This window comes from Mercenaria mercenaria, chromosome 2 (assembly GCF_021730395.1).
Source record: "Mercenaria mercenaria strain notata chromosome 2, MADL_Memer_1, whole genome shotgun sequence".
NCBI lineage: Eukaryota > Metazoa > Mollusca > Bivalvia > Venerida > Veneridae > Mercenaria > Mercenaria mercenaria.
In genome coordinates this window covers 84,449,324-84,521,412 of record NC_069362.1, presented here as the reverse complement: position 1 = coordinate 84,521,412, position 72,089 = coordinate 84,449,324, and the positions used below count along the sequence as shown (strand labels likewise).

Sequence of the window (72,089 nt, the reverse complement as noted above, 5' to 3'; positions counted from 1 at the left end):
CATCAGCTAATAATGTTAACATAACAGCTCACTAAATGGCAGTATCTTACTTACAGGGTACTCTTGAAGACCAGATTGTACAGGCTAACCCTGTACTTGAGGCTTACGGTAACGCCAAGACAACCCGTAACAACAACTCCTCCAGATTCGTAAGTTTTGAGTAAAAGTTGTGTATCTGGTAATATATTTGTGATTTATGATTTTTAAGAATTAGGTTAAGAATTAGGTACAAATTACTTGATTAAAACTTTTTCTGTTCTGATCTTTGTCCAATAAAAACGTTAAGAAATCAACAGTAATTGCACTGCCTTGCTTACTTTCTTATAAAATTACATATATTCAATGTATTATTATAAAAATTTCAAAACAGTTATCAATTTCTTACATGGAAGAACACTTAGTTTAATGTCGCGTGCACCTGCCCAAACACAATTTTGTTTTGCTTATCCTTGTTTATATTACATTTACCTATAACGCACCTTTGCACACTTCTGTTTGTATCTCCTAAAACCTGAGTGCACAAGCAGACTTTGAGTAAGAATTATAAATGTCGATTTGCATTTACGAAAATTTGCGTTAGATTTCAAGAGTTCAAACAGCTTACAAATACATGTAGAACGAATCTTGTCATGCACTTGATTATAACTGATAGGTATAACAGGTAAGAAAAGCATTTTAAAGAAAAATCTTTATTTCGTTGATTAAACGTTACTGAACTTTTCAACTAGATTCCTCTAGACTGCCTCAAAGTACTTTCAGGCGTAGCGATACACAGCCTGCCGCTTCTCTCACTATGAACACAATGACCTAAACCTGCACTAGACCTTTCACTTTTCACTGTACCTTCTATACCTTCTGTTATAGCTTCTACCAGCCAGATAATGCATCAATAATTCAACCCACTTTCACTTATCAGTAAGTATTCCTGTTGTTATACACAATAAATTTAAATTATGATCCATTATTATATTCTGTATTTAACCATATTTTCTTCCGCACGTGTATACACTTGCTTTACCCTCATTACGTGTCTTTAAGTAAAATTCAGATCTATGGAAGAGATATTTATGTAAGCAATTATCATTTTATACTGAGTACCCACTTGCTTGAAATGTTGCTAAAAATACATAGCCTCCCATTAAAATCGTTGCGTGATCCATTAATACATTTGAATATTTTGTCGTCCGCAGGGTAAATTTATCCGTATCCACTTCGGTCCAAATGGAAAAATCGCAGGAGCCGATATCGAGACTTGTAAGTTTTGATATTTTATCATCATCGTTTATTTCTTTCACTTGCTTTACACTTGTCACTTTCCGTTTTGCATCAGTTTGTAATATTTGCAATAATCAACTGAGTATACACCTGTGACTGTATGATAATGTTCGATCGTAGTCTTAAATTCTTGACAGTATTATACATTATCAGCAACTATAGTATCTTTTATTTTAACAGTGTTAATGGTTCAAATTTCAATAATCTTTACATTGTAACTCTTTCCATAGACCTGTTGGAAAAGTCTCGTGTAACATACCAACAGTCGGCTGAAAGAAACTACCACATCTTCTATCAGATGCTGACTTCTGCTTTTCCAAAATATCACGGTAGGTCATAATTTCTATTTGCACCCTTACATTTGTTATTCCTTATTGTAACGTGTTTTTTTTTTCTCTCAAGAAATAGATGAGCCGTGCCATGAGAAAACCAACATAGTGGGTATGCGACCAGCATGGATCCAGACCAGCCTGCGCATCCGCGCAGTCTGGTCAGGATCCATGCTGTTCGCTATTAGTTTCTCTAATTCCATTAGGCTTTGAAAACGAACAGCATGGATCCTGACCAGACTGCGCGGATGCGCAGGCTGGGTTGGATCCATGCTGGTCGCAAACCCACTATGTTGGTTTTCTCATGGCACGGCTCAGATACTTTGTTGCAATTACATTTTGAAGTACTTATATTTAGATATTTTGGGCCGGTTTACCCAACGAAGAACTGTTTCGGCGAGATTTTGACAAAACAGTTAAAAGAAACTAAAATAATGTTTGAAAGTCATCGAGTTTGTTCTTTTGTCAGTTCACAAAGTTACAGTTATTGTCTTTATTGAAGCTTAACAAAGTGATAAAGTTTATTCACATTATTCTCCTGGCTTTAGTTCCTGTGACTTCATTCCTGTGTATTTCATTTGCCCAGGAAAAGCTTTCTAATATGCTTCCAGAGGAGGAAATAAATGGGTGGCGATAAGATATTTACATACTTCTAGTATCTCTCGAGCACTTAATTGATTGAAAACGTTTGTCCACCAACGGCAGCAAAACAAAGTGAACTTACTGAGTTGTTTGTGGGCCTAGTATATGATACAACGAACATCATGTATATTCCAGCAATCTTTCTTGAGGTCTATAGAGGTAACGCAAGTAATAGAGTTGTAGGATTCGTTGTTGCAAAGCATTGTCGATGTATCGGTGTGATTTTATTCCTGACTCCAGCTGCAACTATGTTAAGTCAGCTCCTTTTGCAGTGTGGTGTTTGAAATTTATGTCACTGGTGTAACGCAAAGAAAAAAATGTAAGCTAGTGTCATTTGCACCGCCTTTTGGCATTTGTGGCACCGTGTCGCTTCAGGTATGCTGATAATTTGTTGACATTTTTGTTCAATCAATTTCAGAGATGTGCTTGGTTCAGCCTGATGCAGGTCTCTACTCTTTCATCAATCAAGGTGTATTAACTGTGGATGGCATTGATGACGTCGAAGAAATGAAACTCACTGATGTAAATATTTTGTAGAATTTCTTGTTTTTTTAACTCTAATATGTATAGTTCACTCAGAATTATGACTGCCTTGAACGAATTTTAAACGGGTATGACATGTATTAATAAATTTGACTGGTTGGTTTAAAGGGCTTGTCAGTTATGTATTTAATATTTTTTCACAGATAAATTCGACAAATAATTCCTATTTGTTACATATGAATATTTAGGATGCCTACGATGTCTTGGGTTTCACCCAGGACGAGAAGAATAGCTTGTACAAGATCACTGCCGCCATTTTACATGCTGGTGAGATGAAATGGAAGCAGCACCCAAGAGAGGAACAGGCGGAAGCCGATGGCACTGCTGGTTTGTTTTAATTATAATGTTTTAGTTTAACAACAAATAATTTCCTTTCAAGATTGAATTCTGTATAATACAAGTATATAATGAATAACAAAAGCGAAATAGGTCGGCTACATGCTAAGTCAATTCAAAAAAGCACCTTAAACTGTATCTATTCAAAGAAACTATGTAAACAATCTCTCTTTTATTCAATTAAATCAAACTTAATTTACATGTTTTCTATACTTGCTGGTACAGGCTCCAGGGGTATTGTAACCTCATGGGGTAGTGTGTAGTACTGTTCCTTTCTTTTTTTAAATAATTAGTGATGGCACCACTAACCAGGGGGTTTGAACCTCTACATTCCATAGGTGTATACTTTTCATTTTTCCCACTCATGAGTTCTCAGACATTGTAAGTTTCACGAAAAATCATTCTTATATACATCTATAAAGAAAATATATTCATTGTTCTCTACACATTTTCTTTTTCTTTTTTTTTTCTTTTTTACTTAGTTTACTAAGTATATTGCTTTCGTTTCATTCTCTTCTTATGTAATTAGTTATGTATAATTCATATGACAATTCTGTCACAACATTTTTTTCTTTCTTATTTGTTCTGCTTTTTAGCTCAAATATTCGAAGAATAAGTAGAGCTATCCTACTCACCACGGCGTCGGCATCGGCTTCACACCTTGATTAAGTTTTTCGTACCAGTCCACATTTTGACAAAACCTTTTGAGATAAAGCTTTGAAACTTTTGTGTACCATCACCATGTCCAGTTTTAGACATGAGTAACTCCATCAAGGATTTTGGCTGAATTATGGCCCCTTTTAACTTACAAATCTTGGTTAAGTTTTTCGTACTAGTTCATATTTTGTGTAAACTGTTTAAAATATGGCTTTGAAACTTTTATCACTTGCTTATTATAACAGTGTCTATCTGTAGGCAATAGTACATAACTCTGTCAACTATTTTGGATTAATTATGTCCCTTTTTGGACTTGGAAATTGGTACAATTTTCGTACAAGTCGACGTCTTGTCAAACCTATTTGACAGGTGGCTTTAAAACTTTGAACACTTGTTTATCGTCATAATTGCTATCTGTAGGCAAGAGTATATAACTCTGTCAACTATTTTGGCTGAATTATGGCCCTTTTTGGACTTGGCTATTGGTTCAGTTTTCGCACAAGTCCACGTTCTGTCAAAACTATTTGATATATGGCTTTGAAACTCTGAACACTTGCTTACCATCATGGTCATACATTGCCATATAGTGCAAGAATTACACGAGAGGTACAGTGTTTGTCTTATCTATTTTTCTTCTTTTGCCTGAAAATCTCTGGTAATATTTTGACCCCATACTTCCACCAATTCTTCGAATAGTCGAGCGCGCTGTCAGCAGACAGCTCTTGTTTTCTATCTTATTTATTTTTTCTCCCTTTATGTTTTAAATAAAGTTATTATTATTATTACCATTATTATTATTATTATTATTATTATTATTATTATTAATATTAATATATCATTATCATTATTATTATTATTATTATTATTATTATTATACGCCCGTTTGAAAAACGGGACTTATTACCGGGCGGGCGATTTGGGCGGCGTCCACAAACTTTGTCCGGAACATATCTTCTTCATGCAATGGAGGGATTTTGATGTAACTTGGTACAAATGTTCACCATCATGAGACGGAGTGTCATGCGCAAGAACCAGGTCCCTATGTCTAAGGTCAAGGTCACACTTAGAGGTCAAATGTCAAATTCAATAATGACATTATCCGGAGCATTTCTTCTTCATGCATAGAGGGATTTTGATGTAACTTGTCAAAATTGTTCACCATGATGAGACGGAGTGCCATGTTTAAGAACCAGGTCCCTAGGTCTACGGTCAAGGTCACACTTAGAGGTCAAAGGATACAAGAATGACAACTTTGTCCGGATCATTTCTTCTTCATGCATGGAGGGATTCTGATGTTACTTGGCACAAATGTTCACCACTATAAGACAGAGTGTCCTACGCAAGAACCAGGTCCCTAAGTCTGAGATCAAGGTCACACTTCGAGGCCAAAGGTCAGATACAAGAATGACGTTGAACGGAGCATTTCTTCTTCATGCATAGAGGGATTTTGATGTAACTTGGCACAATTGTTCGCAATAATGAAACGGAGTGTCATGCACAAGAACCAGGTCCCTAGTTTAGAATTACTTCCCTTTGTTGTTACTTTAAATAGCTTATATTGTAACTTTTTTATTACTGGTCGTAGGGAAAAATCAAGACCACTTTTCTGTAGTACAACATGCATGTTACATCTAATTGTGAGGTGTATTTTGACCTATCTCTACCTGGTATTTTTGTGTGGACTTAGATTTTTTAAAGATTTACTCCCCCTTGTTGTTACTATAAATAACTTATATTGTAACTTTATTATAATTGACCGTAGGGAAAAACTAAGACCACTTTTCTGCGGTACAACATAGATGTTACTTTCAAATTTTAGGTGTATTTTAAGGTAACTCTACCTGGTAAGGAGTTTTTGTGGACTTAGAAAAACAAAAGAATTACAAGAATTATTACATAACCACAGAATTAAAATTCCATTTGCAAATACAGGTTCTAGTGTAAAGAAATTTGCTATGACGGGCATATATTGTGACAGTCTGGCACTCTTGTTATTATTATTATTATTATTATTATATCAGTTATCCCAATTTACTTACAAGGTAGTACAACTCACCGTTATGAAACAAATTCTGTTGTGAACAACTGGGATATTGTTTTAAGAAAACAAAATAAAAAGTAGATGCTTAAACATATGCTCGAAATAGTTACTCGGATTCTGTCTGTATATTTCTTACTATTTATTCCATACATTTTAGAGGCCGAAAAGGTGGCTTTCTTGCTTGGTGTTAACAGTGGTGATTTGCTCAAGGGCTTCTTGAAACCAAAGATCAAGGTCGGTACGGAATTCGTCACACAGGGCAGAAATAAAGATCAAGTAAACTATTCGGTCAGTGCCATGTCCAAATCTACCTATGCCCGCATGTTTGACTGGCTGGTGAAGAGAGTAAACTTAACCCTTGACACAAAAGCGAAGAGGAATTACTACATTGGTGTGTTGGATATTGCCGGTTTCGAAATTTTTGACGTAAGTTTAGCATACAATTAAGCAGAATTCTAACATGACTCGCATTAATTGCTATATAAAGGTATAGCAAACAGCCTATTAATCTTCGATTAAATATGATTGGAAAATACATTTTGCGCCCTACGACTGTAACATAAGAGATTCTACTTCTGTTCCATTACATACGAATTATTTCAGGGCCAAACTGTTGAAAACAACATTTCAAGACTAATGTGTAGGGCCGTAAACACGTTTTGATCTCTACGAGCGAATTAAATTAGCTCAATTATGATTCAGCGAATACGTCATAAATGTATGACATAAAGTTTGAAGTCATAGTGATGTGACGTCATACAAAAGTTAAGCTGGTAACAACTAACCTAATTTGATGATTCTGTTCATAAATAGTTTGCGAGCTGTTAGATTACTAGTTTATAAATACTTCTCAAAATTCTGATAAAAAAGAAACAAATATCTATACGTTCCATTGGCTATGCAACACTTTCTAACCTTGGGGGTAAGTTGTAACAGCATATAACCCGAATGACGCACAGGTGCCCGTCCAGTCTTGGTGCCCATATGGGTGCCGCCCCCTCGAAAAAAAAAAAAATTAAAAACACTGTTTTAAGCCTAAAACGAAAAAAAATAAAAAAAAATTTGAATTTTTTTCCCCTATATATACTCTTATATGGAAAAGGTGCATGTGTTGCCGTAACGCTATGGAGGTTTACTAGGACACGCTGTGGAACAACCAAAATGTCCAGTTCAGTATCAATGCATGCTACCCTGCTGCAATTAACACATCATGCATTTATAAAATAGTAAACAATCCTGTTCTATCTAGTAAACAGCCTTAAATAACTTACATTTAAATTCAAACAAGCCAAATTGTCTAGACACTTGCAAAATAACAGTGACGATCGGCCATTTTGTTTCAAAACGAAAGTAGAAAACCTTTTCCGTTGTTTGCGTCTTAGAATTTAAATGTAAGTTATTTAAGGCTGTTTACTAGGTAGAATAGGATTGTTTACTATTTTATAAATGCATGATGTGTAAATTGCAGCAGGGTAGCTTGCATTGGTACTGAACTGGACATTTTGGTTGTTCCACAGCGTGTCCTAGTAAACCTCCATAGCGTTACGGAAACATATGCACCTTTTCCATATGAGTATATATAGGGGGGAAAAAATTTTCAAATTTTTTTTTTTTCGTTTTAGGCTTAAAACAGTGTTTTTAATTTTTTTTTTTTTTTTTTTTTTTTTTGAGGGGGCGGCACCCATATGGGCACCAAGACTGGACGGGCACCTGTGGAATGACGTATTACGCTGAAATTGTAGTACTGTGAAATGCGAATTATTATTTGCGTTGTTAGAATCTAAATACATGGGCGTAGGAGCGAGTTTAACTTTGGGGGGGCCAAACCTTTTCGACCGGCAGCGAGGGGGGGCGGCAAGGTACCCCCGGTGCATTATTCATGACAAAGCCTTGTACAGGGCAAAATGGGCCATAGGCCTTCTCAAGCCTCTATGTTTTAGCAATCATTGAGTTATTCTGATGATACACATACGACTAGGCACTGAACTGTCTTAATCAGTCATAGATCTATTATGTATTGTTCTAATTAAGTGTGCTATTTTTTTTTTACATTGTTCTGTTGTAGCCCTGGACATACAATCAATTAGCGCTGCATTTGTCTGATTGTGATAAAAAGTTGTGGAAATATCATTTCCCTAGAATGGAAAATGAAAAACAAAAAAATACATAACGTTTACATGCGTAAACAGGCTTAATAGTTACATAGTTGCAGACGCTCAAACCGGAACTGTAGTGATTGCGCTGAATGATATAATATTTTATAAAATCTAATCAAACAATCCTTGGCATGGCGCGTACAGATTTCAGTACTCACACTACGGAAAGAGACAAGTCAGAATACAAGGGAAGGCCAAATGCAAATCAGAAATCAGGTTGCAAAGAATTTTATGATGCTAACTAAGTAAGTAAATGTTATATTAGACTGCAAGTTATATCTCTTTTCCAAAATATTGGGGTGACCAAACTATAGTTGGGCCCCCCCTCTCCTAGCTTTGGGGGGGCCTGGCTCCCGCTGCCCCCCCCCCCCCCCCTGCTCCTACGCCTATGAAATAATATTTTATCAACTGATAAAATATAAGAACAGATTTATTATTTATAAAATATCATTTTAATTAAATGATTTTTTTCATTTTTAGAACTGTTTTGTAGCACTTCCGGAATAAGATAACATTCAAGAAGGTCCGTGTGTAAAAACCATCAAAGTCCTCTTTAATAGTATATGTACATGTACCACCCTTGTAAACCGGATAATACGAAATGCTGTGATAATTCCAAAATGCTACAAACTGGATGAAATGTCAAACTTGGCAAGGACATTGTTTTTTTTTTTTTTGTTTGTTTTTTTTTTTTTTCAATATTTTCTAATTACTCATTCTGGTTGTTTAAAGTATTATAACTGATTTAACATGGTTTAAAAGCTGTACCATTTGCACTAAACAATTTGCATATGGGACATATTGTTCACTATGGAAATCCCTAAACAGTGTGTACATGTTGCTTTTGAGTATGAGTTTGGCGATTCAAAGCGATGTCAACCTCATTTAATGGACATTCGGTAATAAATATTATTTTTTATTTTTCAGTTATTATATAAACAATGATATGAACATGTTTAGAAGTTTTTATTTTAAATCAAATAACCCACATTGGCAAATATATAAGCAAATGTAGTAGTCGATGGATACTGACCCAAGTGTTCATAGAAGTTTCGAAGATAAAGCCCGAAATGTTATGTGGATAATAGCCAATATTGTAGTTTGAAATTTTGCATATTATGCTGTTCTAAAGGTACCGATCGGTGTATATTGAAGAAGTATACTCATAAAATGTGGTAACTAATTGCTGTAGCACGCCCAAGGTAATGTATTATACACATATTCAGTACCAGATGTTCCTGAAACATTTTATCAAAAGGGTAAATGTCTATATCTTTGTAAAATTCTGTTTTAAAAATCAAGCCAGCTGTCAGAGGGTTCTAAAGCTTATACGTCTGTATCTTTTCAGCTAGATTTTGGTAAAAATTTAAACAAGCCTGAACAGGTAAATTTAACACCTGAATCTAAATGTGCAGATTCCACAGGGAGAGGGGTACAACCATTTTTACAAATTGAGTATGCTAGAGGTCTGATAGCATTTTAAGAGAATGAAAATAATGGCACTTTAACAGGTCAGTTTTGCTGGACTATGTTGAATACTGCTGTGAATTCATAGAAGAAGTACATTCCCTTAGCTGATAGTAGTTTGATACTGTACTTAGGTAGCAGTTGGTAGTTTCCAGCCTTAAAATGAAGGTAAGTGTCAAAACTGACTGAAGGCCCTGTTTTCATTCAAAATGATATCCAATGCGGATTTTGTGCTTTGGTGCTGTGTAATGGACACTTAAAAACCTTCTGACAAGCATTCAGCTGACCTTAACGGAATTAGTGTCCTGAAGTTGGTCCGATGCGAAACTGTGAATGTTGATTGCTGGCTGAATGTGCAAATGTCAAATCAACAGAGGCCTAATTCAATAAGGAGTACTGAAAAAAGTAGTCGGTTGACAGATAGTTTTGTTATGCAGAATAGGTACATGAGAGGTTTGTGTTCAAGGCACTGTGCATTGTTGGACTCCTGCTTTTCCCCTAACTTTTTCCCACAAGGCCAAATATGGTAATATTTTGGAAAATTGGCCCATATTTTCGCGAACCTATGTTTCACTATTAGCTATGAATGGACTACAGAGTCTTATAAATGGCAAATATTTCTATTAGATTTTAAGGAAAGCATACAAATACATGATAACTATATGCTTTATTTCTTTCAAATCTCTTTGTTTAGTTGATTTCTGCTGAATCGAAGGAAGACGGTCTCCGGCCGGCTTGCGAAAAGTCCAAAAACTGGCATCTGCTACCTTAATGATTGAGTACATTTGTTAACTTTTCCATACTAAGTTGTCCCCCTTATAATGTTTACCCCACCAAAATTTCATCTGTAATACAAGACTGTTATCACATACATATCTATACTGAAATATAAAGAGTTGGTCCCAGAGATGTATAGGAAGATCTACGTTCATTAACTTAATATTTGTTCAATATCCCCTTGCCTCTTCTTCTGTAAGTTCAATACATTAAGTTGGTGTTATGAATTATAATTTAGATCAGTTTTTTTTGCTTTGTTTCTTGGGCTATAATAATCATGGTATTTTTGACTGCTGTTCAAAATCTGTGTTATTTTTAGTGGTGTTGAAAATCCTGGGTATTTTAGAAGACCGTATTATACGTCTCGTAGATCTCGGTAGGTTAAAGAGGAGAACCTCCAGCCAAACTCCAAAAGTCATTTCTAAAGGAGCCAAATATCTGTACAGATCGACTGCCACGTACTCACCCCCCCCCCCCCCCCCCCCCCCAGCACTGAAACAAGCGCCAATATATGGAAACCGTGGGGTAAAATGGGACAGCGAGGGGAAATGATATTTTTGCACATGTCTACTTGATACCAGGAAGGTGCAAATTGTACGCTGTGCCTGTTACCAGTTGAAAACTCGTTAACAGGTTCATATCATCATGTTGTTACAAACTCATTCATCAAAACATGCCCACACACACAAAACTGGTCAATGTGTAATGGAAGAATGTAAATGAAAAAAAAATTATGACGGCTATTATCCACTTTCAAAGACAACTCATGTAGGGCATTATCCACGGTCATTTTCGGCTATTATCCATTTTTCACACAAGGATCAATATAAATGGTTTTGACATAAAAACGGCAAACGTAAACAACTTACTCTAAACTATGTCAGATAGTGAAATGGTACAGCCGTTTATACAGTGAATTACAATCATAAAAAACAACTCTAAATATTTTTTATGAATCTTCAAACTAAACTTACATGTATTTTGTAAACTATTTAACATATTGTGTATTGTATTCACAAAAATACGGTAAAAGAGTTTGAGTTTCATTGAAACAAATCAACATTCGTTCTTTTTGCAACATCTGGTGGTTAAAATCTCTTATCAAGCCGCAGCAAATTACCGAAAAACCTGAAATTTTCAGAAGCGTTCATCTGCCATTTTGTAGCATTTTAGATTATCACAGCATTTCGTATTATCCGGATAACAAGGGTGTGTACACTCATCTGAATTATCCGTTATAATGTAGCTGATGCTCGTATCTCGAACTTGTTTATCTCATAATTCCGGTTATCTCTAAGAAATTTTCATGTCCCGTCCAAATTCCATGTATACGAATCTATGATTCAACATTCTGCGACTTCAGTTGCGTCGAACTGAACTTGAAGTCCTGTCGGTCAATTTCCTAGTATGTGTCGAAGCATAATATGTGTTGCATACATAAAGGTGTGATCACTCGTTGCAAACACAAAATGAATAAAAAGAAAATATGAAAAAATGTGTAAGGCCGATATGTTCTAAGTACGCAGTACAAGTACATGTGGCCATGGACACGCTTTTAGCGGAAAACTATTGCATCAAGTCGTATTTTAGTCGAATTTCTGTTGTTTCGAAGTAATTTGAAATTCGAGATACCGAGCGTCAACGGTATTTTAATCTAACACATGGGCGGATCCAGCAGGGGGGGGGGGGTCAGGGGGGTCCGGACCCCCCTAGAATTTTCAAAGTTAATGGTGAAAACTTTTAAAGCTGCACTCCTTTAGAAGTCGGCGAGTCATTGGCAAGGGCTTACACTTAGTCAAGGCCAGTACTGAATTTTTCATCCTTGTTTATCCGTACCCCCACTATGCTCGTTTTCATATCATGGGAAAATGTGTAAAAATAATATTGGATTTCTAATTTTCGAAGTGATGATTACATTTTTGATGGGATTAAGATTCTTTTTTTTTTACTCTAAAACGCTCGAAATTTGCTCTCCGTTGATCCCAAGAAACAAAACTTTTCCGGGGAAGGCCCCCCTACCCCCAACAGCAGGAGAGGGACACCCCCGCCAACACGTATGTAACCCCCAACTGGACCCCACCTGGAAACAAATCCTGGACCCGCCCCTGTAACATACTGATAGATAGCATGTTGATGTGTCAACTGCAAAGACATCAGAGAATAAACTGCGACACATAGGTACAGTAGGATATACGTGTACGATGGTGAATTGGAAAAGATACATTAATAAAATACAGTATTATCATTTTACTTCCTTCTTACAATCGTAACAAAGTCAACATTGTTCAGGTACATTGGTTCAGGCCCGACAGTAACAGTAAGTATGCATTGATTGTGAATCTCGATTGCTTTTCTGGAATTATAAATAAGACAAAATTACGTCTACCTTGTCATTACAGTTCAACAGTTTTGAGCAATTGTGTATCAACTACACCAATGAGAGACTCCAGCAGTTCTTCAACCATCACATGTTCGTACTGGAACAGGAAGAATACAAGAAAGAAGGTATCCAGTGGGAGTTCATTGACTTTGGTATGGACTTGCAAGCCTGTATTGATCTCATTGAAAAGGTAAAAGTTTGCCCACTAGATTGTGGTATACTAATATATACACAGAATGTTTCAGTGTTTCAAAAGTGTCATCTATGCACATGAGACTTGCAATTTTATCTATTTCTTGCAAATTTTGTAACAATACTTATCATTACATTGTTGACTGGTTGGGTAGATAGTGCGACTAAGAAATAAGACTAAGATTTCATTCTCGGGTAACATAGCTCGAAATTGTGCTGATCATGAAAAGAAGACATTAGTTATATACTTATATTCAATCGATATTTAAACTTCTTCTTTCTCAACAGCCCATGGGTATTTTGTCCATTCTTGAAGAAGAATGCATGTTCCCGAAGGCCTCAGACAAAACCTTCGAGGAAAAACTTATGATCAACCATTTGGGCAAAACCAAGAATTTCACGAAACCAGTGAAGAGTCGAAAGGGAGGTGCGAATGCCCACTTTGAGTTGGGACATTATGCTGGTGCTGTAAGTAATAGCCTTAAAAGTAAACAATTGAATACGCAGATAATAACCGTAGATGATTTTGAAAAAGTCCACCCACTTAGCTCTATGGAGAGTGTAGATCTACAGATTGTGGGCAGTGGGTGTGATCCTCGGGAGAGGTGTATTTTCTCCATGACGATTTGATAAAATACATTATGTCTGAAATCATTTGCCGTTTCCCCATAACACATTTCGAGAAGTCGGCAGTTACTTCCAGAGAACAGTATAGCGAGTGTACAGAAATCAGGGATATGGGCATGTTCAACTGTCCACCGTTACAACTGAAATACTGTTGAAAACGGCTCTTAACCAGAAACGAACGAGTATGATAAATTTTAGTATGTAAATAAATGTTTTGTAAAACGTATACCATTTTTGTTACTAACATGTGATATTTTTGTACAGTTTGTGTGGAAAGGTTTTTGCCCCCTGATTTCGTTCACAACAGCTTAAGCTTTATTTAAGTAGTAACAGTTGTTGAAATGTAATTTTCTATAGACTAGTACACGAATTTCAGGTACCATACAACATCTCTAACTGGCTTGAGAAGAACAAAGATCCAATCAACGAGACTGTTGTCGGTATATTGTCCGAGTCTAAGGAGGCGCTTGTTGCCTCCCTGTTCGCTTCACCAGCAGCAGGTGCGTAGCCAAACAAAAATTCAAACTTAACACAAAATTTAATTGGAAAGAACGAAAATAGCTGTTGTCATGGAGACACTTTGGTTATATTAAAATCGTTTGCATACAAATTATTTGTTGGACCAAAACCACTCTTTAGTAGGTACAAACACACGTCGATTTCAAATTCTAAAGAGATGAAAACTCAGATTAATTGTTGCAGTTTTGTAAAATTATTTTTTCCCCCTTTTTTGTGCTTGCCAATCTGGCACAATATTGGTGGTTCATAGTACAATATGCACGACAGTTAGGAAAGAATAAAAAACTGTGTGGATCAACGCAACCACGATTCGATCCATATAGAATGTAAATTCCAGTAGATAATGTAATTGTACAGTAGTTTCTTTCTAATTATATTCTAATCTGTAAATATTGTACAGTGCAGATGTAATATTATCACTTATTTTGTTCACACTGGTTATCTGCTTTATAAATTACAGCCGAAGGTGGCGGTGGTAAGAAGAAGGGAAAATCGTCTGCTTTCCAGACCATTTCTGCTGTTCACAGAGTAAGCTTTTTGTCAACGAGCTTTCATGCTGTATAAATACATTTTTTTCTTTTATATCAATCGATTCATGATGGTGACATTTATCCACATTTCAGTATGAAACAACATTTACATTTTCATTAAAAAACTGCTAAAATGTCATCCCGTCGACATATTATCTGGCGCCACACAGACGCTGAGAAAGAGTGCGTCCAAGTTTAAATGGATAGAAAGTCGTCTGTTACACATAATTCGGATTATTAGGTACGCAGAATAATAGCACTCCAATTTTTTTCCGCGTGACATATTACCTCGCGATGTTAACTCTTTCAAAAACGGCCAATTGCTTTTGATAATCAGAATAGTAATAGTGTTATCAATAATTTCCTGAAGCTAATTCGAAGCTAACCTGTTAAGCCAAAACCTATAAGAAAAAATTTCTACCAAGTAGTCTTTTTCAACAGCACAGAAAAGAACAGAACATATTTTATTTCTCACAAAAACTATTTAGGCCTACAGTTTCTAGTGACAAGCAATAACATTTTAATATTCATTTAATAACGAAATTGTGACATTAACAATACATATAATTTTATGTCCAAACGAATGGATGGAAAAAATGTACAATTGAATATGTATATACAGTCTAAAGCTAATATTACTACTAGCATCACCATTATACAGTGTTTTATTAAAATATTTATTTCTGTTTCCGTAACGCGCCGTTTGCGCAATCCTATTCCGTATATTAAGCTATATAGGTGCTATACTAGATCTGCCCAAAACTTACCATATATCTTATGCTCTGGCATACCAATTACTGTTCCAAGGCGATACCCCACTGTAATTCCTTTATGTGTTAATTACTAGTATGCCCTTGTTCTCTGTTTTATTTCGTCTGTGTATATCTGCTGCTTAAACATACATACATACATACATACATACATACATACATACATACATACATACATACGCTGCTGTAGGACTTTCTTTGTTTTGGTAAGTCAGCGGTATTTGGACGTGACGTTTTAAGGACTCTATTATTTGAACAGCAGTCTGCACATTTCATTACCTCTCATGAACAGACTCACTATTTTATTTGGTCGCGGTCTGTGCTTCCCAATGGTCTTCTTATAGACTATATTTTTCCTATATCATATTTATCCTTTTTAAATATTTGAATTTTGCATGCAATTCAAATAATGAAATAATCTGACTTGTTCCTTTCTTACTAGGAATCTCTGAACAAGCTGATGAAGAACTTGTACACAACCCACCCTCACTTTGTACGTTGCATCATTCCAAACGAGACAAAGTCCCCAGGTGTCATCGATGCCGCCCTTGTACTCAACCAGCTCCAGTGTAACGGTGTACTTGAAGGTATCCGTATCTGCAGAAAGGGCTTCCCAAGCAGAGTTGTCTACGGTGAATTTAAACAGAGGTAAGTTACATATTATAGATAAAGTATTTTTGAGAATTGTTATAAAATTCTCTTTAACAAGCTTTTAGTCAGAATACACAGACAAAACCGCTATTAGATTTTTAAATACGGTTTACATGTGTGATTTTACCACTGCAGATACTCCATTTTGGCTCCGAATGCAATTCCTCAAGGATTTGTTGAAGGCAAACTGGTTACGGAAAAGATTTTGGAATCTCTACAAATGGATACAAATGACTACAAAATTGGTAACACCAAAGTATTCTTCAAAGCTGGTGTATTGGGTATGCTTGAAGACATGCGTGATGAACGTCTCTCTAAAATTGTCTCCCTCTTCCAGGCCCATATCAGAGGTTACCTCATGCGCAAACAGTACAAGAAACTTGGAGACCAGAGGTACGTAGAATTGTGACATTAAAATATTGATTATTTTGTGCAAAGTTTAGATTTGTATGTATTATTCAATGTTTCCAGCTCTTTTTGTTTTTATGAGAAAATATGAATTTCTCTATTATTATTGTAAAATATTCATACCCCAACGGGTACATGGATTTCAAATAGTTAATTCTGATAAACGAAGATAAGCATCTTTCTTTTATTTTTCGAAATTTGTTACCATTACCTTTTACTCAGAAAAGTCTTTTTTTCAGAACCGGTCTGTCCAGAATTCAGAGGAATATCCGTAAGTACATGGTGTTGAAGAATTGGCAATGGTGGAAACTGTACACAAAGGTGAAGCCACTGCTTAGTGCTGCTCGTGCTGAGGATGAAATGAAACAGATGGAAGAAGAGTTCAAAAAATGCAAGGAAGAACTCGCTAAACTTGAAAAGAAAAAGAAAGAACTGGAAGAACAAAATGTCGAACTACGAAGACAAAAGGATGATATGTTTTACCAAATGCAGGCTGAACAAGATACTATGGGTGACTATGAAGAAAAGATGGAAACTCTAATTAAAGAGAAAGCTGAATACCAGGCTCAGATAAAAGAACTTGAAGAAAGGTGTTTGGAAGACGAAGACGCCGCGGCTGAAATGCAAGCAATAAGGCAAAAGTTGGAAGAAGAGGGAGAACAACTCAGGTCTACCATTACAGGTCTAGAAGGCTCTCTAGCAAAAGCAGAACACGACAAAACAACTAAAGACAACCAAATTAGAACTCTTCAGAGTGAAATGGCTCAACAAGATGAACAGATCGGTAAATTAAACAAAGAAAAAAAGAACCTTGAAGAGAATCTGAAGAAAACGGAGAACGCCCTTGCTGCAGAGGAAGATAAAGTAAACAATCTAAATAAACTTAAACAGAAGCTGGAATCCACCCTTGATGAGGTAGGCACATCATGAGTTCTATCGTGTTTTTTCTCTTTCTCTCTTTCTATACGAACACTAAATTTCATACACTTTGTCGTTATTGTACTGAGAATAAATTTGTAATGTTTTACATATCATGTGGCCATATTGCAGTTTGTCTTCACTTTTGATTTTCGTGTTTAATTGATTAAAGTCGAACAATTTGCCACAATTATCCCCGCCGCTTTAGCTTCCAGCTCATTCGTTGCGTAAAATTCTTCCATGTGAGGAAGCTATCCATTCGGGTCGTTGTAGAAGATCGGTTTTGCTATCCAGGTGCCACTCATGCCTGAAAAAAATATATATATATTATATGGCCCTCCACTTATGTGCATAGATCTCGTACGCATTAGGTTTTATGATTCTGTTTCAGATTGAGGACAATCTGGAACGTGAAAAGAAGATTCGCGCTGATGTAGAGAAGGCAAAGAGGAAACTTGAGCTTGATCTTAAATCAACACAAGATACTGTTGAGGAACTTGAGCGAGTCAAGGCTGACCTTGAAGGCAATGTCAAGAAGTATGCGAACATATTTCGAAGTTTACTTATCAGCTAGTACAAACATACTGCTATTTTTTCACGATCAATGAAGTTTTTCTTTCCTTACGTAGCAAATTACATTTTTACGAAATTTTATACGGGCAAATAATCAAAAGGATAGTATCTATCATTATATTTAGAGTATGTAAAGCTATACATTTTAAAGAGGTCGTTTTAAACCTTAACAGATAAAGCTTATAGCTACAAAAATACACAGTTCATTAAAAAGGAGTAAAATGTATTACACTTCATAAACTTTGGACAAGGCTTATTATAGGTAGGAATTCTTTCATGTGAGGTGGCAGGCTAGCTGGTTTATGGAAGATCGGTTGTTCTACCCAGGTACACACCTATGTTCAAAATAATGCTCAGAGGGGCTCCTGGGACCTTCCTGCGCCATAGAAAGCTGGAAAATCACCTAATGATTTATTATTATGTCGTTGCTACGTAAAACCCAACAAAACGTATTATGTGTTTTTGTGACTTTAAAAAATGCGATGTGATAATATTTTTTAAACAATGCGTCTTTGTGTGATCTTTTGTGTGTTATTAACAACATATTGATCTAAATAGATTGTAGGCATAATCTTAAAAGGGCACATTCAATAATTTATGAGATATTGTCAAAATAGCAAATGGTGGCTTAGCTATTTCGTTCCGTATCTGTTGTTAAATGCTATTTAGTGGCAATATTTTTATTTTATTAAGTTGATATATATTTTCTGCGATAAGGTGGCTTATGAAGATTACTTTCGAAGATTTGCTTGCATATTTTGAGGAAGAAGTGTCATTCGGTGCGTTGATAGAATTTATTTTCACCAGTTCGATTTCCAAAGATGAAATTAAATGTACAAACATTGTTTTAATAAAATACATGGTGCACAATGAGAATGATATTACATTTGGTGCTTACATTTCACAGGAAGGAGGCTGACATTAAAACTTTAAGTTCAAAACTTGAGGATGAGCAGAACCTGGTTGCCCAGCTTCAGAGAAAGATCAAGGAACTTCAGGCTCGCATTGAGGAGCTTGAGGAGGAGCTTCAAAACGAAAGACAGGCTAGATCTAAGGTAACCAGGACCCATATTCATTAACCTTTACCCTGCTAAATTTCTAAAATAGACTGGTCTATCATTCAATTTGGGAAATACCACTTATAATTCAAAGGGATGTTCACTGAAAATTTACTGACTGAATAGCGAACATTGTAGTCCGTGCAGGCTGGTCTTGCTCTGCACTTGTCGCAAAGGCGGAATCAAACTTTGAACTATATATGATGTTATTAAATATACTTGTACTTGTTAGAAATATTGCATACTGAAACTTACGAAATGTTACTATATAAACAGTAGAACGCATATTCTCTTACGTCTGTAAGACATGTTATTTTCACGTAAGACCAAAACACTGTACAGTTTAAGTAACCCTGTCGATGATATTTTTCTGTCGGTCCCTAGTTTTTAAAAAGACAAAAGAACTTTTTGAATGATTATTGCTCATATTACTAAGGAGAATTATAATCAATTCTTTGCGGTCCTTTGCAAGTATAGAACCTAACCAGTCCTGCTATAACGCTATATTATAGACTGCAGTCTTCACATATCAATCCTGTTCAATACTATCTTGAATTCTAGTGTTCATCTACCTATCGTGTTAAATGTTATTTTTTGGATTCCAGTTTTCACATACCGATCCTGTTAAATGTAAGTTTGAGCTCCAGTGTTCACCTACCGGTCCTGTTAAATGTTATTATTTAGATTCACAAACCGACTCTGTTAAACGTTATTTTGAACACCATCTTTACCTACCGATCCTGTTTAATGTTATTTTGTGGATTTCAGTCTTTACATACCCATCCTGTTAAATGTTATTTTTTGGGATTCCATTCTTTACATAGATTTACCGATCCTGTTAAAAGTTATTTTAAACTCCAGTTTTCACATACCGATCCTGTAAATATTATTTTTTGGATTCCAGTCTTTACATTCCGATCCTGTTAAAAGTTATTTTGAACTCCAGTCTTCACCTACCGATCCTGTTAAATGTTATTCTTTGTATTTCAGTATTCACCTACCGGTCCTGTTAAATACTGCTTTTTAGATTTCAGTCTTCAACTACCAGTCCTGTTTAATGCTATTTTTTTGTTTTGGATTCCATTCTTCACATAGATCTACCGATCCTGTTAAATGTTATTTTGAACTCCAGTTTTCACATACCGATTCTATTAAATGGTATTTTTTGGAGACCAGTCTTTACATACCGATCCTGTTAAATGTTTCTTTGGATTCTATTCTTCACATAGATCTACCGATCCTGTTTAAAGTTATTTTGAACTCCAGTTTTCACATACCGATCCTGTAAATATTTTTTTTGATTCCAGTCTTTACATTCCGATCCTGTTAAATGTTATTTTGAAATCGAGTATTCACTTATCGATCCTGTTTAATGTTTTTTCTTCCTTTGGACATTCCTGATGATTCTCGTGGTTACATATTATTATAGCAATATTTACTGGTATATAAAAATGTCGCTTGAATGATTAAACCTTACAAACCCCTATCTGAAAGATATGAAATAAAATATTCCCTAATGTTTGATATGTTATGCTGACATTGTCATGTTTTATCGTCTTATCTCTAATTTTAGGTAGAGAAACAGAGAGCTGAACTCAATCGCGAGCTCCAAGACCTCACTGAACGTCTCGAAGATGCTGGTACAGCCACTGCCGCTCAGGTTGAGGTGAACAAGAAGCGTGAAGCTGAACTACTCAAGCTTCATCGTGACCTGGAGGAGCAGACTCTTCAGTCTGAGTCACAGATCGCTGCACTGCGTAAGAAAGCTAACGACACGGCTAACACAATGTCAGCCCAGGTCGATCAACTTACAAAAACCAAACAGAGGTAACAAATGTCTGTTAAGATCTTATTAAAAAACTGTTATATTTTATCGAAAAATAATAAATATTTATATGGTCTTTAAAGCGGTTTAGTATCATTTACAAATAAAATTATCTATAAGGTCACTTCGAAACATAGAACGCAAACAACACTTTATGTAAATATTATTGTTTGAATCGTAACCCCAGTCGCAATCAGACGATTTAAAGTAACATTTACTTTAACTGGTGAATTTCTTTTTCTCTACATCTAGATTGCTTGTATTTAACAAATAATCAAGGCCTTCGAGTGGTTTATCGTCTAATTTACCACGGTTCAGAGTTCAAATACGTAGGAATTTAACCGCGAGGGCGTTAGCCCGAATGGTTAAGAACCGTGGTAAATAAGACGATAAATCACAAGAAGGCCTTGATTGTTTTCATTCTGACATGCTCATTGACATATTTTAATAAATATTATGCTGTACTTTATTTACCCATAGTGTGCAACCTACATTTTTGACTAATCAGAGTAAGTTATTTTTCAAAAAATGTGGCTTCTTATCCATGAAGACCAATGTGACTGTAGCAATAATTTTCAAAGAACAGCTCTACACGCTGAAGAGCGTCGACACGATGACTCAGCAATTCTGATTGGTCAAACGTAGATTTCACACTATGTCAGATAGAGTCCATGAAGAGAATTCTTCGTGAAAAAGAAACCGATAGGGAAGGAAACGGAGCGTAGCGGTGAATCTGAATTCACTTCATAAACTCTATCTATAACAAGGAGTAATTATCGGACGTCATGCGGCAATTTGACATCATAGTTGACGTCATAATGGTCTCTTACAGGTCCGCGCGTCAACCGTTGTTTATCGCAGAATATACAGAGCTTGATTTCCTTCTTTGTGTAACTGAAATGTTAGAATTGTATTTTAAGTAATTGCCGATAGTCCCCACTCTCCATATTTGAAATAATGTCTTTTGGCACAGCTATCTTTAATTTGTCATTTTAATGAAGACATAACATATATAAGCATTTAGCATTATATATGGATATCAAAATATGTTATAATTAAAATTTATTTTGACTAAAACTTAGAGCTGTAATTATTTCCAGTCCTTTGGGTCATTCAATGTTTATCTGCAATTCAGTTCCAGTTAACCTGGTAACAGAGTGTGTGATTGGCGTTGTCTTGCAATTTCCTCTCATGAACATACTTCATCAAATCAAAACTTCTTAATTCAGTGTTTCGTTTTACTTGGTTGCGTTCTGTTCTTTCAAAGGACCTTCACAATGATGTAATGTAACATACAAAATACAAAACCGCTTGCAGACCGCATAGAGATTTATTATTTTACTGATATCAAAAACAACAAATTTTAATATCTAAATGTATGTTTATTTGAACGGTTCAGTAGACAAAATATCAGGATTTTTTGTCCAATTACGATGGACCTCATTCGAAAAATTGTTTGTTACATCTTTGTGATTGTGTTTAAAACGTGTAGAATTACTTTAGGCTATCACGCCTATATAGTTCAATTTTCATAAAAATACAAAATAGTCTTTTCTATGTGTGTAAAGTAAAAGAATTAAATACTATAAAGTGTCATTGAACACACAGCTTAATGTTAGTATTAATTTTTGTATTGCAGAGTCGAAAAGGAAAAAGTGCTGCTCAAGACTGAAATCGAAGACCTCCATGTACAAATAGAACATGTATCTAAAACTAGAGTAAGTATCAAACATCGTTGACTTCCTAAGAAACTCCTTGTTTGGGGCAAACAGCGGGAAGATTTCTATCAATGTGTAAAAATAATCAAGTCAGTTTTATATGTCAGAAGTTGTAAGTAAAAGTGTTATTGTGGGTCTTCATCTGTAAATGTTGATCATTATCGTAAAAGAGAATTTAATATTTATTTTTCCTGCTTCGAACAGGGCATGTCCGAGAAAATGTCAAAACAGGTTGAAGCCCAGATCTCAGATCTCAATGCTCAGCTTGAAGAAAGTAAAAACAGCGTCCAGGAAATAAGTACGTCCAAGGTTAGACTACAGAACGAGAATTCGGACCTTACTCGCCAGTTGGAAGATGCCGAAATCCGATTGAATCAACTTTCCAGAGAAAAGCACAACCTTATCACACAACTTGAGGAGGCTAGACATTGTCTCGACGACGAGACCAGGGTATGTGTAAAAGTATTTCATTAAAGGTCCATTACTAAGGGAAAGTGAGTTGGCAATTTTTTTCATAGCCAGTGCATAGACTTCTGCAAGACACTAAATAATGAAGATTGGCAGGTCAAAATTTACAGAAGGTCTTTGGAACTCAAAGAAATGTATGTGTATTATGTTGAAATTTCAATGAATCGACAGAATGACCCCCCAGGTCTTTTTAACTTCCTTCATACTTCATAGAAAAATAATTGTACATATACTGCGATTTATTTCGAATTTCTACATACCAACTTTCATTTTCCAATAAAATGAAATAGTTTATGTGCTTTTTAAAAGAAATTAAAATGTTCACTTTCCTTAGTATTGGACCTTTAAATACTTGTAGAGTAATATCAGTTAAATGACAATTAAGATTACATGACAAAATTAACGCTGCTTGAGCTATTAAACGTTTAATCATTTTAAAATTCATAAGTCTACATATATGACGTTATATATCTTACATATTGTTCACATAAAATCTCCGGCATATTCAGTATTTGAATCGTTTATCTTCACAATACGTTTTATACGTAACATACAATTGTACTATTAGTTAGTTATCTGAAAAAACAGCTATCCTTTATATAAAATAAGGTCTGGACATTATGCTTAATGTATGTAAAATGTAATGAAATTAATTTCAACCTTCAACGTAAACTTTCTTATTGCCATTTTTAATGAGACTTGTTCATTTGAGAAGGTTTTTATTTCTGTGTTTGACATCAATGATTTGGGTTTTTTTTTAGATATATATATTCTATTCATATTTTTTCATAGCATGATAGCGTGTGAGGAGTTTACAAGAAGCTATATAAGTTTATTTTAATGGACCCAATTTGACATTCGGCAATTTATGTTAAGTTACGTATTTTTCAGATGCTATTTCGACATTCTCCGGCTGCTAATATTGTTCATGGACAACCAGCCGGAAAATACCGAAGTCAAATACGGAAAATACGTAACAGAACGAAAATTGCCGAATGGCATCATGGGTCTATAACCATAATATTGTCCTTTAAACAGGATTTGTCTCACTATTGTTTCATTCTTCGACTCTGTTACTTAACAAATACAGTTCTGAGAATGAAACTGACTACATGTATCTGGTTAACATGTACTTTGTTGAAAATTTAGTAATATAGCATGATTTTGGCTTTAGATAAACGGGTCGTCGGAATGAAGTATTAAGGATTAGGTCATCTTAATTCGGTGGCAATGTACCGTTAAGAACATACTATATGTGTAGCTAATTAATAGTAGTAATTGTTAGAATTAAATGTTTGACATCATTTAACTCTATATAACGAGATCTTGTGTGTGTGTTTAAGCTTCGTCAAAAATATTCCACTGAAGCCAGAAAACTGCAGGCCGACATTGAAACCCTCCGTGAGCAGTTTGAAGAGGATTCTGAAGCCAAGGCTGACTTGCAGAAACAACTTTCCAGAGCAAATCTTGAGGCTCAGTCTTGGCGCGTCAAATATGAGACGGATGGTTTAGCACGTGCCGATGAACTTGAAGACGCAAAACGCAAGCTTCAGGTTAGACTTCAAGAGGTGGAGGGTTCGCTGGAGACGGCAAATACCAAAGTAAATAGCCTTGAAAAGATCAAATCTAGACTTCAGGTAGAACTTGATGATGCTGTTGTCAATTATGAAAGAGCTAATGCAACTGTAACACAACTAGAAAAGAGAAGCCGATCCTTCGACAAAGTAGTTGCTGAATGGCAAGCTAAGGTCCAAAACCTGCAAAGCGAATTCGATAGTGTACAAAGTGAGTCTCGCGGCTATTCAGCTGAGGTGTTCCGTCTCACAAGCCAGCTCGTAGAATCAAGTGATAACAATGACACTCTGAAGAGGGAAAACAAAACTTTGGCTGGTAAATGTTATATTTATTTTATCATTTTGTCCCAAGTTACATAATACTAAATTCACTACAATTTTTAACACATATTGTAAACATCTGATTACGTTAATGTTAACCATTACGCCATGAGAAAACCAACATAGTGGCTTTGCGACCAGCATGGATCCAGACCAGCCTGCACATCCGCGCAATCTAGTCAGGATCCATGCTGTTCGCTTTCAAAGCCTATTGCAATTAGAGAAACCGTCAGCGAACAGCATGGATCCAGACCAGACTGTGCGGATGCGGATGCGCAGGCTGGTCTGGATCCATGCTGGTCGCAAAGCCACTATGTTGGTTTTCCCATGGCACGGCTCATACGTGTGATACTCATCGCTCCTATTGAAGCTTAAGCCCATAACCTAATACTCAAAATGGTTCTTTCCAAATCATAATATCATTACCATTTTCAGGTGAAATTCATGACTTAAATAATCAGATTAGTGATCTTGGAAGAATTGTACATGAGCATGACAAAGCTCGCCGTCGTCTTGAAATGGAAAAGGAAGAACTTCAAACGGCCCTGGAAGAAGCTGACAGTGCTCTTGAACAAGAAGAAGCCAAGTTTGCCCGCGTTCAGCTCGAGATCGTCTCTGTTAGACAAGAAATTGACAAACGCATTGCCGAAAAAGAGGAAGAGTTTGAGAATACAAGGTACCAAAGTTAATTGCATGATAATAAATCGTGTATTTCGCACAATTTTTTATTTAATACAATGTATACTTATCCTAAACACAATGAGCATTTCACACATACACATGTATATTTAACTACCAGTAATGACAGATGTAATGAAATGATTATAGTTAAGCCAAATACTAGAAGATGCAAATAAATAATAATTATTTTTTATTACAAACGGTAGCATCTGATACCGGCGAGACATCATTTCTTCAATAGTCTCTACCCATTTGTCATAGAATCGACCCACATTTTCCTTCATTTAAATGATATTCAAACCACGAGACGATAACTTACACACATGTATCGTTGCAGACGTAATCATCAAAGGTCCCTTGATTCAGCGAATGCTAGTCTTGAAGCAGAAACCAAGGCAAAGGTAGAAGCTTTGAGAATACGCAAGAAGCTTGAACAGGACATTAATGAACTCGAAGCCTCTCTCGACGTTAGCAATCGTTCCAGGGCTGACGCTGAGAAAAATGTCAAGAGATATCAGGAGATGCTGAGGGGAATGCAGGGCACTATCGAGGAGGAGCAACGCAAGGTCAGAGAAGCACATGAAGCTTTTGATATTGCCGAAAGACGAGCACGCGCTGTTCAGGTTGAATGTGAAGAGATTCGATCGGCACTTGAGTCTGCTGAGAGAGCGCACAAGGTTGTAGAAGGTGAACTTGTTGAAACATCAGATCGTGTATCCGAGTTAACTGCTATTGTTCAGTCGCTTGAAAATCACAAAAAGAAGTCTGAAGGTGACTTTGCGGCCATGCAAACTGACTTAGACGAGATGAGCAATGAAGTGAGATCAGCAGACGAGAGAGCTAAGAAGGCTAACCTTGATTTCCAACGTTTAGCCGATGAGCTTCGTACTGAAAAAGAACGCTCTTCAGCACTTGAAAAGGTTAAACATGCTCTTGATTCTCAAGTGAAGGAGCTTACAGGCCGCCTTGATGAGGCAGAATCAGCAGCTTTAAATGCAGGAAAGAAGGCTGTATCGAAACTCGAACTGAGGGTAAGTGTCATCAATCTGCAGTCTATTACATGTACCAGAGGGGATTATAGGAGAGCCCTCCGTCCGTCCGTCTGTCCGTGCGCAAACCTGGATCCTGCAATAACTCAAAAAGCATTCAAGTTAGGTTCATAAAACTTGGTATATGAAAAGAGGGCAATATGTACAGTATGCACGTACATGACTAATGCCTGTAGGATTGTTTCCGCTCTATTACTTTTATATGCATTGATGGATTATCTTAATGCAACACATAAATGTTCCCCATGATGAGAAAATGGGTTAACACATGTCTGTCGGTTGAAGGTCATGGTCACTGTTTAAGGTCAAGTAAAAATATGTTTCCACTCCATAACTTTTATATACATTGAAGGATTTTCTTACCACTTCAAGCAAATGTTCCTCGTGACCAGACAATATGTCGCATACATAGCCAATGTTTGGCGGTCAAAGTTCAAGGTCACTATAGAAAATTAAAGTTAGTTTTTGTTCCTTGAAACATTTTATATACACTCGCACATATGTTCCCCATAACCAGGTGTTGCATACATGACCCACGCCTATCAATCAGAGGTCAAAGTTACCATTGAAGGTCAAGTATAAAGCTTTCTGTTCAATAACTTTTCATTGTATTGAAGGATTTTATTACTATACAGAAATGTTCCCTATTCGCGCACGTGAACCATGGTTGTCAGTGAATTTATTTATTTATTTATTTATTTATTTATTTGGGTTTTACGGCGCACCAACACAGTATAGGTTATATGGTGCCAAACATGACTACAAATTTTGGTTTCACATCTCATTTACATCGAAATAAAAAGATAAGGTATGAAATCAAAATTTGCATACCTGCTGGAATCACAGAGTTACAGCAAAACAAAGTGTTAAGATCCTATTAGTCGCTTCGTACGATCATGCAAGGGTAAGGCAGTGGTTCCAATTCTTTTCATACATCGTCCCAGAACCACATGGGGCTGGTTGTCAGTGAAAGTTATAGATCATGTACGCGTCACATTACATCATCATGGGGAACATTTGTGTGCAGTACCAAGATAATCAATGCACATAAATGTTATGTAGTAGAAACAATTTTACTTGACCTTCAATAGTGACTGGTTGTCAGTGAAAGATCGAAGTCACTATTGAAGGTCAAGTAAAATTGTTTCCACTACATAACTTTTATGTGCATTTATTATCATGGTACTGCACACAAATGTTCCCCGTGTTGATGTAATGTGTCGCGTACATGATCTATAACTGTAGGTCAAGGTCACTATTGAAATTTAAGTAAAATATTTTTTGTTTCTAAATGCCTTGAAACATTTTAGTACTAACACTGGTGCCAACACCCACATGGTAAGAACACTAACAAAGTTTTCCACCAGTAGAGGCCTTCTGTATTGGCACTGCAATACTCGGTCATTTCATCTTTTATTTTTAGCTCACCTGTCACGAAGTGACAAGGTGAGCTTTTGTGATCGCGCAGTGTCCGTGCGTCCGTGCGTGCGTCCGTACGTACGCTTTTCCTTGTGACATCACTAGAGGTCACATTTTTCATTGGATCTTTATGAAAATGGGTCAGAATGTTCATCTTGGTAAATTCTAGGTCAAGTTCGAAACTGGGTCACGTGCCGTCAAAAACTAGGTCAGTAGGTCTAAAAATAGAAAAACCTTGTGACCTCTCTAGAGGCCATAATTTTCAATGGATCTTCATGAAAATTGATCAGAATGTTCACCTTGATGATATATAGGTCAAGTTCGAAACTGGGTTACGTGCCTTTAAAAATTAGGTCAGTAGGTCTAAAAATAGAAAAACCTTGTGACCTCTCTAGAGGCCATATATTTCACAAGATCTTCATGAAAATGGGTCATAACGTTCACCATGATGATATCTAGGTCAGTTGTGAAACTGGGTTACGTGCCGTCAAAAACTAGGTCAGTAGGTCAAATAATAGAAAAACCTTATGACCTCTCTGAAGGCCATATTTTTCATGGGATCTGTATGAAAGTTGGTCTGAATGTTTTAATGATATCTAGATCAAGTTTGAAACTGGGTTATGTGCGGTCAAAAACTAGGTCAGTAGGTCTAAAAATAGAAAAACCTTGTGACCTTTCTAGAGGCCATATATTTCACAAGATCTTCATGAAAATTGGTCAGAATGTTCATCTTCATGATATCTAGGTCAAGTTCGAAACTGGGTCACGTGCCGTCAAAAAATAACTCAGTAGGTAAAATAATAGAAAACCCTTGTGACCTCTCTAAAGGCCATATTTTCCATGGGATCTGTATGAAAGTTGGTCTGAATGTTCATCTTGATGATATCTAGGTCAAGTTCGAAACTGGGTTATTTGCGGTCAAAAACTAGGTCAGTAGGTCTAAAAATAGAAAAACCTTGTGACCTCTCTAGAGGCCAGATATTTCATGAAATCTTCATAAAAATTGGTCAGAATGTTCACCTTGATGATATCTAGGTCAAGTTTGAAACTGGGTTACGTGCCATCAAAAACTAGGTCAGTAGATTAAATAATAGAAAAACCTTGTGACCTCTCTAGAGGCCATATTTTCCATGGGATCTGTATGAAAGTTGGTCTGAATGTTCATCTTGATAATATCCAGGTCAAGTTTGAAAGTGGGTCACGTGCCATCAAAAACTAGGTCAGTAGGTCAAATAATAGAAAAACCTTGTGACCTCTCTAAAGGCCATATTTTTCAATGGATCTTCATGAAAGTTGGTCTGAATGTTCATCTTGATGATATCTCAAGTTCGAAACAGGGTCATGTGCGGTCAAAAACTAGGTCAGTAGGTCTAAAAATAGAAAAACCTTGTGACCTCTCTAGAGGCCATACTTGTGAATGGATCTCCATAAAAATTGGTCAGAATGTTCATCTTAATGATATCTAGGTCAAGTTCGAAAGTGGGTTACGTGCCTTCAAAAAGTAGGTCAGTAAGTCAAATAATGAAAAAACCTTGTGACCTGTCTAGAGGCCATTCTTGTGAATGGATCTCCATAAAAATTGGTCAGAATGTTCATCTTGATGATATCTAGATCAAGTTCGAAAGTGGGTCACGTGCCATCAAAAAGTAGGTTAGTAGATCAAATAATGAAAAAACGTTGTGACCCCTCTAGAGGCCATATTTTTTATGGGATCTGTATAATAGTTGGTCTGAATGTTTATCTTAATGATATCTAGGCCAAGTTTGAAACTGGGTGAACTGCGATCAAAAACTAGGTCAGTAGGTCTTGAAATAGAAAAACCTTGTGACCTCTCTAGAGGCCATACCCTTGAATGGAAATTCATGAAAAGTGGTCAGAATGTTCACCTTGATGATATCTAGGTCAAGTTCAAAACTGGGTCACATGAGCTCAAAAACTAGGTCACTATGTCAAATAATAGAAAAAACGACGTCATACCCAAAACTGGATCATGTGGGAAGAGGTGAGCGATTCAGGACCATCATGGTCCTCTTGTTTGGTTTTCAGATTCAACAGCTGGAATCTGAATATGACGCAGAACAAAAGCGCCACGTGGAGACACAGAAGAATGCCCGCAAGGCTGACCGCCGTCTTAAGGAGCTTGCTTTCCAGGTTGATGAAGATAGGAAACACTCGGAAATATTGCAGGATCTAGTTGATAAACTACAGGCAAAGATCAAGATATACAAGCGACAAGCTGAAGAGGCTGTGAGTACAGGCTGATATTTTGCATTAGAAAATATGGAAATTGTTACTGATATACAGTTATGTGATGATGAAATATTAGCCGGCCAATATTAAACTGTTATAGATCTAGAGTAGTAAAGGCAGAACTTAGCTTTGTAGATAATGTTCCGGCGGGTTAAAAAATTAAATACTTCTGTTTAAATTGACATTGTAGGAAGAGGTGGCCGCCGTTAATCTCGCCAAGTTCCGCAAGGTGAACGATGAACTCGAGGATGCGGAGTCACGTGCTGATTCAGCAGAGAACATGCTCGCGAAGGCCCGAGTGCAGAGTCGCTGTATGTCGGCAGCCCAGAGCAGCAGCACTACTGTTGTAAGTATTTATAGTGTAGTCAAATTCGGATACAGTAAACATTTTTATTTTGTTCCTTGTTTACTATATATCACAAAACAAATTTTATCAGCCATTTAAATAATATAAAAGCAAAACAAATATCTAGGGTGTAAAATGCTAAAAGGAAATAATGAAATATTTATCTTTACTTACGTTTTTCGTTTTCTTTATTTTTACATTGTTCTTACACAAGGCAATATTGATTCATAAAAAATATCTGTTTAAAGAGTTTATACTTCGCAAAATACAAGATATGTAATATATGTAATATATCTTATTTCCAGATAAAGTCGACATTTACAAGTGCTGAAATCTAAGCAATTGACTCAGCGTGAGGTAACAAGTTGGATATTTTTTGCGTACCGGGCAAACAGCCCTTATTTAGTTAAACATCTTACAAATTTATATGAATATAAAAAGCTTGATATGTAAAGGGAGAGACAAGAAATTATTTACTGAGGATTTGGAAATAGTAAATTTTAAAAACATTTTTCGGCATATCACTTTCATTAACACTAATTAAAAAGAACGGTGTCACTGATTGATTGATCTTGTAATTTCAAGATATTTTCAGTCGGTTTAAGTCAAGACAACAATATGGCAGCTTTTGTTCAAAACCACTTGAAATTTTATCCTGTAAAAAGACTTTCTGTAACTGACCTTGTCTAAAGAACAATTTAGATGTTGTTTTGGCTCCTGCTTTAGCAAAGAAAACGAAATTCTTGTTGAAAGCTGCTGTTTTATTGCATTAAACTTAATAAAAATCTAGGTGGAGATAGCTCTAATTATTACCAGTATAAAAACAGCAGCATTTCCGTAAAGTCAACCACCAACACTGTTCACCTTCTACTGTGGCAAGCCATTATATACGAGTATGTAAAATCATGCAAAATTTCTCACAATTTTGTCTAAGTTATGTTTTCCTGTGACACATGATTGATCTTTCTGTTTCATTAAATAATACGAAGTGAAATATAATTATAACAAGAACACGAGAACACATAACAATAAAAACGGTTTTGATCTTGCAATACTCTACACTACTCTAGCAGAGTAAAAATTTTGAAGAAAGAAGAGTTACCTCTCTTCAGTCGAGCTGTAACCTATGTACACATAAAGTTATTAATAACCAAGTTTGCACGTGTTTATCATCTTTCATTCTCGGAACAAATGAGCCGTGCCATGACAAAACCAACATAGTGGGTTTGCGACCAGCATGGATCCAGACCAGCCTGCGCATCCGCGCAGTCTGGTCAGGATCCATGCTGTTCGCTAACGGTTTCTCTAATTGCAGTAGGCTTTAAAAGCGAATAGCATGGATCCTGACCAGACTGCGCGGATGCACAGGCTGGTCTGGATCCATGCTGGTCGCATACCCACTATGTTGGTTTTCCCATGGCACGGCTCAAATTATATATTACTAAACTTGTGATGGGAAGCGTAATATCGGTACCATGCATTCAAGTATTTCCAGCGGCATACTTTGCTTAAACGCTTTACCAAGTAAAAAGGGCAAATTAGATTGTATTAAACACTAGTCTTAACAACCGTCTTTCATTTTAGAAGGGTGTTTTTCGGTGTTTATTTTTTGTTATATAACGTTCAGACATGTCACTTTATTCATAAAAGGTATTGTAAGACCATTTTGAAAGTTTAGAAATTCAAGCTAATCTTTATGTTTAGTGTTACGTGTATCAGTGTATGTTTACTACTGTCGTGTTCATATGGTTACGTTTATCAGTACATGTTATTTTCATATTTCAGGAAATGTTATTGCAGTCCTTGCCTTAACCATATACCTACTCGTCCAGTGGGGGTGATGAAATCTATCGGGAGTAACGAGTTACCCAGTTTCTCAAATTTCCAGCAAAGTGTGTCGTCTTCTCATTTCAGTTTCTCCGATAAACATTGTATTTATTAAAAGGCTTGATTAAAATGTATATGTCAGTAAGGAAGGATCACTAAAAGTTTGTGAAGACAATTCTATACCTAGGCGTGAACACCTTTAAAACAAATCAACGTCATCTGGAATAATCAGATTTGCAATTTTGATATGTTACAGAATATGTTACCTAATGTATATAGATTTGATAAGGACATTTCAAACGACTATAAACCTCGTTCTCGTGTATGAACCCTCAATGGACGTCGATGTCTTTTATACGTCTTTCTTAAAACTGAAAATTTGACAGTCTTACCCTCGCTACTGTTTGTTGCCTTTATTAGTGACAATGTTACATTGAATGTAACAGTTATGTCTTCCACCAATTTGTAAACAATAAAATGTAATGAAAATAATAGTATTTTTATTTTTACAACAGTGTTGCTAGTATGAGTTTCTTGCTTAGAGTTTTACATGTTTATGAACCTGCATAAATACGTTCAGATGTGTTTAATGTGTTGTACATCAAGACCCGCTCATTGGGAACTATCGCTATATTTCGAACTGGTAGCAGAGTTGTCTTTTCCTTATAACTCAGCTAATGAATGGACAACAGACTTGTGCTAAATACCATCGGTATTTCCACAGCGGTGTGTTCTACCTGTCTTATATCCTTTCAGTGACTTGTAACGTAATAAAAACGTATTAGCGTCTGATGGCCCTTTCACGCTTCCGTAGAATCAACATTTATTACACGAAATTCATTTTGAAACTATTTCTGAAATGCCTAGGTCTGCAGCTCTGAAATACGGAAATATCTAACATCCTATGCATATACTGACACAATCAATTAATAAATTTTATACATTATACATTTGGTCTCACACAGCGCCCCACGCAAACTTGGTGGTGATCTTCAATGATGTGGACGAGATGTCAGCTGTGATCAGGGTCAATTGAACACTTCCTAATTGAAAATACATATGTCATGATTTTGGTAGAACAGTATGGTGTTGCATTAGATTAGCACAATGTTTTATCAGATAACATCTAAATACTTTTACTGTGAACATCCCCAGCTTTTATTATATTTGACCGGCTTATCATAGTAGGTTGTCCCCCTTGAAAACTATCCGATAATCAATATTGGTTTCCCTACTGATATTACTTTGAGCTATAAATTATATAGGAAATTTATTTTCAATGATTAATTTCAAATATGTCTTTTGGTTTGTGAATATTTTACCAGATATAACAGTAAACATCAATTTCTTCTCTTCAATTTAATGTGAAAATATTTATTCTAACTGAACATCTTCTTGCTTCCAATTTTGTTTTAAAAGTATCACCATCGCTTATATTGAACATATAGTGAAAAACACTAAACTTTTCAATTTCTTTTACTTTAGACGCAAATAAATTATATTTTCCAAAGCATGACAATTTATTATCACATATGTAGGTATTCTTGACTTTATAAGCAATACAATAATATAATTATAAGTGTAATAGGATAAAAGCTTCTTGCTTCCATTTTACTTCAAAGTGTATCAAGAAATAAAAAACTTGTGGATTTCTTAAAGTTCTGATGCAACTTAAACCGTGTTAATTTACGGAACTGCATATACCAACAACTGACGTACGATTCAATATAGACTTTTGAAATAATAACGTTCATAATTGTCTAATTAGTCAAAAAAAGTAGAAAACAAAAATGAAAAGAACAGAATAGAACAGAGCTTTGATTTTTTTCACCAGACTGTTTGAGAACAATATGAATCAACATAAATTACATAATTTCCGACTGAAAGCTAAATATCTTTGGAATATTGAAACATTCGACGACAGGAGAAAACTACTTCAAAGAATAATTTTCTTATGAAATAGTGTAATTTACAAGTTAATGACATGCTTTCCATGAGTTTGCACGGTAGGATTATCTCTTTAGTACGACCTACATTTTTTGTCACGGTTTTGTTCGTGGAAAGCATGCAAAATAGCCACCTTTACAAGCTAAAGACTTTAGTTTACACGATAAATTTGATTTCATGATTTAATTGTATAGTATGTACAAACGCATATCTGAATGGCATATTTGATTTATGTATATCATTGTTTATACAAGTAACTTAGACACTATAAATAAGTAGACAAGGTGAATCAGAGCTAATTGTTAAAAAAAATGAGTTCGGATCTCTATGATACACATACACCAATGCTTATAAGAAAAATCAGAAACTTTATTCATAATTAAATAGATTCTTTCTTTCTTTGATTTCTATGGAAAACCTTGGATCAAGGCCACTTAATAAAACATGTGTGTGTGTGTGTGTGTGTGTGTGTGTGTGTGTTTGTTTTAGTAACATGTATGTTTTTTAAGTTTGGTAAATTGCTCGGATTTTTCTTTGCCATTGCCTGTTAAATACAGTATTGCTTATTTTATAACTTTATTTTATAATGTTTTAAAGAGTAAACTTCTAGGCATGAAAGTTAAACAAAAGTACCGTTATATGGACAAGAACAATCAGACAAAATGGGAATACATGTATCTTCACACAAGTTTCGTTTTTCTCGAGGAAAGCTATTATACATGCTTTTGTGGAAAAGCTCGTTTCTGAAATAATTTTCGGATTTCAATGTTTAGCGGGATTCAAAGTTTCAAAAGAAAAGAAAAGAAATTGATTTAAACGTTTTATTTTCTGTTACATGACAACACGAATTTCGTAATATCATAAGCTAACATAATGTTTTTTTTTTACAGAAATGTTTTATAAATTTACAAGAATAATATTCTATATGAATCTATAAAACAACACGATTCATGTCAAAAACTGGCTACTTGTTGCTTTCTATGGAGTAAAAGCAAAATTTTATATCAATGCAAAATCCATGACAAAGAATTATTGATTTGGCAAGACTTTAGCTAATGTAAGGGAGGCAATCCAGTTTGAAGGGAATTGCTTTAACACAGTCAATAATTAAGGGAGAGAATTCCTGCAAATTCTCGTTAAAAGCTGACCATGTGTCAAATAACTACGTCACACTAAGGTATCATTTATAACATATCATTATATATGCATTTCACAGAGGTGTTAATTGTTCCAACGAAGAACTAGATAGGTGGCAAAAAAATAGTGTATGTAATATTGCAGGCTTTCAGTTATGACATTTAGAAATTTCAAAAAAAAAATGATCTTTATTTTTTTACATTTTACAAAAAATCAAAGACAGTGTTAACTTTTCAAACACTTGCGAACGAAGCACATAACAAAAATATAAAGTAATGTTTTAAAATACAATTTCATAAGATAACAGGACTGGTGTGTACATTCTGATTTTTTGTTTGAAAGTATCTAAATTTCACATAAATATTACATGTATAACATATGACTCGCCAACAATGTATCTTTTCATCGTTTTCTTCCCACATATAACTTTTTATCACTAGCAAGCGTGTAGCTGCCTATACGTAGCTGCGAAGTGAAAATCTGGCAAACAAACACAATCTTACTTTGTAACAAAATTGTACGCGATTTATAGTTAAAATTGATCTGCCGGATGTCTGCAGATTTTCAGGGTTTTCATCAAAAATATATGCGTCCTTTAATTTGTATACATACTGTTGTCAAGGACGTAAATGTCTACGTCACTTTAGTTTATTGCTGGTGTCAAGGGTTCCATTAAAAGATTGAAGACATACCTCTGGACAGTCATGTCTACCAACCGGCTTAGTGGTTACACGAGGTAAAAAGTAGAATATAAACATAGTAACAATTTTAAAAAATCAATAAGCTAAAATTAAATGAATAGGAAATCACCACAGCTCTGTCCCATCTTTAAACATTTAAGTGGTGTCTACTTTACGTTTAACGTCATTTTGTCTTTGCAGTCTCACATAAACATCGTTTTCATAAGAACGTATGAGCAAGCCATTAAATAGCGCAAAGAACTCGGAAAAAGACAGACAGTAACAGACTACTGAAGACCATGAGTTATCTTGTAGACCTATGATGAAAGTGAACGCAATCATTTATTAGCCATTTATTATACAACAATAAGTATGATTGTTTTATGAGTTCAAGAGAAATAAAATGCTCAAAAGTCTAACATTTAGATACAGATGTTGCGTATCTCACTGGAAGTTAAAATTCTGATTCTTCCAAAGGTATACTGTTTATCTGACAATTATCTGACAACAAGTAAAAGTTATGTTTTACTTGAAAAGTTAGACGTTACGAAGACGTCGCTGTCTTTGGTCGGACTGTGTTAAAATCTTAAAGACATCCGACAAAAATAAAACAAGCAATGTATTAATTTCAGATTTGGTACATTTGTACATAGCAGTAGATTTCTATTTTTAAAATAACACAATCTTAAATTCGAGGAGCCAGAGAGAAATCGAGGAGCCAGAGAGAAAGTGGTGTGAGCAAATATAGATAAGAAATTCTTAAAATATTTTCGATCTCATCCGTTGGTACGCATTTCTTTAAAGGTGGATAATCAGATTTTGGCCATGTAACGGATTTGTTCGAAACTTTAGCATCTGATCATTTACACTCATTTATGTTCACTTAACACTTAATACAAATTAGATTTTCACTGGAGGTATCCTGGTTGCCCAACCAAGATAGAGTTATTTTATCATAAGTATAAATTTGATAAACATACTTTGCCTTAGGAAATGTATAACTATTAGACATATCGTAATATATTTGTAAAATATTTGCATTAAAAATTATGTATTTAGATGGAATTCATTAGAAACGTAAGTTTGAAAAATTATTATTACCTCCCTTTGCCTATGTTGCGCAACCAAGATAGATTGGAAATAAATGAATTCAGAAGCTACACAAAGATTTTAAACTTGCATTTTGGTTCAGATTGTTCAATAGTTGATATGTCTATCAAATGCAAATGTAAAACTAGACATTGTATCGAAATAAAAAGAAATACCCAGCTTTTTATATACTTTCATATTAAAAGGGAATATTTACAAAATTTTATAAAAATAATAAAATATACATTTCAAATAGGAATCTAACTCTATGTAATCGGTCTTTTTGTTCCTTAAATAATTCTCTACCAGAATATATAAAAAGTAAAAAATGTCATTAAATGTTGTTTAAATGTGATTGACCACCTTTAAACAACTGACGTATTTTAGAGATAGGCCCATGGACTTGTCCAAGAGATCGATCAGTGTGTTGTTTAGAGTTTAAGATGCATAGGTCGATATAACGTAAAAGAGATTCGTTATAAAAAGACTTTTAGGTCTACATGCAGACCTGCTGCATATTTTGCAAGTGCGCAGGTCAAGTAAAATAACACATATTTTTTTCAAAAAAGAACAAGGTTTTATATTGTTTTTACTTAAATTATTCGCCAGAATGCATCATTTGCCGCCCTCACTTTCAAGCATTCACATGAGAGGATATTCTCGCACCCGGTAATCTAGTCCCAACCCGTGACTCTAGTTACCTACCCTGACGGTCCGTTCATAAGTCTGAAATGAAATGAAAGTGATAAGTAAGTCACGAGTTGGACGGGCGCTACTCCACCCCTGAGTACTGTGAGAAAGGTCCTAGCTACGCGCCTGACTAGCCTATAAATTCTAAACATTTAAATGTTGTTTGTTTGTTTGTTGTTGTTTTTGTTGTTTTTTGTGGCTTTTCAAATTTGGGTTGAAGTTTTAAAATGAATAAATTCATATGATGGTATGTTTTCATTTGTTGCAATTTTTAGATGTCATTAACAACATGTTCTGAACGTAAGCAAAATTTCAGAAAGTACAGCGTCTGAAACATCTCCTTTTTTATAGTTCCATTTTCAATTAATGCCTGGAGCTTCTACTTTTAAAAGTGTATTGCAGTGTATTGCAAAATTATACGATCCCGGCAGGACTCGAACCTGCAATCTCCTGATTCGTAGTCAGGCGCCTTATCCATTGGGCCACGGGACCTGCTGCTACAAAATAGAAAATTTGTATTAAAATGTTATAGTATGTATAAATTATGATCATTGAAATTTAAGGTTGTTATATGCAGCACATTATTAAAATAGAACACTGTTATTATTTTATTTTTTGTATTTATTCTTTTAGTAACACCAGTGATGGTGAAAAAGCATTACTGCAAGTGTGTCGGTTGCACCATTTCATGTATATTCAGCCGCGTGAATTAAATTTAAAACTGTTTTAAATAACTGCTAATTATTTACAATATTAAACCACAATGAGAGAGACAGCAGAATATGTATCAAAACGGAGACAAAACATGCAAACGTTATTTATAATAAGGAAAAAGAGGCTTATAATGAGGTATTCCCTCAGTGCTTTAGAGCGGGTTTGAAATATGGAGATGCGATCTATTTGCGATCTGTAATCTAACTTATTGCAAATAATGATGATCGCTAATCACAGCCGTGTGCAGCTTATTCTCACATTGTTGTGTAAGATGGAGATGTTTATCAGATCCCGACAGAACGCCATCACCTGCTGACATATGTATTCGCGTAGTAATACATACAGTGATGCAGCAGGGTCCTTTCTTATAAACAATAACTTCGTAAGTCTGTTGTACATATCTTATTTTCATATCAGACATCGTATCCACTAAAATATATCGCTTCCCTAAACGGATGTGAATTGAATCGCACACGGCTATTTTTTCGGGGAAAAATAAATAACAAAATCCGTATCAAATGGACCGATATTTCATATCATTTTATACAAGACATGTATAAACTGCTTGACAACATGTTTAAAAAGGTTTTGAAAAGATTGAAAATACGCATTATTTCTCACTGTTGAAAGGTCAAATATGTTGTTGGAGGTCAGATTTGTTATATCTACTGTATTACTTACAGATAGTAAAACTGGGTTGAGAATCTGGGATATCATGAAGTTGTAGCTTCGAAGTATATAATTATTATTTTGTCGTTACGGTATTTGTCTGCATTACATTAAAAAGGGAAAATAAAGAAAATAATTATTAACGTAATTATTAATAGTAACCATTACATAATGTAAAGAAATAAATACGTCTTACGCGCAGTGCGATCAATGTAACATAACTAATGCTCGCTGAAATATCCGTAACACTCGTACCTAATTAACAGTATTGTTTTGTTTATTGTTTATAGATTATACTAGTGTACTAGATGGTCTGGAGGTGATGGCTTTGCCAATATCAATAAATACAATTTTACTGGACATGTATCAATTCTATCTTATTTTCAATGGATTTCTTGTTAATGAGTCACTCGTGACAGTAATATTTCCGATAATTTTTGTGGTGGCTGACGTCATTTGGTTCCAACATACAGCAATATTTATACATCATTTACTTATGAAAATCTCAGAAGGGCCCCTTTCGTATGCGCTTAATATACAAATTATTAATCATAATTACAGAAAATTTGTCGTCTGCATCCTATCGCCTTCGGCAATTTTATCGGCATAGTGTGACACGTGTTTGGAATACACTAGCTGACTCACTTGGCATAGTTATTTATACAGCTGTTAAATAAAATTATTGCCAGTTCCTGTCGCCAAACTGGAAAAAAAAAATCGCCATTTAAATGAAATAATCGCAAATGGCGATAATGGCGACTGGCAGCGTGAGCCAAAAGTAGATAACGATAAAAATGCAAGGCGATGATAATTTCATTAAGACTATCAAACTGGTACGTTTTGTTTCATATATCATGTGCAAAAACTGTAACGTCCGTTTATTTCAAATTAAAAAATATTCATGAAAGCACATGTGGATTGTTGATTGTTATTTATTTATTTCAGGCGCTTTTCAAGTTTTTACTCCATTTATTGACTTAGCATTTTGTAAGGCCGCGGTTAGCACACACATCATCAAACGCTACTTTTACAAAATTCAATTTGTATCAAGTTTCGACAATACCCATTTCTACCAAGTTAATTTAGCTGATTTATATTTATTAATATTATAACCATATCTTAGACAGAAAGTGTAATAGTATACGATACGTTAAAATCGCCATGACTTTCTTCAGCGCAAGTGACCGTCACAATACACGTCATTCTTTCGGATACTTGTGTATTCATTCGTCTATGCTTATACACAAAAAAATTTGAAGTTCCGCAAGGTTTGATATGTTCTGTTTAAATTTGGTCTTTTAGCACGCATAATTTTATATCAAAAACAGATAAATAAAGACCTTGCATAATTACATGGTTCAAAAAGCACTACGTTCAATATTGCACGTGCTCCTATCTGGTCAGCGACATAATTATAGGAAGGTAATCAAAAACAGAACTTTTAATAATTCTTTCTTCTATGCTAACCAGATTAAACAAATTATTGAAATCTTTGATCAATATCTATCAAAAATACTTAATGCATTTTAAGTTCATAACAAACAATGAAGGTATTGTGGTCTTCTAAGCAATCATATTACGTCATTTTCACTTTTTTGTATATTCTGTTGTAGATTTATCAAAGGAACAAAAAAAAAACATTGCATAAATTAAATATATTTCATTTTTTTTATTTTTAATTACCCCCTTTATTATCAAAAAGACATTTTAAAAGCTCAGCACATCCTTTGATTTCAATAAAATTTCTAGTTTTGCTTTTGAATTTCATAGATATTGGGATATTTCAGCATTATGAACGGAAATGCAACTTTAAAACCGCGTTTAGCATCGTTTCAATATATATTGCTTGCAAACAAGATATGCAAGGGGGAGTTAATAATAATTTCAAAAACTAGTATTTCTAATACATGTCGGCCTAATATGTAGTTTTCGATGCAAATCTCCGACAAATGTAAAACAATATAGTCTTTATAACTTTATCATACCCTAGGCAAAGTGTATTTATCAAATTTATACTTATAAATGTAAATAATGAGACATTAATAGTTTGAACAAACATGTTAATTGACCAAATTCTGGTTACCCAAATTTAAAAATATGATCGACATTTTCTTCTTATTGTTTTTCTTATTAAATGTACTATGTAAAAATCCGTAAAATATGCACATAATTAGCAAATTCATACGTATGTTTTCCGTTACCGTAACGTTATTTTATCGACGTTGAACAATTCCAGGTCATACATTTTGAAAAACATATTTCAATTAAAATTTTGTGTTGGTGTCAGGCACGAGGGAGTAGACTGAGTGAATTATTTCACGCGGCGTATAACCAATGCCCAGTGTTTAGATATATTAAAATGGTCATGTTAAATATTATCTCGATTTCTATTATGTCTTTTGTGTAAAACAGGTAGCATGATATGTATATATGGAGACAAATAAAATTCTAATATTAATAACAATGTTTTAATCATCACAACGATATTATGTTGACATGATGTCAACGCGTAACAGTATTAAAACACGTGAGGTATCACATCTCAATAGGGGTGCGAAGACGTCTGGTGAGTAATAACTGTTTCAGAGAGTTTGAATTTAGTTTAACACGGTTCTGTTATAAAATTTCGATTCTGAAACGTCCAGTATAAAAATAGTTTATCAAATGTGGTAGCATTCCATCTCGGCGCCTGGATACCACAAGAAAATATGTCGATGTGACGTCAATATTGCTTTGTTTAGATGAAAATGCATGTGGGTTTTTTTCCCTATTAAAATGGTATATTTCATATTTTATGACAAATGTAACGATAGCAGTCACGATACAGAAAATGTAAAAAGTGGTAGAGAAAAAACAAGAATGGACCATATATGTGTGCGTGTTAAGAGGCACAGATTGCCACTGAGCATTTTGGTGGTGCTTCATTACAACAAGTGCATGACTCCGTTTGTCCGTAAATACAGCCGCTTTTGTTCTATGAGGAAATAATAATGTTTGTATTTTTATTCATCTATACTGTTTAACAATGTATTTAATGGCCACACTTATATACCAACAACAAAATAAAGCAGCTCATTTTAAAGACGCTGCACGACTGTTACACGAAACTAATTATCTTTTGTTCAAAATTTTCTTTAACTACGTCTATTTTTAAACCTTCAATTCTAGGATAAGAGCCGTATAACCTCGCATTTTTTGCTACATGTACCCCTACATTGGAAATGGTGTGTCTTATTTCGTAATTTTGCCAGTAACATAATATTATGAAGAAAAGTCCTAATGGAACGCTGATATGAACACTGACCACAGTGACCACGGGAAGCATGTGCCGATACTTTCTGCTGTGTCTGCAATATTAACTGCATGCTTATTCAATTACACCCCCACTGAGAAATAATTGTGTTACTGATGGTCAATTTGCTGAAGAGAAAAAGAGAGATAAAACATCTATTAATCAAACATATGCCGAATGATCTAAATCGAAAAAAAACAATCTGATATCAAACTGCATTTTTACTACAAAACAATGACCCGTAGCAAACTGCATTTTTACTACAAAACAATGACCCGTAGCAAACTGCATTTTTACTACAAAAAATGACCCGATGATAAAAAAGAGAGAAAAAAAAACAGACAGCATTGATCATCAATATTCAAAAACTACCTAATTGATATTTTATGACTAGCTGAATTATTTCTATTTTACATCACATTTTTATTCCGTGACTAACGCGATATTAAACGTTTTAAAATAAACATATATTACTTAAAGCTCCGTGAATGTTTTTGGTTTTCCTTTTTCATTCACAAATACCTTCAAATAAAACATACTTGCTGACTTTTAAAACAGAAAAATCCCTTCAAGGTTTTAGTTTATTCAGTAAGTTCTCAGTTTGTATACACACAAAAACATGAAATAAATACAAGATTTCACAAAAAACATTACATATAGTCGCGCAAATACAAATTTCAAGAACCTAAACAACATATACACCTAATTTCACATTTTATATAGTTCCAGTTTCCAGCCGTATACATCCATTACGCCAGAATATTAAAATTTGTATGTTTGTACAGATGACAATATCTATAAATGATTGAAATTCACACATGAATATTATAATAAAATATTATTTTTTATGACAGCCAAACTCCTACCGTTTTAGGCAATGGACACACCTTTTGACTGTACATTATTCGGACTAAAACCTCTCTAAGCTTGCCGAATCGCATTTTACTTCTTTTTTATAGTTCTCTTAACAAATGAATAATTATGTTGTTTCAATAAAAATAAGTTTGCGTATTTGTGACGATGAAGAGATTCATAAGTTAGAGTAGAATAATTTATTTTCGTTTCTACATGCAGATAAGCGTAAAAAGCGCGAAAAAAGATTGTATTTTCAAATATTTCATTTTTAAATCTCCAAAGTTCGACCAGATGGTCGATAGCAGCTTGACGATTTGCATAACATCAAATGATAGATCAGTTATCGGGCAAAATATCGGTGATATAATTATTTTCTGGCAGACATTGCTGATAAGCCGTCAGTCCTAAATCGGAAATCTGGTGATTTATCTAAGAGACGTTTTCATTGGTCTTAGCACTTCGTTTATCCAATCAAATGAAGCGTAACAAATAGCCAATGTCTGCAGCCAGAATTTCGCACAAATAAAAGGCACGGGCCGCACGGTGAACACAGGAACTTGCTCTTTCTGAAGGTACGTACTTGTTTTTTTGGTGTAACCCATTCTTACCTATCCATATATTTTATATTAGACTTTAGACATGACTTTATTTTTTCGGAAACTCAGTCTTTCATATTCACTTAATACTTAAACATTTACTTGTTTCTCATAAAATCGAAGATTCTAATATACTTTTATATTGTCTTCTGATTATGTTGAATGACTGATATATTCTATATTTTAAGTCGGCATTGATCCTCTGAAACTTTCAAATGGTTATTTCTACATATATTGATTCAAGTACCTAAAATACTAATGCCTTTCATCCAGATTGTTTTTCAATTTTTCTATACAATACTAAAATTTCGGTTGATATTATACTGTATAATGTACTTTGGAAAACCAAAATGTATAGATATAAATACAAACCACGCACGCAATGATAATGTATGTATGTTAAACATTTTTCAGTGACTATATAAGCATGGAGAATATAGCCTACAAATTTTACCTATGTGGGACGTAGTGAAAAATGACAAATATATTTTCTTTGATTTTTTCGCGGCAAATTTACCAGATATTACATTAAGAGTTTAATAATGAACTGAAAATTTATTTTTAAAAATGCTTTCGTTTTACTTTCAGTTGAAAGAGTTTGAGTCTTGGCATTATTTTTCGTAAAATCGTCTTTACTAATAACGATTCACCATGTCAACCGACTTCACTAGGGATGAGGACTTTAAGTACCTTGCCATAGATCGTAAGGCTCTGCTGAAGGAACAGCTCCCTTACGACGGCAAGAAAGCTTGCTGGGTCCCAGATGAAAAGGAAGGCTTCGCTCGTGCAGAAATTGTTTCCTCCAAGGGTGACGAAATCACCGTGAAAATCCTTAGCAGCAATGAGGTATCTTTAACCTTTTATTTTACAGTGAATTTTAAAAAAGTCATTCAAGTATATTTGCTGTAGTGTATTAAGATAATTGAATAATTTGCTTTTCGCGAAACAATGTGCCATTATATATACGTTTAAACGAATGTATAGCTCTCTCAAATATCAGGTGTCGGAATTTAAAAGAGAAAATGCATTTATGACAGCTTTCGTTCGTGTCTTCTGTAAAATCTATGCGTTGGGTCTTATGTATAAAATGTTTTTATATTCCTTAACTTGATTTGTTCCGTGACAGTATCGTTTAGTTATGCTTTATTATCCCTGGGTCAATAAAATTAGTTTAATTTTTAATATTGTAACGAGTGAAAATCTGTTTTACAGAACAGGACTGTGAAGAAGGATGACCTTCAGCAGGTCAACCCACCTAAGTTCGAGTGCTGCGATGACATGGCCAACATGACCTACCTGAATGAAGCCTCTGTATTGAACAACTTGAGACAGAGATACTACCATGGTTTCATCTACGTAAGTTTGCAAAATTTTGCTGGTTAAACGTTAAACGTTACGAGAATGTGATCTGTGCCAAGAAAATTATTCAGCATAGGCAGTACACATATAATTCGTTAAATAAGGTATTTTTCCGAAAATTATTTTACTCTGGCGATTCACGCAATCATTTTGTCATGTGATAATAAACATTTAAATGGAAGTGTCCGCTTGTTATTCAGTCACCGGGAAATAGGGTTATAATTTGAACTGGAGTGTGCTTACAGCCTACCCAAAAGTACATAAGTTTCTTTGCTGAATAATGTTTATACTGTAAAATTTTCCTAGTTAACCTTGTTTACATATTTGACCTTTTAGACATACTCTGGTCTCTTCTGCGTTGCCGTGAACCCCTACCGTCGTCTGCCAATCTATCTGGACTCCATCATCGGCAAATACCGTGGCAAGAGGAAGATGGAAATGCCACCCCACTTGTTCGCCGTCGCTGAATCGGCCTTCCAGAACATGTTGCAAGGTACCATATTATTAACGAATTATTTTGAACCATATCACAACAAAAGAATCTCTTCTGTGTTGTACAGATTTTTATATTAGCATTGATGTAGGGCTTACATTTTAATAGGAAACGATTCCTCATAATTCATTCTTCAGCACTTGCGTACGAGAAAATATTATATTGAAATGAAATCAAAAAGTATTAACCCTAGATAGTAGCTGCATTTGCAAAAAAAAATGATAAATAAACGTCATCATTTTAAAAAGAGTGTCGCCATGTGGTTCAATTAAGAAACTTCAGAAGAGCGCTGATTTTTTTCTTCAAAACTGAGCAAATTTCTTGCTTATATCATATGGAACTTTTTGACGCTTCGTTAATGATCTTAAAAATTAATTGTTCGCAATTCCATTGTCGTGACTGATTGATTTGGCTTTATTAAAGAAATATGTAAAACATAAAGATCTCGAGACCAAATTACAAGCCCTCTAAATATTGATTAAGCATAAAACTTCGAAGAATGCGGGATTCTGGCGATTCCTAACTCTAGAAAAAAAGTTGTGAGAGCACATCGCAAATCTAACAATAAAATAGCCGTAAAGAATGAGACTCATGAATGAATCTGTATACATAAAAAACGATTATGCTCCGGAAAACATTTCTTCGCTTTTACATGTAATTTACGGTTCTATGACAACATGCTCTCTCAGGGTAATATATTATATATTGGCAATCACTATTCCGCAGGACATCTGCTTATACTTATATCGCCTATACAGCCAGGACGATCCGCACCTTTGATCACCGATAATTACTGATAGATAATTGAAGAAGCAAGCCATATGCTTATCAGCCTATTTTTATTATGACCATTATGTCAGTGATTTAGGATAAACTTATGTCTACCTCTCGCCACGTGAACATTTAGCTTCTATTAATTACCACACGTGTATCAACCGTTCATCGTATAAAAGTGCCAAGATGCCTTTGTTCCAAAATTTCTATGTGCACATATGAGATGTGTATATGAGGACATGAAAGTATTCATCTCATTAAGTATTATGAACACATTTCCGTTTCAGTCTTTGATCTTTTTGAAAGGCTTGTAATCCCTTTGCAAACGAGTTTATAGTACACTTGATGTGTCATACAGTTTCACTTAATTTGAATATTTTGCTAATAATTAAGGATAGTTCATAAGATACGTCTATTAATATGCGACCCAAACTAAAAATCAGACACAGCATTCATATACATGTATGTGTTATAATTTATACTATACTTCTACTGCAATATATGTTTCCAGAAATATTATGATACATAGGCATACAGACACTAAATAGAAAAATGGCGCGAAAAAAATGGTAGTCGCATAATGGTGGATACAAATAGTCCTCAGTTTTTTTTGCTCTGTAGAACTATTTTCCTTATTTTCTTCGCAATTTTTTGCTAAAATCACATGACAGATCTATGCTTGACATGTAGGTAGCATTTTCATAATGAAATAACCACATGACAAAATTGTTCTTGGAAACCTAGATCATACACCACCAGTATAATATGGGGTCTCATTTTTTAGCTGATTTTGCAGTTTGTGTGTTTGATTGAAATCATTTTTCTTGCATTAAACATGACCCCCACTTTTCATCTGATTTTTATTTAGCACTGACAATATTCTTCAAGAAAATGTAGGTTACAAACATTTAAAATGGGACCTGATGTGTGCTGCGGCCATTGGAAATAGGTCACTTTTATATAGAATAAAGAACAACAACTATTTAGTGTGTTATAACCTTCTAAACATGTCCCTTTATGTTATTTCCAGATCGTGAGAACCAGTCTTGTTTGATCACGTGAGTAGTCTTCTTATTTTGCTTGGAAGTATGTATTAAGTCAAAATCACTGCTTTATCATTCATCAGCTATGATGTGTATCTGTTACGCCGTTTAATCAGTATTATGTATAGTGGAAAACAAAAATTTAAACTATGCGAATTTTTGCCCATAATTACATAGACATTTTACATGTATTTCCCTTGCATTCAGTCAATTGTTCATTTTTCATAGTTTGTAAACATGGTTGTTTTTGTCCACAGCGGTGAATCTGGAGCCGGTAAGACTGAGAACACGAAGAAAGTAATCATGTACTTCGCCAAGGTGGCCGCTCAACTCCAGAAACAGACAGAAGAAGAGAAGGCAGCCGCCGCAGCCTCCAAGAAGGTAATTAAGTTGCATATTGACGTAATAAAATTCAAGTCAAACAAGCTCACACAACTTGTTTTTTTTTTATTTTGCAATTTAACACCTTAGATCTAAATGCGATATTGCATATGGCATTAAGGAAACTGGTTTGAAAGAAAACATGGTTTGATCTCACAATAAATAAATCTATGATTGATCTTGATTACAGGGTACCCTTGAGGACCAGATTGTGCAGGCTAACCCAGTACTTGAGGCTTACGGTAACGCCAAGACAACCCGTAACAACAATTCCTCTAGATTCGTAAGTATCAAAGAGTTTGCATGATTCCTTCTTTCCAAACTCCTTTCATTCAAATCTCAAATAATAATTCTCTTCCTAATGTTTTTTCATCACTATGAAGCCTGGTGTTGTTCTCCGCAACCTTTTTGCGGAACTTGAACATAAAAAAAGCCCATGCACATTCTTTTCTAAACAAAATTGTTCCTTCCTTATTATGAATGCATGTCTACATTATACACATCCTATATTTAGTATCGGCCATTTGGCTCAATTTTTGCAATTCTGTTTATCCTTTTCACTATTCAAACTCTTACAGGGAGTTTGATCGCATGAAGACCATGTACACTCAATTTATGTTTAGCGCCATAAAATTCCTCTTTTTCGCAAAATATGGAAAAAACAACAATGTGACAATATTTGTCACTTGATGTAAAATTTGTTCTCATTTCTTTTCACGTGAACAAAAATCAAACGTGACATTAAAAGGTGAAATAATTATAATGGGAATTGAATTATAGCGCTGAACATAAAAATGACTTTGCCTTGCCTTACTTTCTCAAAAATCCTTATTTTAGCTCAGTCGAATGGGATGAGCTCAATATGTTGCTTGAAATCAAAGAGAACTTGTTTCTCCGATGTGATACGTAAGTACAGAACTTACAGCATTACATACAATTTTGTTTTACTTGGCATACTTTACTAATGAGTATGTTAACAGTTGGCACCTACCAATATTGCCAAAGAGAAAACAGTCCTGTTGCATGTTATATACATAAACTATTACGTAATTAGTAAAAAAAAAGAAAGATAACTCTATCATGGTATCAATTTTCCTACATACTGTATTTATTAATATCTTACAGATATATTTTTTAGGCTGGGAAACTGCGTTTAAGAAAATATAGGCATATAGACCTACTGTTTTGAAATAAAGAGTTCTATTTAATTGACATAGAGACAAAAGATTGCATCTTTAAATGTGGAAAATGAACATACAGTACAAAGGTATCATACCTCTGCCAAATTTTGATTTACCACAATTCACCTAACATGTTATATATCTTTCACAGGGTAAATTCATCCGTATTCACTTTGGTCCCACCGGAAAGATCGCTGGGTGTGACATTGAGACATGTAAGTATTTACACGTGAATTATAATGTCGTTTTCTCGCTGATAAAATAAAATGCAGCTACAGAAAATCTTTAAATATTTTCTTCGGTTTCTTTTAGATTGCTTAATATACTTCACATTTTGCTTCCTTATTTACTGTCACTATGCTATTGGTATAACTATTACACACCTGCATATTACGTGTAAGCATATCAAAAGTGTGTGCTAGAAAAAAAGTCTTAACGTCGTTTTGTTTAAAAAAAATAAAGACTTTGAGATGATATTTTTCTGTGATATTCAGACCTGCTGGAGAAGTCTCGTGTAACATACCAACAATCTGCTGAGAGAAACTACCACATCTTCTACCAGATGCTGACAGATGTCTACCCCAAGTACCACGGTGAGTTTATTCTAGATTTTAGATGTAATTAGAAATCCGAGCAAACTTTACCTAGTAGATCACAAAATTGAAATTAACGTATTTGCCTTAATGGCACTGGTCTCGCTTGAAATATTGGATATCTGTTGAAATGTAGAATTTAAGCGAATGAAATCTAAAGCACCAATAACACTACAATCCTTGAAGTCAGAACGAACTGTAGGTGGATTTATTCTGGCGGTGTAAAAATTTGGCGATTTTTTAGTTTGAACATATTGGCGGTATTTTATTTTGGCGGAACTTAATGATGCTGCGACGATTTTCCATCTTCTAAATCTTAGCTATTTACAAACGGCGAACATCGCTACAAAGGGACAGCTACTCCCCATGCTTAAGACTGCAGGCCATGCCTGTATGTAAGAGACCGCTTATTTGGGTGTGTGTTTTTTTTCGAATTAATTCTGATTTTGATAAAAACGTCTGTCATTTTCTATTAATCTTTTATACATGTATAGAGTGGTATTTTCTTTTTGTTGTAGAATTGCCATCTGCATAAATGGAAAGTGTGTTCGCCAAAATAATACCACCGCCAAAACTAAACCTTATACAGTATTTACCACATCGCGAATTTTATAGTTTCGTTTATGAAGTGAACTAAAGTAAATGTTTTCGCTTAAAATCATAGATGAAATTCAAAACACTTCAACATTAAATTATAACTGCAGACATACAAACAAGTTTAAATCACAAACTAGAGTAATTGCATTCAAAAATAATTAAGTAAGCATGTATGCATTATTTTTATCTATTTTAGAGATGTGTCTGATGAGCCCTGACCCAGGCCTCTATTCATACATCAACCAGGGTGTGCTCACCGTCGACGGTATTGATGACAATGTGGAAATGAAAGCCACGGATGTAAGTTTATACTTGGAATTACTTTTCCCTTCAACATAACTTTTGCGATTAAGAAATTTATCATTGAAATAACTGAAACAAAATTGAAATATAAATTCCATGCTTTTCTAAAATATATATACATAAATCGTAATGTTTTTGCAAGTTGTTCAGAAATATGATGACATTGACATGTGTGATAAGTTATATATGAATGTACTAGTACCCTCTGAGTGTAGCTCATCGCATTTGTAAACGGATGCTGATGTAAAAATGCGTACATTATTTCTGACTGTAGCAGTTTTATATTTTTGAAACCATGTAACGCATCTTACTATATATTTTAGGAAGCCTACGATGTGTTGGGCTTCACCACGGATGAGAAGAACAGCTTGTACAAGATCACTGCCGCCATCGTCCACTTTGGTGAGATGAAATTCAAGCAAGCCCCCAGAGAAGAACAGGCTGAATGTGACGGCACTGCTGGTAGGAACTCTATTGTCATTTATTACATAGTTGTCACAACATTTGCATGACAAATTTTATCACTTATATTGAAGAACAAAGAATAATCTTTTTGTCCTCAATAAGATAATTTGTATCGAATACAAAAATTACGGTTAATCATTCTACAGTATATATGTTTGCTAAAATCATTGTAAAATACATAAAGTATATAACGTTATGCGTATTTTCACAGAGGCCGAGAAGGTTGCCTTACTTATGGGTATTAACTGCGGTGACTTCATCAAGGGTCTGCTTAAACCAAAGATCAAGGTCGGAACCGAGTTCGTCACCCAGGGACGTAACAAGGAGCAAGTTGTCAACTCAGTCGGTGCTATTGCTAAGTCCACCTATGCCCGTATGTTCGACTGGCTCGTCAAGAGAGTTAACCAGACCCTCGATACAAAACAAAAGAGAAATTACTACATTGGTGTGTTGGACATTGCCGGTTTCGAAATTTTTGACGTAAGTAAAGACTATATTATAACATATTACATTACATTTCAATGGACGTACAGAAATAAGAATACGGGATACAAACTGTACGAATTATACAGCTATATGTTTTCTTTTGTAGCTACAATACAATGAAAATAGGTATATAGATTTGTCCGTATGTTGTGCGTTATTAATGAACTGTAAACTAGGTGTTAACTGTATAGTGTTTTATTTTATTTACATGAAAAATCTTCATCGTTTAGAAAAAGATATGCCTTAAAATTACAGTTCAACAGTTTTGAGCAATTGTGTATCAACTACACCAATGAGAGACTCCAGCAGTTCTTCAACCATCACATGTTCGTACTGGAACAGGAAGAATACAAGAAGGAAGGTATCCAGTGGGAGTTCATTGACTTTGGTATGGACTTGCAAGCCTGTATTGAACTTATTGAAAAGGTAATGAAATATTTTTTTTTTTGTTTTTTTCTTTCTTAATTTCTTCTAGTTGTAATTTAGAAATGATTTGTTTCTTATTGTAAATCAAGGAAGTTAAGACGTTTAAATATGTTAAATAATCGTCTTAAAATATATCTCTTAGTTTCATTGCGACAGGATATACCAAACACACTTAACACGTGTTGCCTTATGTGCAGTTTTTGAACATCTATTGGCTTTATTTCAGCCCATGGGTATCTTGTCCATCCTGGAAGAAGAATGCATGTTCCCCAAGGCTTCAGATAAAACATTTGAAGACAAATTGATGACTAACCATCTTGGAAAGTCAAAGGCCTTCGGCAAAGTCGTCAAGAGCAGAAAGGGAGGTGGCAACGCTCACTTTGAATTGCACCATTATGCCGGAGCTGTAAGTTTTACTGGTTTGATAGTTAAACACCTCTTTAGTAATTAGTTTTTCTTAGAGGGTGACCTGTATGAAACGGATCACATATTATTCTATATGGAATGAACCGGAATTGTTTTACATATTCGTCTTGTTTTCTATGTTTTCAAGGTATGCAACGAAATTGGTTGTAACATTAGCTTTATATTAATATATATTCATTTTTCTTAATGTATAACGCTGATTCTTTAGAAGATGGCGGATAATGATTAATATGTTCACATTTCAGGTGCCTTACAACATTACATCTTGGTTGGACAAAAATAAGGATCCCTTGAACGAGACTGTGGTCGGCATCCTTTCGCAGTCAAAGGAGCCGCTCGTGGCTGAATTCTTCAAGCTACCACCAGGTAAGAATCCCTTAGTTAAGAAACAGTACCATGTGACAATTTATTCGGAATCATATTATTTCGTTAAGCTGTAGAAACACAGACATGCATACAGTTTTTGATACTCTAGAAAATCTGGAAATTCCTCTTATTACAGGAATTTATATTTTTAATTTATTATAAATGGTAACATTTTTGTTTTAAAAAAATCATTGAAATAATAAAACTGAACACTTACATTACAGCACCAGAAGGTGGCGGCGGTGGCAAGAAGAAGGGAAAGTCTTCTGCTTTCCAGACCATCTCCTCTGTCCACAGGGTTAGTATATATATATGTATGTGTTTCAGTAATTTTGTACATATGCAATTATTTAAATGATAAAATTCATCAAATAAGTATTCAATAATGAAGCATACAAATTTTAAATGAAAACGTTTTATGGATGTAATTTAACCATTTTATGGTTTATACTATAATTTATATAAAACAGGTTTCTATCAACTTACAAAATTTCAAAAAAAACTTACTTTTTGTTATGGAAATAGAGGTATCATGAAATGCCTGTTTGGAGCCTCATCACGCCTCCTTTGATAATACCGAATACATATGTAAAGGTGATTAATCAGAACATGATCGTGTAATGGATTTCTTCGAATACACGTTAGATTTTCACATATAAAAATCTAAAATTTAAAATTAAATGAGCAACTGTTACAAAATATCTGATATCTAAATTCAGTTCTTGCTACATAATATTCTAAATTCAGTTCTTGCTACATAATATTTAGATTAGCTTCTTATATCAAGACGGATTGATTGCAATTTATGGCTTTGAACATTGTGTCAGCTGAATGATAGAAAACACAGGCAAAGAGGTTCAAGATATATAAACTAAAAGAATCAATATTTCTAACTTCGCGTACTGTTTCTGTAATTGTAAAGTATGAAGTCATGTGTCTTGCGTCTAAAAATTGTTCCAATTACCTTCATGCAGGAATCATTGAACAAGCTGATGAAGAACTTGTACACCACCCATCCTCACTTTGTACGTTGCATCATTCCCAACGAGTTGAAGACTCCAGGCATGATCGATGCCGGCCTCGTCCTCAACCAGCTCCAATGTAACGGTGTACTTGAAGGTATCCGTATCTGTAGAAAGGGCTTCCCCAGCAGAATCATCTACTCTGAATTTAAACAGAGGTAAGAATCGTAAATTAACTTGTTAAATTCACAAGCAGACCGTGACAAAGCACAACAACTCTGGAAATGATTTCAAAATATTCAAATTATATAGATATACAATCGTGAATTCTAGAATGCAATGAACTACTTTCTAAATCTCTCCGTTAAGCAATTGATAAGGATAAACTTTAGACAATATGTTCTGTAAAACGTTTCAACTATTTGTGACAGATAAAAGCGTTTAATATCGTACATTTCCCGTCATTCATTGCTAATAGAAATACATCAACGTGGATGGTTATAACAATATAAAACACTACAGATCTTTTTACCGTTTGCAGATATTCCATCCTGGCTGCTGATGCTGTCCCTGCAGGTTTCCATGATGGCAAAGAGACAACAGCCAAAATTCTCAGTGCTCTGCAGATGGACCCTAATGAATACAAGATCGGCAGCACTAAGGTCTTCTTCAAGGCAGGTGTATTGGGTAATCTTGAAGACATGCGTGATGAACGTCTCTCAAAGATTGTTTCCCTCTTCCAGGCCCATATCAGAGGTTACCTCATGCGCAAACAGTACAAGAAACTTCATGACCAGAGGTGAGTTTCCACACAAAGTAGTCTATAGAGATGTACTGTGCTAAAATAGATACTCTAAAAATGCAGAATGATTGATTATTTTGATTATTTCATTAAATAAAGTTTTCAGTGATTGAGTGTTTTGACAAAAGAAATGTAATTTTTTGTTTTCTTTATTTTTCAGAACTGCATTGTCTAAAATCCAGAATAACATCAGGAAATATATGCTTTTGAAAAACTGGCCATGGTGGAAACTTTACACCAAGGTCAAGCCTCTCCTCACTGCCGCCGCAGCTGAAGATGAGATAAACCAGATGAAGGAAGAATTTGCTAAAACAAAGGAGGAACTTGCCAAGGTTGAGAAGGTCAAGAAGGAGTTGGAAGAAAGGTGTGTTATGCTTCAGAGAGAAAAGGATGATCTGAAGTTGGAATGCTCCGCAGAGCTTGATACTCTTGCTGACATGGAAGAAAAAGTCGAAAGCCTTATACAGCAAAAGGCTGAATACGAAAGTCAAATTAAGGAGCTCGAGGAGAAATGTTTAGATGAGGAGGAGGCTGCTGCAGCTCTTGAAAGTGTCAAGGCTGAATTGACCGCACAGGCAGCTAAACTCAGGGAAAACATCGAAGAGCTTGAGGGATCTTTGAAGAAAGCTGAACAAGAGAAACAGCACAAAGACAATCAGATCAGAACTCTCCAGGATGAAATGACACAACAAGATGAGCAAATTGGAAAACTCAACAAGGACAAGAAGAATTTGGAAGAAACTGTGAAGAAGACACAGGCATCACTTGCCGCTGAAGAAGACAAAGTTAACCACTTAAACAAACTCAAGCAAAAGCTTGAATCTACGCTTGATGAGGTAAGATAGATGTAATAGCAAATGAATTGAATAACAATTTTATAAAAAATATGTTGGAAAAAGGTTTTACTTTGATGTTAAAAAATCTTTTACAAAACATTATCAGTTGTAACAAGAACTAGATTTATAAAAATCAGTAGTAGATCTACTTTTACCTAACTTGTGTTCAGAATGAGTTGTTTTAATTGTTAGCTTGAAGATAACCTTGAGCGCGAGAAGAAGGTCCGTGGTGATGTAGAGAAGGTCAAGAGGAAGGTTGAGCAGGATCTTAAGGCCACCCAAGAAATGGTTGAAGAACTTGAACGTGTCAAGGCAGATCTTGAAGGCAGTGTTAAGAAGTATGTTATTTGTTTTTTAAACTCCGAGACAAATTAAAACATCATTTACCGTTTCGATAAAACATCTCTTATACAGTAATAAAACCTTATCTTTCAGTTTCTTTACTCCAGAGTAAATATACTTTAATGTGTTTACAGGAAGGAGAATGAAATCAAAAACCTCAGTGCCAAGCTTGAAGACGAACAAGGAGTTGTTGCCCAGCTGCAGAGAAAGATCAAGGAACTCCAAGCTCGTATTGAGGAACTAGAGGAAGAACTCGAGACTGAAAGACAGAACAGAGCTAAGGTATGTCTTAATATTACATATTAAGACGTTGAGTGCACACGTTTGTCAAGATTTAACATAAGTTCAATGAATATATTAAGCATACAATTCAGTTTCATACTCTGCGAAACAGATACTTTTAGTCTTGTATTCAAATTGTCACATTGATAATTAAATATTATACAATTATATACTTTAAAACATCTACGCAGCTAACCTTGTTGCAAAGAAATGAAACGTAAAAACGAATAATTTGAATTTGAAAATGTGAAATAATCCTAAAATTTGTTTGCTAGGTGGAGAAACAGAGAAACGAACTCAACCGTGAACTCGAAGAACTCAGTGAGCGTCTGGATGAAGCTGGTGGTGCTACTGCTGCTCAAATTGAGGTCAACAAGAAACGTGAACAGGAACTCCTTAAACTTCGCCGTGAGCTCGAGGACTCCGCGCTTGAGCATGAATCCACCATTTCCTCTCTCCGCAAAAAGGCTCAAGATACCAGCAATGAAATGGCTGATCAACTCGACCAGCTTACCAAAGTCAAACAGAGGTCAGTTGATGAATCAGTAAAATATATACTTTATCATGCATGTTATATTTCTGCAAATATGAATACCAGCAATGGTCATTGGCTTTTTATTTCTATGCTGACATTTGAAACATGCTATTTCCTTGTATGAATGTATATTACTTAGTTTTTGTAACGCAAGATGATTTTTAAAGAAACAACTCAGGCCTTGTTGATGATCTTTATATTTTATAACTTTTGCTGTACACATATAACTTGCATTCTTATACTTACAGAATCGAAAAAGAGAAACAACAATTGAAGAACGAAGTCGCTGACTTACAGGATCAACTCGCAAATGCTTCCAAGAAAGGAGTAAGTATCTCATTCGGTATATAAATTTATGTTTTAAGCGATTTTCTAATATATATGGGTCCAGTCAAAATATTTCTATAACATATTTTTTATTAATAACTCAAATTACATGTACTTGGTCTGTATCGAAAAGTCTTATAAACATGAATAATTGTAAATGATCATTTCTTAAACAGGGTATGTCTGAGAAGATGTCCAAGCAAGTTGAGTCTCAGATCTCAGAACTTAACTCTCGTCTTGACGAAAGTTCACGAAACATTCAAGATCTTCAGTCTACTAAAGCAAGACTCCAGACCGAAAGCTCAGAAATCACTCGCCAGCTTGAAGAATCTGAAAGCAAGGTCAACCACCTTCAACGAGAACGTTCAAGTCTTGTCTCCCTTCTTGACGAAGCTAAACGAACCTTGGATGAGGAAACAAGGGTGAGTCTCGATGTCATTTCTACACATAAAAACATATTCCAACGTATTTTTCGTCTCTCGGTACTCCTCTAATACAATGTAAGTTCAGTCACAGTTAAGTAATTGTTCGTGTTTTCCCTTACAGGCTCGCCAAAAACTGTCTGCTGAATTGCGCAACGCAATGGCTGATATGGATGCTCTCCGTGAACAACTTGAGGAAGAAAGTGAAGCCAAGTCTGACCTCCAGAGACAACTCTCCAGAGCTAACGCTGAAGCTCAGTCATGGCGCGTCAAGTATGAGACAGAAGGCATGGCACGTGCTGAGGAACTCGAAGAGATCAGACGTAAACTCACCAGCAAACTCCAAGAAACTGAAGCCTCACTTGAAGCTGCCAGCTCAAGGATTAGCGGTCTTGAGAAGGCAAAGTCTAGACTCCAGCTTGAACTCGAGGATGCTGTTGTAAATAGCGACCGATCTTCGTCGTTGGTTACTCAGCTCGAAAAGAAAAACAGATCATTTGACAAGACCATCGCTGACTGGCAGCTTAAGGTTCGCAACCTCCAAACCGAACTTGAAAACGCACAAAAAGAAAGCAGAAGTTACTCCACTGAGCTGTTCCGAACAAAGACACAATATGAAGAACTTATTTCAACTGTTGATACATTAAGAAGAGAGAATAACAACTTAACAGGTTAGTTGAGAATAGTAGCTTAACAGCTTAGTTACACTAATATTAGGTCAACTTTATGTAAATTTCTGTTTACCTACGTGAGTCATTTATACTACTGAAACACACATTTGAAAGAAAGATAAATTGTTTGTGTAATTGCAATGTTTATAATATTAATACTTTCCTTCACAGTGGAGATCCATGACATAACTGAACAGCTCTCTGAGGGTGGTAGAAATGTACACGAAAACGACAAGATTCGTCGTCGTCTCGAGTTGGAAAAGCAAGAACTTCAGGCTGCGCTTGAGGAGGCTGAGGGAGCCCTTGAACAGGAAGAGGCAAAGGTTACACGAGCACAGCTCGAGATTGCTGCTGTTAGATCTGAGATTGACAGACGTATTGCTGAGAAAGAAGAGGAATTCGAAAACACAAGGTTATTATCTTAACGTTACGTAGTTATAACAAGTAAATACGTGCATGAAGAGTTTATACATGCAGTTGTCTTCCTGAAATAAAGTTTTCTTCCCGAATTTAAGTATATATAATGATTTGATACCATTATAAATTGATTCGAGATGAAGACTGTTTAAGCTCATGCATTATTTTTCATGTTGGAAATTGAACAATAATGACAAAAGGAAATTACAGGGAATGAAAACTCGCCAGCATTCAGATTGTGTACGGCTTTGGAACATTTTATATACCACTTTTTATTTTATATAACCAGACGCAATCAAGTCCGAGCTGTTGAATCTATGCAAGCATCACTGGAAGCCGAGACAAGAAGCAAAACTGAAGCTCTCCGTGTACGCAAGAAGCTTGAAAAGGACATTAACGAACTTGAGGCTGCTGTTGACACTGCTAACCGTGTAAGAGCTGATATGGAGAAAAATGCAAAGAGATATCAAGAACAATGCAGAGAATTTCAGGCAGCTCTTGAGGACGAAAGGCGCAAAACATCAGAGGCTATCGAGTCCATATCAATTGTTGAGCGCCGTGTAACATCAATTCAGATGGAAGCAAATGAAATGCGCAACGCAGTTGAAGTCGCTGAACGAGCCCGTAAGGCAGCTGAAAACGAACTTGTTGAGACCTCTGATAGGGTCAATGAGCTTTCATCTCAGCTGCAGAGTATTTCCAGTCAGAAGAGGAAACTTGAGTCCGATATCAGTGCAATGAGTGCCGATCTTGAGGAAATGAGCGGAGAAATCAGACGTTCTGACGAACAGGCCAAGAAAGCTATGATTGACATGAACCGTATGGCTGATGAGCTTCGTGCTGAAAAGGACCACTGTTCAACCATTGAGAAGATGCGCAGATCCCTTGAAACTCAGCTGAGAGAATACACCGTACGCCTTGACGAAGCTGAGTCAAAGGCCCTCAAGGGAGGAAAGGGACTGATTTCCAAGCTGGAATTAAGGGTAAGTTTTATTTAAATACAGTACTTTCGAGTATGTTAGTGTACTTTATGCACATACGATGTTGTGTTGTTACTGTAACCACTTTGTTACGTTATTGCAGAAATACATTTCAATGAATTTTTATTTCAACTACTTTTAAAAATGCCTTGATGGTTTCAATAAGTACACATAATTGATAAGAAGAGCAAAATTACACTATATAATATACACGTAACTATTCTGTGAAAGTTTGATTTTTCATATAGTTTGTTGAATATGAAAATGAACTTGACAACACTTTTTATTCAGGTTGTTGAACTTGAAAGCGAACTTGACAATGAGCAACGCCGCCACGCTGAAACCCAAAAGAACATGCGCAAGGCTGACCGTCGTCTGAAGGAACTCGCCTTCCAGGTTGATGAGGACAGGAAGAACCAAGATCGTCTTCAAGACTTGATTGATAAACTTCAGAACAAGATCAGAGTTTACAAACGACAGGCTGATGAAGCTGTAAGTTTCTGCTTCTTCGGAATTATTTGTGTTGAATTAGGAAGATATTGATTTAAACAACAGGCAGTTTCAAACAATTAGAAGCCGCACTGTGTGTAAAACACGTCAAATGCCTGTGGGTCATAAAACGATATTCGTCGTAGATTTTAAAACGTATTTAAATCAGGCTCATTAAAGTTTATATAGACTGTTATATTTTAGATGCCAGTTATATGCTCATTTTGATCTTCAAACGCATTGAACAGCACTACTCTTATCATACAGACCAGTTCAACTATGTCAATATGCAAAGAAATACGTTCGTGTCTTTGTTCAAAGTTATTGATTGTTCAAAATTGTCGTATTACAGGAGGAAGTCGCCGCCATCAATCTTGCTAAGTACAGAAAGGTTACCGATGAGCTGGAAAGTGCCGAGGAGCGTGCAGACTCCGCTGAAAACTCCCTCCAGAAGGCTCGTCTCACAAACCGCAGTCTTTCCGCCTCCCGTAGCAGCCAGAGTACTGTCGTGAAGCGAACAAAGATCATCACAAGCAACGAAATCTAAACATATGATAACGTAAAGGTACGCTCTTTATTTTATCAATTCTATACTACGTTCAAGTCAATGATATGAACTGACTTTTAAATTAAGATAAATTCATCAATGTCCTTGTTTGTCCATTTCTCATCACAAACGAAACTTATTTCAACATACAATGCGATAATGAAAAAGCATAAATAAAAACTCACAGAACTGAAATACTTTAGTGTTGCATGGCAGTTTTGAAAATGTTGACACACTACTAAATTAATCAGTTATTTATATTTCATATTTCTTTTTCAGGCGGTTTGGAAATCTGAATCCCTCAGAATCATTCCACCTCTACCTCTTCATTATCTTTCCAACCATCGAGAGTGATACCATCAGCCTTATGGAGGAAACATATCAGAGAACATTTGATACGAAATAGCTAATAGACACTTTAATATTTTGTTAAAAATGCTACAGTTCGGACTTATTCTGTGTGTCTCATGGTTCCATTACCTTTGATAACACGAGACACTACATAAAATTTATGCCAAGACTCATATTCCAAAAAAAGATATTGCAACCAAGAGAGCATCAGAAAAATAAGAAAACTGTACATTGTATAAGTTGTGTCACCAAACAACTTATTGTGGAACTTGTAAACATAATATCTTCCATATTGACCCCAGTGTTTTTCTAGGGTCGGCAGTATGATCTCTCGAATGGTAATAATTAATTTATTTATAGACAATAATTTGTTTATATTGCTGTATGGACCTTATGGCTTTGTTAATGTTTGTCGTATGGCTATATAGAATAATATAAAATTGTCTTATTTATTTTCACTGCCCTTGAAAAAATAAAGAAAATATTTCACCCAAGTTTGTCATTATGTTTTAATCAACATATTATTATTTAGAACAATTGCTATATCCTTTAATAATTTACCCGGGACTAGCTTTCACTGATATTTTCGAATAGAGAATAATCGCAACATAAATGTTCGAAAAGCTTTGTTTGTTATATTGATTACAATGCAATATGCACCCTTCAGTTACAAAGAGATGTTCTTGTTTACATCTCCAGCTGAGATAAACATTAATAAATAGAATGGTGAAGCGAGATCATCGGGACTTATCCTAATACTGGGTTCGTCTAAAAGAATTTAATTAAGTTTTCGACGTTCTTACATAACCTATACCTGCCTGCGACGATGACCTACAGACAAAATTAAACAATTTAATACAAAGTTTCCGAAGTGGAAACTTTGATAAATATGTTTGAATCAATTCATGACCCATTAGTCAATATTCGATATTCGATTGACCTAAGCGTTAAACTGGTTAATGTACCTGACAAGGCAAAAGTATTTACTAACTATGGACACACATAAAACAGGGCTATCTGACATGTTGCTAATTTTCGGGTGGCTTAGCGCAAAACTGCTCTAAGAGACATGTTTTCACAAGATCACTTTTTACATATCTTTATAAACCAATGTCAGTCTGTGAAAAAAGGTGAAATGTACCTTTTTTACCTACTTTTACCCAGCAGAAAAATATAGGATATACATATATATCTCAGGATATTAGTTTTTATCATTGCAATAAGATCTAGTTTATGTTGGAACTATATTGAATGAATAATTTGTTAACTGGGTTTGGACTTTCACCACGCTAAAAAATTGTACTGTTTCATCAATACCTTTTTGTTGAGCTTACCTAACTCGGAATATTGACAATCATTGGAGCGAAAACATCTTGCAAAAAATATAGAAAGTATCTAAGAATAAAAGTGGTGATTTCTTTCAAATACTGTATTGCATCGGTAATTCAAGAGCAATAAATGCTAGATTATATCATCTTTATCACTGTATCAATAATATACATCTTCAATTTTTTAATTGTGTACAAGGCAAATTGTCTGCCTTGAAAATCTGCAGTTATTATCCGCAAGTATTGACCTGGCACTCATGAGTATTCCATATATTTCGGTGTCCGAACTTAAATAGCGATGTAACTATTGGACTGACAAAATGTCGCATATGCAGGCAGCTGTGTGGATAAAACGTTTAGCTGCCAATTTAGGCTTTATGGGTTCGAGTACTGCATCTACCTTTTTCCAAACTTTATCTGCACACTTAACAGTCGGAACAACTGATACTATTTTCTGTTCAAACTTACTTTTATACTTAGTTTTTAAACTTCATTTATTGAAAAAATGCATATGTATTCAAGTTACCTGTTGGTTGTAGGAAATTCGGAATAAAAAATCTTTTAAAGTATCTTAGCGAAAATGACGAATTACTTATCACCAGAAAAAACAAATACTACAAGTAAAATTTATTTATTTTGTTGGGTTTAATGCGTCACCGACACAATTATAGGTCATATGGCGACAATCCAGCTTTGATGATGGAGGAAGACCCCAGATGCCTCTCCGTGCATTATTTCATCACGAGCGGACACCTGGGTAGAACCATCGACCTTCCGTAAGGAAGCTGGATGGCTTCCTCACATGAAGAATTCAATGCCCCGCCACATCGGTGAGGGGCAAGTGATTTGAAGTAGGATACCTTAACCACTCGGCCACGGAGGCCCCTACAAGTGAAAACACATAAAATATGTTAAATATGTAAATAAGATCATGCGATGATGATTTCAAACTCGTGATAACGTGCGTAAAAATCAGACATTTTACCACTACGCCACCGAGTAATTGGATTAAGTAAATAGGTTAATTGAGTAAAACGATATTTTCACGTAAACTTACGAAAAATGCCCGAAAATACTGGCGAAGATTAATGAGTGCCAGATAAATACTTACTGAAAATAAACTTATATCTTTAACTTATTTGTAAATTTTTACAAAGGCTGGGTCTAAATGCAGAAGCAAGTCTAACTTGACTTAATCTATTTCCTTATGCAAAGATGTAATACTGATAAGCAAATGCGAAAGAAAAAGGAACTGGTAATTTTCTCTGTGTACTTACAAAACAGAACACAACAAAGGCTGAACATACATGAGCCGTGCCATGGGATCCATGCTGTTCGCTAACGGTTTCTCTAATTGCAATAGGCTTTGAAAGCGAACAGCATGGATCCTGACCAGACTGCGCGGATGCACAGGCTGGTCTGGATCCATGCTGGTAGCAAAAGCACTATGTTGGTTTTCCAATGGCACGGCTCACATGTCACAATGTTCTGTGTACTTACAAACAGGACAACACAAAGCTGAAAACATGAGCGTGCATGGGATCCATCTGTTCGCTAACGTTCTCTAATTCATCTTGAAACGAATCACTGATCCTGACAGATGCGCGATGGCAGGTGTCTGGATCATTGGGCGCAAGCACTATGTGGTTTTCATGCACGGTCCTGTCACTTTCTGTGGTAGCTGCTGTGGTGCATAAAACCGACACGATTGTCTTTTCTAATTATTAAAATATGTATAAAACATTGTTACTTTAGTGACAAGTTACGGCTTTGATTGTTAATGTTTAACACATTGTCATTAATATAGATCATATTATAATTCAATGCACCATTCTCTACAAACTTCCTAAATTGGATGTTTTCGCAACGCTTTTCCCAAACAGTTGCATGTTTTGGGCTAAAAACTGGTACCAGACCCTTTCCAAAAACAGGAAAAACATTGCTGTTATTATAAGTATGCGTCACAATCTAGTTATTGAACAATAAATTGAGCCGTGCCATGAGAAAACCAACATAGTGGGTGTGCGACCAGCATGGATCCAGACCAGCCTGCGCATCCGCGCAGTCTGGTCAGGATCCATGCTGTTCGCTAACAGTTTCTCCAATTCCAATAGGCTTTAAAAGCGAACAGCATGGAGCCTGATCAGACTGCGCGGATGCGCAGGCTGGTCTGGATCCATGCTGGTCGCAAAGCCACTTTGTTGGTTTTCCCATGGCGCGGCTCAATTATGCAATAATGTCTATCAGTAGAATCGCTTTGGTCGATATTGATTACTTTAACATTTTGATACAGACAACAATCTTTAGAGTTCAAAATAAATCATCGTATTAAGAGTAACAAAACACAGGTGATGGTTACAAACTCTCATCTGGACATTGGCTAAGATATCGCTATAACTCAAACACGACAATAAGTACGTTGTCCAAGAACTTTGATTGCATATTGCCACTGTGTAAATTTTATACTGGAATGATGAACCGTATGAAATTATCATACATGGCTGTAATATCACAGAGTGACAGAAAAACTCGTTCTGTGAACTTTTAATGCGACGTAAAAGGCTTTATATAGTATGAAAAAAGTGTGATCAACCTCGCGCGAAGGGCAATATTGCTTTGTCCAGGTACATTAACCCTGCTATTGACTGAATACAAAAGACAACCATACTACAATTATAGTCCGACTGAAATTCTATACGAGTGAAAAGTAAATGTGCCAATATAGAGCAAAATTTATATAACCATGCGCTTTAAAACAATAAAATACTTAATGCAAAAATAGTTCAGCTAATTTTGCTTATTTTGCTATGTAGTAGAATATCAAAAATAATCATTTAATTAATAAGAACATTTCTTATAAAACTTTTTTTTTTGTCTTTTCATATAATTTAGATTAACACAACTTAAGAATTTTCCTAAAATACATTTTCAGAGATAAAGTTCTGCAACTAACGTACTGATTCAGCACTTTCTGATCCTCGAAACAAATATGTTCACGATTGACTGTTTGTTGTGCACCTGTTGAGTACCTGACAGTCATTTCCCACAAGGCATTTTCCTACTAATTACTGGTATATAATGGTCTTGATCTTGGCAATTTTGCAAAGCTGCCTTGTTGCTGTGGACCATTGACCTAACGCCTGATATTTGGCTCACATTTAACCAGTGCAAGTAACAGTGTGATCAGTGAAAGTCTAATCACAGAAAGTTATCTTATCTAATAATTTGTGATAGATAAAACTAAATAAATAAATTCTTGTTGGAAGCATTAAAGGGTCATCTACACGGACACGTGTTTCTCTTCATTAAACAAAAATGTTTGAAGTGGAAAACAGTTGTCTATAACATCGTCAACTACAAACTCATATCTTTAATCGGACAAAAGGAAGACTTCTTTTCCACACTAGATAACGGGCTATCCCGACGCCCGTTGGTGTAAAAAAATCCCGAACTTACATTTACAACTTCTTGTCTGAAAACGTTGAGCATTATGTTTTTTAGAATTTCCCCGGCAATTTTCTCTGTCTGAAAAATAGAACAAAAATCCAACGTCTTACGCAAATGTCTCTATTTTTTAACAATCTGTAAAAAAACGTAAAGCATTTGCATGAAAAGACGTTTCTCTTCGGAGATACTTCCAGGCGAGTAGCTGGGCACACGCACTGATGCACGTGCGTACGTTTCATTTTTGTAAGTGAAAAAAAATTTTTTTTTTCAAAAAGTGCAATAAAAAATAGACCTATTCAACCAAAGTAAACCTCTGGTATGCGAGAATGGAGGGGGTTCAACAGACATTCTGACTAGTGAACGAATACTAAATCAATAGCAATCTTTGAAATATACGCATTATTGGAGATTTTAATTATAACATGAAGTTTTATCTTAAGGATGTACTATTTTTATCAGATCCGTAAGTCTTTAATCCGTTAATCAATATAAACATTATTTATTCATCAATTGTAATGTAAAAATCTTAACTGAATTAATCTAGATTCACATGCAAAAAGAAGACAAATGTTGGCATGTTTTGTATTTATCAATAATAAATAACTGTAATCATGGTAGTGTTACAGACATTCAAATTAAAAGTTATTTCATTTAGTTAGTTTCACAGTTGATCTTTTTTAAAAATATTCAGGGAAGATAAAATTTGTACTTTTCTAAATTATTTTTATCATTATTATGATAATTATTATTATTATTATTATCATTATTATTATTATTATTATACAAGATTTATATAGTGCCCTTAAAGGCGCTTTGCATATAGCAAATGCGAAATTCATCCTCTACTAGTACAGACACAGAGCGATCTGATCAGAGGGAACAGACTGAGATAAAGCCCCCAGAACAGATAGAGGGAAATCCCTTTTTAGCTCGACTTTTCGAAGAAAAAGTAGAGCTATTGCACTCGCCCCGGCGTCGGCGTCGCCGTTGGTTAAAGTTTTTGATAAAGTCAAATATCTTTGTTACTGTCAAAGCTATTGACTTGAAACTTAAAATAGTTCTTTACTATCAAAGTCTACACCAGGAGAAACAATCCCCATAACTCTGATTTGAATTTTGACAGAATTATGCCACTTTTTAACTTAGAATTTTTGGTTAAAGTTTTTGATAAAGTCAAATATCTTTGTTATTATTAAAGCTTTTGACTTGCAACCTTAAAATTCATATTTACCATCAAAGTCTACACCAGGAGAAACAATCCCCATAACTCTGATTATGCCCCTTTTTAACTTAGAACTTTTTGTTAAAGATTTTGATAAAGTCAAATATCTCTGTTACTATCAAAGCTTTTGACTTGAAACTTGAAATACTTATTTACCATCAAAGTCTACACCAGAAGAAATAATCCCCATAACTCTGGTTTGAATTTTGACCGAATAATTCCCCTTTTTAACATAGACATTTTTGTTAAAATTTTTGATAAAGTCAAATATCTCTGTTACTATGAAAGCTTTTGACTTGAAACTCAAAATAGTTATTTACTATCAAAGTATACACCAGGAGACACAATTCCCATAACTCTGATTTGAATTTTGACAGAGTTATGTCCCTTTTTAACTTGGATTATTTTTTACTGGCAAAGCTCTAATTCAGAGTCAAGCACTGAGAAAAGTCGAGCGTGCTGTCTTACGGACAGCTCTTGTTTTAGATACAGGTTTGGCCGGCTAACTTAGCCTAGCTCTTTGCAAATAGCCAGTCTGGTTCTTTAACGTGCCCGGTGTATAGCACCGATACACGCGAAGCCATCTTTCCTGGGAAGAACGAGTTAGGTGGGAGACACTCAAGAGCATCTCAGAAATTTCCAGTGTCCCGGACCTCTGGATTGACAGTCAAGCGTCTTACCACTAGACCACCGGTCCACCCAAAGCTCTAGTGAAAGAAATATTTGTTACTACGAAACGACCTACACTAGCCAGAACTAAATCAAAATAAACAACAGACCGTGTTTACAACACATAAAATAGAGAAAAAAAGAAACTTAATAGGTCCCTCAACACAACAAAAATGCAAATGTTTTTTTTTACTTTTTTTAGGGGGGGGGGGGGGGGGGGGGGGGGGGGCGGGAAGGGGTTCTAATTATCATTATGTATTTATTTTAATGCCGTTTTATCAACAATATTCCGGTTGTACGTCTGGATTCTGTACCAATACAAACCTGTCTTCATAAGTAAGTGTCATCTTCCCCACATGAATAAGAGGTAGAGAGTGAATGATTTCAGACACAATGTCTTTTCGTCACGGAGAACATACGCCTCGTCCGGGGATTAAAGTCACGACCCCGCGAGCCGTATATCTGCGCTTTCCCTATTGAACTAAGCGGGTGGGCGACTCCGTTGCGGTGGGAGTCGGAAAAATATACTGTACAATGATGTCAAATCAAAAGTTGGATGTGATCAAGACTTGTACAACATCTCTCAATCAAAAGAACGAGGCCAGATAACTTGGACATTCGACATGAGGCAATATATTGCACGTGCCGAGGGTTACTACAGAGGAAAACTGGCTATTTTGTGAAAACTTGTTTGTTTTTGCTAGGTTGGAAGTTATAACATACAGGATACCAGAGAACGGTTTGTCCTCATCTAGAGTATAGCTTCACGGTCTAGTCCATTATGGTTAACGCTGAGCATGTTACAGAATCAAGCATTGCGCATAAAAAAATGTATAATGAGGTTTAAAAGTCAGTCTCCAGTGGATTGTGCAAATTGTGGAATTTATGGAGGGGGTGGGAGCTTACGAGCTTTCAGGCATACATACACTAAATAGGAAAATGGTGCGATAATAAACATGGTAGTCGCATAATGGCGGATTCAGATAGTCCTCAGGTTGTTTTTGCTCTGTAGAGCTAATTGTCCTTACTTTTCTTTGCAATCTTTTTGTGTTAGCATTTTCATAATGAAATAATAACTTGACAGAATTTGTCATGCACCACTACTACAACTTGGGGTCTCATTTTAGCTGATTTTGCTGTTTGTGTGTTTGAGTGAGTACTTTTTTTTGCATCAAACATGACCCCACTTTTCTTTTGATTTATATACAGTGTCTGACAATATTCTTCAAGAAAATGCAAGTTTCAGCCATTTAAGATGGGTCCTGATGTGTTCTGCAACCATTGGAAACATGTCAAATTTATACTGAGTCGGGAACCGCATAAGGACGGCCGACGGCCAACATTATGGTGGGCACAATAATTCACTCAGTAAAAGGAGAAGGGGTGCAAATGCAAAGGAGCGCAAATCCAAGGGTGAATGGATGGTAGGGGCGATGGGGTAGCGAGGGAAAAAAGTGGAAAGAAACGCCAACAACAAAGAAGACAACATACGCAACACAAAATACGAGACGGACAGAAAACAAGTTGAAAATAGGGGCACCGCCTTGAAACTTTAGTTTTAGAGGAAGCTTAATGGATTTAAAGAAGTGACTGATTATAAACAATTTTAATATGTACATGTACAATATATGTCATTGCGTTTAAATATGCAAGAAAGAAATTATAAAAGAAAAGAGAAATAAACAAAATAATGAAAATAAATAAAGCAGAAATAATTTTAATAAAACAAGTATGGAACGGAAAGAAGTAACGGAGGCGCGATCTCACGACCTCTTGTAAAGTTTGAGCTAAATGTGTAATGAAATCTTACGTGTGGAACGCCGTAGCTGTCTTATGTCGGGGCATTGCATGTTTTCTTGTCAGAGCGCGATACGGTGTCTTATGTTAAAAAGATATGTTATTATGTCAAAGTGTGGTGTTAATGTATCGTTAATTTGTCGAGACAGTGTCTTATTATGTTAACTAACCATGTTATCTTGCCAAAGTATGGTGTTATTAATTTGTCAAACAGTGTCTTATTACGTTAAAAACTATGTTATCACGTCTGGGTGTGATGTTAACTTGCCAATAAAATCTGTAAAAAAGATTCATTGGATATATAGAATGCAACAACAACAAAAAAGGAATAATAACAGACACGGTTTGATTGAGTCTGTTCATGAGAGGTAATAAAATGTGCAACACTTCTCACACCCCCTAGCACCGGCTTAAGTGAAACACTATTACACATCCATTGAATGGACTGCATGATCCCAAAGGACCAGAAAATATAACAACACTGAATCCAAAACAGCGTCTTATTTTGTTAACTAGCCATGTTATTGTGACAAAGTGTGATCTTGTCTGCAGAGTGTGTTATTATGATAAAAAGTTATGTTATCTTTTCAAGGTATCGTGTGATTTTGACTACCGAGTTTGCTAACATGACATTTCTCGACATAAGACAGCTGCGGCGTTCCATAGTATATATCTCTATACAAATTATATGATAAGGTGTGTTACTGACATGCGAATTGCTAATAATTACAGGCTCACAGTAAGAACGTAATTAACATGTTGGAGTTTGAAAGACGGACATATTGTAGTACAATGTATTTCTGTTTTCCCGTTTTTGGACTGTACTAATGAGACGAAATTATTTCACTGAGGTCATGCATATTGCCACATAAATGCAAAAATAATGAGATAAATTACACATTGTACAGTATGTATACGCGCTACCTACATTTCCATTCCGGAATATTTGCGAGACCCACTTAGTAGCACGCACACACATGGGTCCGAAACGCCATTTCAGTGTTCATACAGTTTTAATAAACATTAAATAGAGATATCTAAAAAATTAAAATGTGGCTGCTGCATTTTTTGTTTCCGAAAATAAAATGTATTAGTTTCTTGATATTTTTTGTTCTGTATTTTTTTATCTTAGATATTTGTCACAGGTTTGAATGTTTGGTTAACACAGCTAAAAGTGCAGTAGAATTCCATCTATTTTTTTTTTTTATTATTATCTCCCTTTTTGACTTTGACTGTATAAGTTCACGTACAACCTGGAAAGTAGTACTTGTTAACCATGTAAAGATGTATATTCCATATATAGACCGTTGCTTTACCTGCTTTTCACATCATATAAAAATGGAAATATAAAATGGGAATCGGCTGTAAAGAAGACAGTCGTGGAACACAAGCCGGGTTCAAACTGCAATATTGTTCTATGTTAAACTGCATACATGTATTTGATAAAAACATGTGCAAATCACATGCAAAGCAAGGAGACGAAAGAGGCAATCACAATGATGAAAGTTGGAATCACAATGATGAAAACACGAAACCACGATGGTGCAAACGCAAAGTTATATAATTATAACGTTTCTTCAACATTTACAATCGTAGTTTCATCATCGTAATTTCATGAGTTTGACTTTTGAGATATTAGAATGAGAAAGAAAGATCGATGTTTCAAACGAATTATCGTATAAAATGATATTAGAATGAGAAAAAAGATCGATGTTCCAAACGAATTATCGTATGAAATATGTTGAAATTTTCAAAATCAAAATCAGATTTATTTCAACATGTGTTACAGTTCTCAATATTATCGCGGTCGGCTGTAACGATTTACATAAGATCAAAAATGCTAGATTAACTATCAGACGAACAATCGGTGATATAACTATTTCTGGCAGATAATCTTGTCATGTATCCAAGACTCATTTTCAGTGGTCTTAGCACTTTGTGTATCCAATCAAATGACGCGTAACAAATAGCCAATGTCTGCAGCCAGAATTTCGTACAAATAAAAGGCACGGACCGCACGGCGAACACAGGAACTTGCTCTTTCTGGAGGTATGTACAAGCTTCTTGCTTTAACCCACTGTAACCTGTATACCTGTAGCTTTTATATTTTACATGATACAGTATTATTTTTTTGTCGGAACGAATTCTTGCATATTCGCTGATTAATGATATAAATATATGCTCAATTATACTTTGACAATATCTTATAATTATACTTCACATAAAGGCTATATTTTATATATAACAAAAATGACGGTGCACTAGACCTCAGGTCTGCTGCACCGGTGACGGTTCACTAGCCACTATTCTTTAATGCGTTTACTTAAATCCAGAGTCTAAACTTGTATTGTCTTTGGCACTGGCTCCTCATCTCCTTATACAAATTGCTTGTCCATAGATTGTGCTATTGACCGATGTAACACTTTGGGCTAAAGTAAAAATTTAAGAAATAAAAGTATGATTTTTTTCTGATGCTATATAATAAAACACTTATAGCATTTCTTGCCAGTCAGTAGTCGAAACTAATAGAACCTCGGTCAATAATTTTGAGCAGCAAGCAAGTTAATAATGTATATTATTACATGACTCCTTATATCAATTAGCAGTCTATAGTTTCGGATGTTTCGTTGTCCCTTTCAACAAGTACAAAGCGTTCAGCGACAGAAGTTTTAGTACTGTTGGACCTAAACTCTAGAACGAATTGCCTCTCGAAATAAGGAACTCAAACACATTAGATGTTTTCAAAAAGAAGTTGAAAACTCATTATTTTGGAA

General features: G+C 35.2%; 2 protein-coding genes and 1 non-coding gene across 3 annotated transcripts in view; 2 read left to right on the top strand and 1 right to left on the bottom strand.

Moving 5' to 3' along the window:
* LOC123564461 (uncharacterized) overlaps positions 1–32,819 on the top strand; it is a 78,230-nt gene extending 45,411 nt beyond the window's left edge. The window contains exons 36-60 of the mRNA XM_053526961.1: positions 57–149; positions 1,191–1,254; positions 1,506–1,604; positions 2,665–2,768; positions 2,978–3,116; positions 5,981–6,249; positions 12,623–12,793; positions 13,084–13,263; positions 13,799–13,922; positions 14,402–14,469; positions 15,684–15,889; positions 16,028–16,285; positions 16,540–17,215; positions 17,610–17,755; positions 18,699–18,846; positions 20,423–20,676; positions 22,314–22,392; positions 22,597–22,842; positions 24,204–24,750; positions 25,191–25,431; positions 25,774–26,467; positions 29,951–30,151; positions 30,345–30,500; positions 30,806–30,857; positions 32,286–32,819. Of these exons, the coding sequence (XP_053382936.1) occupies positions 57–149; positions 1,191–1,254; positions 1,506–1,604; positions 2,665–2,768; positions 2,978–3,116; positions 5,981–6,249; positions 12,623–12,793; positions 13,084–13,263; positions 13,799–13,922; positions 14,402–14,469; positions 15,684–15,889; positions 16,028–16,285; positions 16,540–17,215; positions 17,610–17,755; positions 18,699–18,846; positions 20,423–20,676; positions 22,314–22,392; positions 22,597–22,842; positions 24,204–24,750; positions 25,191–25,431; positions 25,774–26,467; positions 29,951–30,151; positions 30,345–30,500; positions 30,806–30,838 (5,196 nt within the window). The 3' untranslated portion in view covers positions 30,839–30,857; positions 32,286–32,819. The remainder of the gene's footprint in view (positions 1–56; positions 150–1,190; positions 1,255–1,505; positions 1,605–2,664; positions 2,769–2,977; positions 3,117–5,980; positions 6,250–12,622; positions 12,794–13,083; positions 13,264–13,798; positions 13,923–14,401; positions 14,470–15,683; positions 15,890–16,027; positions 16,286–16,539; positions 17,216–17,609; positions 17,756–18,698; positions 18,847–20,422; positions 20,677–22,313; positions 22,393–22,596; positions 22,843–24,203; positions 24,751–25,190; positions 25,432–25,773; positions 26,468–29,950; positions 30,152–30,344; positions 30,501–30,805; positions 30,858–32,285) is intronic.
* Positions 32,820–38,289: 5,470 nt separating this feature from the next.
* Trnar-acg (transfer RNA arginine (anticodon ACG)) lies at positions 38,290–38,362 on the bottom strand. Its single transcript has one exon. It is a non-coding gene; the product is annotated as a tRNA-Arg (tRNA).
* Positions 38,363–44,588: 6,226 nt separating this feature from the next.
* Positions 44,589–61,340, top strand: LOC123564459 (myosin heavy chain, striated muscle-like). Its single transcript, XM_053537084.1, has 29 exons — positions 44,589–44,842; positions 45,209–45,352; positions 45,692–45,848; positions 47,653–47,680; positions 47,923–48,046; positions 48,237–48,329; positions 49,379–49,442; positions 49,722–49,820; positions 50,614–50,717; positions 51,044–51,182; positions 51,397–51,665; positions 51,927–52,097; positions 52,324–52,503; positions 52,769–52,889; positions 53,114–53,187; positions 53,864–54,069; positions 54,393–54,650; positions 54,814–55,489; positions 55,682–55,827; positions 55,966–56,113; positions 56,389–56,642; positions 56,897–56,975; positions 57,152–57,397; positions 57,522–58,068; positions 58,240–58,480; positions 58,775–59,468; positions 59,757–59,957; positions 60,307–60,519; positions 60,781–61,340. Exons 1-28 carry the CDS (start codon positions 44,648–44,650, stop codon positions 60,499–60,501), a joined length of 5,853 nt encoding a protein of 1,950 aa, XP_053393059.1. The 5' UTR covers positions 44,589–44,647; the 3' UTR covers positions 60,502–60,519; positions 60,781–61,340.
* The last annotated feature ends 10,749 nt before the right edge of the window (positions 61,341–72,089 follow it).

Excerpts from the sequence above, each read along its gene's own strand:
- LOC123564459 (XM_053537084.1), top strand. The coding sequence starts at position 44,648 with ATGTCAACCGACTTCACTAGGGATGAGGACTTTAAGTACCTTGCCATA. Across the intron at positions 45,849-47,652 it reads CTTCCAGAACATGTTGCAAG|ATCGTGAGAACCAGTCTTGT; the intron begins GTACCATATTAT and ends TGTTATTTCCAG. Across the intron at positions 58,481-58,774 it reads GAGGAATTCGAAAACACAAG|ACGCAATCAAGTCCGAGCTG; the intron begins GTTATTATCTTA and ends TTATATAACCAG.